General features: G+C 45.9%; 1 protein-coding gene and 1 pseudogene across 1 annotated transcript; both read right to left on the bottom strand.

The window, feature by feature from the left end:
- Positions 1-22,624: 22,624 nt before the first annotated feature.
- LOC139386057 (RAB38a, member RAS oncogene family) lies at positions 22,625-50,238 on the bottom strand. The gene is made up of 3 exons (XM_071131471.1): positions 50,040-50,238; positions 44,007-44,287; positions 22,625-22,777 (listed from the first exon to the last, which is right to left on the bottom strand). Exons 1-3 carry the CDS (start codon positions 50,236-50,238, stop codon positions 22,625-22,627), a joined length of 633 nt encoding a protein of 210 aa, XP_070987572.1.
- A 919-nt stretch (positions 50,239-51,157) lies between these two features.
- Positions 51,158-53,933, bottom strand: LOC139385774 (dipeptidyl peptidase 1-like; annotated as a pseudogene).
- Between the last annotated feature and the right edge of the window lie 18,156 nt (positions 53,934-72,089).

Genomic DNA, 72,089 nt, shown 5'->3' on the forward strand with positions numbered 1-72,089 from the left:
GAGCCCTGCCACAGCCCCGCTCGCTCCGTTAACCAGCAGTGCCAAATCAGGCTAGACGTCTGGGCAGCGTACCTCTACCGGGTCACACCGGCTGATTATCTTAATGACCTGCTTTTTATTTCCTACTTACTGGGAGCATCACAAACAGCTCCAATCTCTTTATTTCCTATTTACTGGGAGCATCACAAACAGCTCCAATCTCTTTATTTCCTACTTACTGGGAGCATCACAAACAGCTCCAATCTCTTTATTTCCTACTTACTGTGAGCATCACAAACAGATCCAATCTCTTTATTTCCTACTTACTGGGAGCATCACAAACAGCTCCAATCTCTTTATTTCCTACTTACTGAGAGCATCACAAACAGCTCCAATCTCTTTATTTTCTACTTACTGGGAGCATCACAAACAGCTCCAATCTCTTTATTTCCTACTTACTGGGAGCATCACAAACAGCTCCAATCTCTTTATTTCCTACTTACTGGGAGCATCACAAACAGCTCCAATCTCTTTATTTCCTACTTACTGGGAGCATCACAAACAGCTCCAATCTCTTTATTTCCTACTTACTGGGAGCATCACAAATAGCTCCAATCTCTTTATTTCCTACTTACTGGGAGCATCACAAACAGCTCCAATCTCTTTATTTCCTACTTACTGGGAGCATCACAAACAGCTCCAATCTCTTTATTTCCTACTTACTGGGAGCATCACAAACAGCTCCAATCTCTTTATTTCCTATTTACTGGGAGCATCACAAATAGCTCCAATCTCTTTATTTCCTACTTACTGGGAGCATCACAAACAGCTCCAATCTCTTTATTTCCTACTTACTGGGAGCATCACAAACAGCTCCAATCTCTTTATTTCCTACTTACTGGGAGCATCACAAACAGCTCCAATCTCTTTATTTCCTACTTACTGAGAGCATCACAAATATCGTATATCTCAAAGTAACAACGCAGAGATGTATCACGCTTCATTCAGCTATAAACAGTCTTTCTCCTGGTCATCAAGGCCAATGCTGATTGAAACTAAATCTCTTATAGCTGAGTATATCCTTATAAGGGCCTGGATGAGCTCACATGGAACACAAGACACACACACAGACTCAGAGGAGAAGAAGCTCTCTCCTGTGACAGACAGAGGACCCTACAGAAGGGTGCCCAGGCGGAATGATGCCAACCCCTGGCACTAAATCAAAGCATTAGGGAAGAAAGAAGGAATAAAAGAAGGAGATGAGTGTGGTGTTCAGGAGGAGCGTATGAGTGGGACAGCTGTTTCTGGGGGGAGGGGGGAGGTAGTCAGCAAAGAAGAGGGAGGGAGAGAGAAAGGGAGAGAGGAAGGGATTGAAGGAGGGCTGGAGGGAGGGGGGAGGCGTGCAGACTTCCTGTTGGTGACTTCCTGGTCCGTCTGACATTGCGGTCCTCTAGTGAGTAGCAGGACAGATGTTTACAGATGGTGTAATGCAGGCTGATGACAGTAGAGTTAGTATTTAGGACCACTATTGTTTCCACTATATTTTCTAACTCCTGGTGATGCCATTTGGAAACACAATGTCAATTTTCACTGCTATGTGGACGACACACAGCTGCCAATTTTGAGGAAACATGGTGAAGCCCCAAAATTGTCTACCCTGGAAGCCTGTGTTTCAGACATAAGGAAGTGGATGGCTGCAATTCAACTAGAGATGCCAGTTCTAGTGTCCCAAGAAACAAAGTGATCTGCTGTTGAATCTGACAATTCATCTTGATGGTTGTACAGTCGTCTCTTTTGACAAACATATCAAGAATATTTCAAGGGCAGCTTTTTAAAATCTTTGTAACATTGCAAAAATTGGAACGTTTCTATCCAGACATGATGCAGAAAAAGTTATCCATGCTTTTGTCACTTCTAGGTTAGACTACTGCCATGCTCTACTTTCCAGCTATCTGGATAAAGACTAAATAAACTTCAGTTAGTGCTAAACACGGCTGCTAGAATCTTGACTAGAACCAAAACATTGATCATATTATTCCAGTACTAGCCTCTCTACACTGGCTTCCTGTTAAAGGTAGGGCTGATTTCAAGGTTTTACTGCTAACCTACAAAGCATTACATGGGCTTGCTCCTACCTATCTCTCTGATTTGGTCCTGCCGTACATACCTACACGTACGCTACGGTCACAAGACGCAGGCCTTTCTAATTGTCCCTAGAATTTCTAAGCAAACAGCTGGAGGCAGGGCTTTCTCCTATAGAGCTCCATTTTTATGGAATGGTCTGCCGATCCATGTGAGAGACGCAGACTCGGTCTCAACCTTTAAGTCTTTAGAAGACTTTTCAGTAGATCCTATGATTGAGTTTATTCTGGCCCAGGGATGTGAAGGTGAACGGCAAGGCATCTGGTCATGCTGCTGATTCAGATTCAACTGTTATGCCTGTGGCTATGGATCCCTGACCCGTTCACCAGACGTGCTACCTTGTCCTGGATCTGCTGTTTTCAACTCTCTCTCTCGACCTCTGAGCATCGGCTATGAAAAGCCAACTGACATTTACTCCTGAGGTGCTGACCTGTTGCACCCTCTACAACCACTGTGATTATTATTTGATCCTGCTGGTCATCTATGAACGTTTGAACATCTTGAAGAACGATCTGGCCTTATGGCCATGTACTCATAATCTCCACCCAACACAGGCAGAAGAGGACTGGCCACCCCTCAGAGCCTGGTTCCTCTCTAGGTTTCTTCCTAGGTCCCTGCCTTTCTAGGGAGTTTTTCCAAGCCACCGTGCTTCTACATCTGCATTACTTGCTGTTTGGGGTTTTAGGCTGGGTTTCTGTACAGCACTTTGTGACATCAGCTGATGTAAAAAGGGCTTTATAAATACATTTGATTGAAATTTGATTGAAGCGCGCTGGTGCTAGTGAATTAAGCAGTGACTGAACCATTCCCACACTACAACCCCAAAGGGCCCACAGCTCCTGTGAGAAAACCTATTCTGTCAAGTGTAGTTGGTCTTTTCTGGAAAACTTTTCTGAATAGGTCGCTATAATCCTAGAGCTGTCAGGGGTTACAGACGCCACAGAGATCCGGGGTCATGAACCGATAGATACCCAATAAAACCTCATAAACAGAGAATTATCCAGCATCCCACAGGGCAAGGCGAAACAGGCAAGCTTTCAATACTCTCCTGATGACATAGCTGAGGAGGTGGAAGGAGGTCAATACTCTCTCCTTCGGATACTCCTCCTCCTCCGTGTCTTCTCCACTTTGTTTGTCCTCCATTCCTGATGGAGGGATTGAGGGAAGGATCGCAGTAGGAGCAAGGTTTTAGAACGACACAGTGACATTGCATGGACATTCGTTTTAAAAACAGACCTCCCTCCCTCTCAGTTGCTGTCTCTCATTCCTCCCCCATTTCTCTCTTTCTCTCCTGTATCTCTCTCTCCTGCTCTTCAACTCTCTTGCTCCCCATTTCTCTCTTTCTCTCCTGTATCTCTCTCTCCTGCTCTTTAACTTTCTTGCTCCCCATTTCTCTCTTTCTCTCCTGTATCTCTCTCTCCTGCTCTTTAACTCTCTTGCTCCCCATTTCTCTCTCTAATCTGAAAAAATGAGTGTCGTCTGGGGCATCAGGTGTTCCTGTGTGCTGTTGGTTATTCTCTCTCAGACAGTGACCAGTCTCTAATATTACAATAAATCACAGTGTGGACAGACAGCGAGAGAGCAATGGGATTCTGTAAGGCATCGAGCTGTAATACAGAAACACATTTATCTAATTTATTTCTGTGTCTAGGGGTTACGGAGGCAGTCAGACAGAAACAGAAAGGTAATGTCCCAAATGACACCGTATTCCCTATTTAGTGCACTATTAGCCCTGTAGGCCCTGGTCAAAAGTAGTGCACTAAATAGGGAATAAGGTACCATTTGGGACAAATTATAAATTAGTGAGGGTGGGTATGAGGGGTGATGGTGGGGGTGAGTATGAGGGGTGAGATTGAGTATGAGTGATGAGGGTGAGTATGAGGGTTGAGGAAGGTGAGTATGAGGAGTGAGGGTGAGTATGAGGGGTGAATATGAGGGGTGAGATTGAGTATGAGTGGTGAGGGTGACTATGAGGGTTGAGGAGGGTGAGTATGAGGAGTGAGGGTGAGTATGAGAAGTGAGGTGAGTATGAGTGGTGAGGGGTAAGGGTGGGGGTGAGTATGAGAGGTGAGGGCAAGTATGAGGGGTGAGGGGTGTGTATAAGGGGTGATTGTGAGTATGAGCGGTGACGGGTGAGTATGAGTGGTGATGATGAATATGAGCAGTTAGGGGTAAGATGGAGGGTGAGTATGAGGGGTGAGGTTGAGTATGAGGGGTGAGTATCAGGGGGAGGGGGAGAATGAGGGGTGAATATGATGGGGAGTGTGAATATGAGGGGTGAGAATGAGGGGTGAGTATGAGGGGGAGTGTGAGTATGATCGGGTGAGTATGAGGGGTGAGTATGATGGAGCGTGTGAGTATGATGGGGAGTGTGAGAATGAGGGGTGAGTATGATGGAGAGTATGAGAGGTGAGTATGATGAGGAGGGTGAGTATGAGGGGTGAGAATGAAGGGGAGGGGGAAAATGATGGGGAGGGAGAGTATGAGGGGTGAGTCTGATGGGGAGTGTGAGTATGAGGGGTTAGTATGAGAGGGAGTGTGAGTATGAGGGGTGAGAATGAGAGGAGAGTATGATGGCGTGAGTATGAGGGGGAGAGTGAGTATGATAGGGAGGGTGAGTATGAGGGGGAGGGGGAGTATGAGGGGGAGGGGGAGTGTGAGGGGGAGAGTGAGAATGAGGGGTGAGTATGATGGAGAGTATGAGGTGAGTATGATGAGGAGGGTGAGTATGAGGGGTGAGAATGAAGGGGAGGGGGAGAATGATGGGGAGGGAGAGTATGAGGGGTGAGTATAATGGGGAGTGTGAGTATGAGGGGTGAGAATGAGAGGGAGTGTGAGTATGATGGGGTGAGTGAGTATGATGGGGAGGGTGAGTATGAGGGGGAGGGGGAGTATGAGGGGGAGTGTGAGCATTAGGGGTGAGAATGAGGGGTGAGTATGATGGTGAGGGTGAGTATGAGGGGGAGGGGGAGTATGATGGGGTGAGTATGAGGGGTGATTATGATGGGGAGGGTGAGTATGAGGGGTGAGAATGAGGGGTGAGTATGATAATGAGGGTGGGTATGAGGGGGAGAGTGAGGGGTGAGTATAATGGGGAGTGTGAGTATGAAGGGTGACAATGAGGGGTGAGTATGATGGGGAGTGTGAGTATGAAGGGTGACAATGAGGGGTGAGTATGATGGGGTGAGTATGAGGGGTGAATATGAGGGGGAGGGGGAGTATAAGGGGGAGGCTGAGTATGAGAGGGAGGGTGAGTATGAGGGGTGAGAATAAGGGGTGAGTATGATGGGGTGAGTATGAGGGGGAGTGTGAGTATGAGGGGTGAATATGATGGGGAGGGTGAGTATGAGGGGGAGGGGGAGTATGATGGGGTGAGTATGAGGGGTGATTATGATGGGGAGGGTGAGTATGAGGGGTGAGAATGAGGGGTGAGTATGATGGTGAGGGTGGGTATGAGGGGGAGAGTGAGTGGTGAGTATGATGGGGAGTGTGAGTATGAAGGGTGAGTATGAGGGGTGAGTATGATGTGAAGTGTGAGTATGAGGGGTGAGAATGAGAGGTGAGTAATATGGGGTGAGTATGAGGGGTGAGTATGATGGGGAGGGTGAGTATGAGGGGTAAGTATGAGGGGTGAGTATGATGGGGAGGGTGAGTATGAGGGGTGAGAATGAGGGGTGAGTATGATGGGGAGGGTGAGTATAAGGGGGAGAGTGAGTATGATGCGGAGTGTGAGTATGAGTGGTGAATATGATGGGGAGGGTGAGTATGAGGGGTAAGTATGAGGGGTGAGTATGATGGGGAGGGTGAGTATGATGGGGAGGGTGATTATGAGGGGGAGGGTGAGTATGAGGGGGAGGGTGAGAATGAGGGGTGAGTATGAGGGGTGAGAATGATGGGGAGTGTGAGTATGAGGGGTGAGAATGAGGGGTGAGTATGATGGGGTGAGTGTGATGGGGAGGGTGAGTATGACGGGTGAGTATGAGGGGTGAGTATGATGGAGAGGGTGAGTATGATGGGGAGAGTGAGGGGTGAGAGTGATGCGGAGTGTGAGTATGAGGGGTGAGTATGATGGGGGGGTGAGTATGTTGGGGAGAGTGAGGGGTGAGAATGATGCGGAGTGTGAGTATGAGGGGTGAGTATGATGGGGGTGAGTATGAGGGGTGAGTATGAGCGGGAGAGTGAGGGCTGAGTATGATGGGGAGGGAGAGTGTGAGGGGTAAGTATGAGGGGTGAGTATGATGGGGAGGGTGAGTATGAGGGGTAAGTATGAGGGGTGAGTATGATGGGGAGGTTGAGTATGAGGGGTGAGAATGAGGGGTGAGTATGATGGGGAGGGTGAGTATAAGGGGGAGAGTGAGTATGATGCGGAGTGTGAGTATGAGTGGTGAATATGATGGGGAGGGTGAGTATGAGGGGTAAGTATGAGGGGTGAGTATGATGGGGAGGGTGAGTATGATGGGGAGGGTGATTATGAGGGGGAGGGTGAGTATGAGGGGGAGGGTGAGAATGAGGGGTGAGTATGAGGGGTGAGAATGATGTGGAGTGTGAGTATGAGGGGTGAGAATGAGGGGTGAGTATGATGGGGTGAGTGTGATGGGGAGGGTGAGTATGACGGGTGAGTATGAGGGGTGAGTATGATGGAGAGGGTGAGTATGATGGGGAGAGTGAGGGGTGAGAGTGATGCGGAGTGTGAGTATGAGGGGTGAGTATGATGGGGGGGTGAGTATGTTGGGGAGAGTGAGGGGTGAGAATGATGCGGAGTGTGAGTATGAGGGGTGAGTATGATGGGGGTGAGTATGAGGGGTGAGTATGAGCGGGAGAGTGAGTATGAGGGGTGAGAATGAGGGGTGAGTATGATGGGGAGGGTGAGTATAAGGGGGAGAGTGAGTATGATGCGGAGTGTGAGTATGAGTGGTGAATATGATGGGGAGGGTGAGTATGAGGGGTAAGTATGAGGGGTGAGTATGATGGGGAGGGAGAGTGTGAGGGGTAAGTATGAGGGGTGAGTATGATGGGGAGGGTGAGTATGAGGGGTGAGAATGAGGGGTGAGTATGATGGGGAGGGTGAGTATAAGGGGGAGAGTGAGTATGATGCGGAGTGTGAGTATGAGTGGTGAATATGATGGGGAGGGTGAGTATGAGGGGTAAGTATGAGGGGTGAGTATGATGGGGAGGGAGAGTGTGAGGGGTAAGTATGAGGGGTGAGTATGATGGGGAGGGTGAGTATGAGGGGTAAGTATGAGGGGTGAGTATGATGGGGAGGGTGAGTATGAGGGGTGAATATGATGGGGAGGGTGAGTATAAGGGGGAGAGTGAGTATGATGCGGAGTGTGAGTATGAGGGGTGAATATGATGGGGAGGGTGAGTATGAGGGGTGAATATGATGGGGAAGGTGAGTATGAGGGGTGAGAGTGAGTATGATGGGGAGGGGGAGTATGAGGGGTGAATATGATGGGGAAGGTGAGTATGAGGGGTGAGAGTGAGTATGATGGGGAGGGGGAGTATGAGGGGGAGGCTGAGTATGAGGGGAGGCTGAGTATGATGGGGAGGCTGAGTATGGGGGGGGTGGGTATGAGGGGTGAATATGATGGGCAGGGTGAGTATGAGGGATGAGGGTGAGTGAGTATGAGGTGTGAAGGTGGCTATTTACATCTAACTGACTGAGTAGATTGGGGAAGTAGGGAGGGAGAGAGGGAGAGGGGAAAGATGTAGTGAGGAAGAGAGCGAGCGAGAGAGAGATGGTTGGGATTCTGTGGGGATTCGGAATGAGACAGTGTTCCAGAATGCTCTGTTGCCATGACAACCACTTCTTCCAATTGACCAATCACACAGTTCCACGCTCGCCTGCATGCACGCCCACACACACACCAACTCACCCAAACCACCCCGCCTCATCACAAGAACTCCCATACCTCACACCTCCATTCTCCTGTCTTCTCTTCCACCACCCCACTCCTGTTAAGGTTCTCCCCCTGTCTTCTCTTCCACCGCCCCACTCCTGTTAAGGTTCTCCCCCTGTCTTCTCTCCCACCTCCCCACACCTGATAAGGACTTCCCCCTGTCTTCTCTTCCACCGTCCCACACCTGATAAGGACCTCCCCCTGTCTTCTCTTCCACCACCCCACACCTGATAAGGACCTCCTCATGTCTTCTCTTCCACCACCCCACCCACACCTGATAAGGACCTCCCCCTGTCTTCTCTTCCACCGTCCCACACCTGATAAGGACCTCCTCATGTCTTCTCTTCCACCACCCCACACCTGATAAGGACCTCCTCATGTCTTCTCTTCCACCACCCCACACCTGATAAGGACCTCCCCCTGTCTTCTCTTCCACCACCCCACACCTGATAAGGACCTCCTCATGTATTTTCTTCCACCACCCCACACCTGATAAGGACCTCCTCATGTCTTCTCTTCCACCACCCACTCCTGATAAGGACCTTCTCATGTCTTCAACTGGGATGGCTCCTTCTACTACCAGTAATATAGGGATGACTCCAGCTGGCCTTCTACTACCAGTAATATAGGGATGACTCCAGCTGGTCTTCTACTACCAGTAATATAGGGATGACTCCAGCTGGTCTTCTACTACCAGTAATATAGGGATGACTCCAGCTGGTCTTCTACTACCAGTAATATAGGGATGACTCCAGCTGGTCTTCTACTACCAGTAATATAGGGATGACTCCAGCTGGCCTTCTACTACCAGTAATATAGGGATGACTCCAGCTGGCCTTCTACTACCAGTAATATAGGGATGACTCCAGCTGGTCTTCTACTACCAGTAATATAGGGATGACTCCAGCTGGTCTTCTACTACCAGTAATATAGGGATGACTCTAGCTGGTCTTCTACTACCAGTAATATAGGGATGACTCCAGCTGGTCTTCTACTACCAGTAATATAGGGATGACTCCAGCTGGTCTTCTACTACCAGTAATATAGGGATGACTCCAGCTGGTCTTCTACTACCAGTAATATAGGGATGACTCCAGCTGGTTTTCTACGTGAATCCAGTTCCCACCATATTGGTATCAGGTGTGTGAGGCAGTGGAAAGTTGTTTGGAGAGTGGGCCGTAGACCTACCTTCTGTCAGCAGTTTCAAGCTAGTGCTGCTAGATGGCGTTGGGAGCACCCATACTGTGTGTGATGCTAGACGAGAGTCCGTTGACTCAGCGGGGAACAGCGTTGACCCACACTTTCTGTTCCCTCCTCTCTGCCAAGGCCATTTGAGCCATCTAGCACCCCATCATAAACAGACTCACACACACTCTCTCTCTCTCTCTCTCTCTCTCTCTCTCTCTCTCTCTCACATACACACACACACACACTCTCTCTCTCTCTCTCTCTCTCTCTCTCTCACACACATACACACACACACTCTCTCTCTCTCTCGCACACACACACTCTCTCTCGCTCTCTCTCTCGCGCACACACTCTCTCTCTCTCTCTCTCTCTCTCTCTCTCGCACACACACACACACTCTCTCTCTCTCTCTCGCACACACACACTCTCTCTCTCTCTCTCTCTCTCTCTCAATCACATACACACACTCTCTCTCTCTCACACACACACACACACACACACTCTCTCTCTCACACACACACTCTCTCTTTCTCTCTCTCTCGCCCACAAAAGCATACACACACACATTCTGAGAGCTTTACTGCCGCTGCATCCTGATGCAAGACCATTATCCTAAGGGCTTTTTCAGAGTAGGCCTGGTTCATAAACAACACCTTCCTAATACTGAGTTGTAGCCCCCCATTTTGCCCTCAGAACAGCCTCAATTCGTTGTGGGATGGACTCCAATGCTTCCCACAGTTGTGACAAGTTGGTTGGTTGTCCTTTGGGAGGTGTACCATTCTTGATACACACGAAAAACTGTTGAGCATGAAAAACCCAGCAGCATTGCAGTTCTTAACACAAACCGGTGGACCTGGCACCTACCACCACAACCCATTCAAAGTGACTTTGTTTCTTTCCCATTCACCTTCTGAATGGTACACATACACAATCCATGTCTCAATTGTCTCAAGGCTTAAAGATCCTTCTTTAATCCGTCTCCTCCCCTTCACCTACACTGATTGAAGTGGATTTAACAAGTGACATTAATAAGGGAGCATAGCTTTCACTTGGATTCACCTGGTCAGTCTGTCCTAATGTTTTGTATGCTCAGTGCATTGCAAAAGTATTCATCCCCCTTGGCGTTTTTCATATTTTGTTGCATTACAACCTGTAATTTAATCTGATTTTTATTTGGATTTCATGTAATGGACATACACAAAATAGTCAAAATTGGTGAGGTGAATTGAAAAAAATAACTTGTTTCAAAAATTTTTAAATAATTAAAACTGAAAAGTGGTGCCTGCATATGTATTCACCCCCTTTACTATGAAGCCCCTAAATAAGATCTGGTGCAACCAATTACCTTCAGAAGTCACATAGTTAGTTAAATTACGTCCACCTGTGTGCAATCTAAGTGTCACATGATCTGTCACATGATCTCAGTATATATACACCTGTTCTGAGAGGCCCCAGAGTCTGCAACACCACTAATCAAGGGGCACCACCAAGCAAGCGGCACCATGAAGACCAGGTAGCTCTACAAACAGGTCAGGGACAAAGTTGTGGAGAAGTAAAGATCAGGGTTGGGTTAGAAAATTGAACATCCCACGGAGCACCATTAAATCCATTATTAAAAAAATTGAAAGAATATGGCACCACAACAAGCCTGCCAAGAGAGGGTCGCCCACCAAAACTCGCGGACCAGGCAGGAGGGTATTGATCAGAGAGGCAACAAAGAGACCAAAGATAACCCTGATAGAGCTGCAAAGCTCCACAGCAGAGATTGGAGTATCTGTCCATAGGACCACTTTAAGCTGTACACTCCACAGAGCTGGGCTTTACGGAAGAGTAGTCCGTAAAAAATAAGCAAACACGTTTGGTGTTCGCCAAAAGGCATGTGGGAGACTCCCCAAAAATATGAACGAATGTACTCTGGTCAGACGAGGCTAAAATTTAGCTTTTTGGCCATCAAGAAAACAAACCCAACACCTCTCATCACCCAAAAACAACATCCCCACAGGTAAGCATGGTGGTGACAGCAACATGCTGTAGGGATGTTTTTCATCGGAAGGGACTGGGAAACTGGTCAGAATTGAAGGAATGATGGATGGCACTAAATGCAGGGAAATCTTTGAGGGAAACCTGTTTCAGTCTTCCAGAGATTTGAGACTGAGATGGAGGTTCACCTTCCAGCAGGACAATGACCCGTAGCATACTGCTAAAGCAACACTTGGTTTAAGAGGAAACATATGTATTGGAATGGCCTAGTCAAAGCCCAGACCTCAATCCAATTGAGAATCTGTGGTATGACTTAACGAATGCTGTTCACCAGCGGAACCCACCCAGTTTGAAGGAGCTGGAGCAGTTTTGCCGTGAAGAATGGGCAAAAATCCCAGTGGCTAGATGTGCCAAGCTTATAGAGATATACCCAAAGAGACTTGCAGTTGTAATAGCTGCAAAACGTGGCTCTACAGAGTATTGACTTTGGGGGGAGAATAGTTATGCACGCTCAAGTTTTCTGTTTTTTTGTCTTATTTCTTGTTTGTTTCACAATAAAAAACATTTTGCATCATCAAAGTGGTAGGCATGTTGTGTAAATCAAATGATACAAACCCCCAAAAAACTATTTTAATTCCAGGTTGTAAGGCAACGAAATAGGAAAAATGCAGAGGGTGAATACTTTAGCAAGCCACTGTATATCATTCATTTATTAGTCCAAAAGTGGATAAGGCAACTAAGGATTCTAACTTCAGCCCCTATTCCTCTAACACACTAGCCCCTTCCCCTAGCACCCTAGCCCATGCGCCTAGTCCCTATTCCCCTAGCACCAAACCTCTAAGCCCCCTGATCCCGCCCCTACTGTGTGTGCAGATGTGAAGGAGTGGGTTGGGAGTGCTGAGTGCCCATGGCCCTGGCTCTGCCTTCAGAGAGTGATTCATATTCTGAGTACCTCTTCAGTCCTGCTCCAGTCTGGATGATGACTCACTCACACGGCTTCTAAATGGAAGTTGATATTCTGGGATCTCCTTTGAAAACGTGCTCTATATTTGAGATGGTAGTAGCTACTCATACATCTATTGATCAGACTAGGCAGCGCTAGCACTATTTCTTTCACAGCCTTCCCCTGGGCCTGACTATTGATTCCATTTTGTGTGTTTTATTCACAGTTAGAGTATGCCTTCTGGCCTCAGAATCAAACACATCTGCTGTAAAGTGAGTCTTATTGACGTTACACTAGTTCAGTAACCGGTTGTCCGACTAGGCTTGCTCGTGTGTGTGTGTGTGTGTGTGTGTGTATTCCACACCACATAAAGATGTCCATATATGTCCCTATACACCTCCTCAACCACAGTCCCTCAACAGACATAACTTCTTTAGATCTCACTCCTTCTCTCCCTCCCTTTTTCTCTCACTCCTTCTTTTAGAAGTCACAGGAGAGTGGGAGAACCAGGAGGTAGAGGGAAAGTGCTTGAAAGTAGAGAGCAGAAGGATCTCTCTCTGTCTCTCTCACATATCAGCACTACAATTCACAATCGATTATTACAAATTAGCAGGTAGACCTTCAGCATTTGTGTGTGTGAGCTTGCGTAGGTGTGTGTGGTCTCACTATCGCTGTCTCATATCTGAGAGAGGTTCTGTGAAATCAGACAAAGACACCTCACTCTGGGGTGAGGGAATCACACTGTTAAATGAGGCACAAAACGTAATCTCTGGAAACATGCAATTACAGAGAGATAGCTCAAGAATGGGGGAATTTGTCTTCATAATGTAACTTCTAATCAGAGGGGGGAGGCTGCCTTAATCAAAGTCCCCCTCATCAGCACCCAAGGAGCAGTTGCTTTTGGGGGTTAACTGCCTTGCTCAAAAGCAGAACAGATTATTTCAACTTTACCAGCTCGGGGATTCAAACCAGAGACATTTTTTATTTCTGGCCCAAAGCTTTCAAGCGCTAGGTAACCTGCCGCCCATAAGGGAAGCAAAGAGAACAGGGGAAGAGAACCTTGCATTCTGTGTTTCTAAACTCAGCAAAAAAATAAATGTCCTCTCACTGTCAATTGCGTCTATTTTCAGGGGGGGGCTCAGTCCGATGATGCTGTGACACACCGCTGCAGACCATGATGGACACCACCTCCAAATCGATCCCTCTCCAGAGTACAGGACTTGGTGTAATGCTCATTCTTTTGACGATAATCGCAAATCGACCATCACCCCTGGGGAGACCAATCCGCGACTCGTCAGTGAAGGGCAGTTTTTGCCAGTCCTGTCTGGTTAATCTACGGTGGGTTTGTCCCCATCGGTGACAACAGGCCTACACGCCCTAGGTCCAGCCTCTCTCAGCCTATTGAGGACAGTCCGAACACTGATGGAGGGATGGTGCGTTCCTGGTGTAACCTTGGCAGTTGTTGTTGCCATTCTTTTCCTGTCCCGCAGGTGTGAAGTTCGGATGTACCGATCCTGTGCAGGTGTTACATGTGGTCTGCCACTGCGAGGACGATCAGCTGTCCGTCCTGTCTCCCTGTAGCGCTATCTTAGGCGTCTCATAGTACGGACATTGCAATTTATTGCCCTGGCCACATCTGCAGTCCTCATTGCAGCATGCCTAAGGCACATTCACACAGATGAGCAGGGACCCTGGGCATCTTTCTTCTGGTGTTTTTCAGAGTCAGTAGAAAGGCCTATTTAGTGTCCTAAGTTGTCATAACTGTGACCTTAATTGCCTACCGTCTGTAAGCTGTTAGTGGATGTTCATTAATTGTTTATGGTTCATTGAACAAGCATGGTAAACAGTGTTTAAACTCTTTACAATGAAGATCTGTGAAGTTATTTGGATTTTTACTAATTATCTTTGAAAGACAGGGTCCTTAAAAAGAGAAGTTTCTTTTTTTGCTGAGTTTATGAGCTGATATTTTCTCAGACATGAGAGGAACTGTGAGGACAGTGATCTGATTGTCTGAAGAGTCTACCGTCTTTCACATTGAAAGGTCAATCAAAGGTCACTGGAACTAAAACAAAGAAGATCTGTTCTAATAGACCCGTTACACAGACGAATATGCATGCACACGCACACACAGAGACTTCCACTCAGTAAACTGTAATATGGTGATTCTCAAGTTGACAACAGAAAAGGGACACAGTCGTCTGAAAAGCTATGGTTTATTCAAAGTATCATCTCTAAAAGGAAATATTAATCTGTTATTACAACCTGGCTTCATACATAAGTATGTACTGTTCATATATCTGTAGTAATCTTATATTCAAACATATTACAGAATGGTGACAATACAACATTCATTAGAAATTGATAAATACAAAAAAATGTGATGCTGAAGTGGGCTTTTTTTATTTTATTTTTATTTTATCAGGTAAGTTGACTGAGAACACATGTTCTCATTTACAGCAACGACCTGGGGAATAGTTACAGGGGAGAGGAGGGGGATGAATGAGCCAATTGTAAACTGGGGATTATTAGGTGACCGTTTGAGGGCCAGATTGGGAATTTAGCCAGGACACGGGGGTTAACACCCCTACGATAAGTGCCATGAGATCTTTAATGACCTCAGAGTCAGGACACCCATTTAACGTCCCATCCGAAAGATGGCACCCTACACAGGGCAGTGTCCCCAATCACTGCCCCGGGGCATTGGGATATTATTCTAGAGCAGAGGAAAGAGTTCCTCCTACTGGCCCTCCAACACCACTTCCAGCAGCATCTGGTCTCCCATGACCAGGACCAACCCTGCTTAGCTTCAGAAGCAAGCCGGCAGTGGTATGCAGGGTGGTATGCTGCCACTTCATGATGATGTGTTGCAGTTAATTTAAACACAATATGAAATAAAAACAAGACATTACACATTATAAAAGCAACAGCAACAGTCCATGTATATATTAACATCTTGGTCATCTTTAATGCACTGAGAACATAATATATCATTAACATAACACCAGTACCATAATGAATAAACCCAGATTATTCAACAATATTAAACAGAGCATGTGTCTGAAGCCCACTGTCGTGTGCCATGCTGGAATGGACAGAGTGGACTGGCAAGGAATTACTGTACTGTGAAATACTGGAGTGGACTGGAAGTACTGTACTGTGTTACAGACTCTGTGGTAAAGCCTTCTAAATGTGATTGGTTCAATGTGGGAAACATGGGAGTTGTAGTCAGGGAAAAAGAGACAAGAGAGAGTGAAACAGAGATGCAGGGGAAGAGGTGATGGATAGAGGGAGAGATAAATAAAGAGAGACTGAAGGACGGATGTATGGGGTGAATCGTTTAACAGAAGTACCTGCGGAGTGTGTCTTCCTTAGCTCTGTCTCCATGGTTACGGAGACGGCAACAAGGCTCTGAGTCGCCATGAGGGTGACCTTGTCTCTGATAAAATCCCAAAGGCACAAATAAACACAAAAACACACACACAAACCACAGGAGGCTGTTGAGGGGAGGATGGCTGGAATGGAATGGTATCAAACACATGAAAACCATTCCATTTATTTTGTTACAGCCATTACTAAGAGCCAGTCGTCCCCAATACAGCTGCCACCAACCTCCTGTGACACATACACACTATCTGCACCTTAGTCTCTGAGGTGGTGGTGGTGGAGTGTGTACTGATGGTGGTGGTGTGTAGTGATGGTGGTGTGTAGTGTGTACTGATGGTGGTGTGTAGTGTGTAGTGGTGGTGATGGTGTGTGTAGTGATGTTGGTGTGTGTAGTGATGTTGGTGTGTGTAGTGATGGTAGTGGTGTGTAGTGATGGTGGTGTGTGTAGTGATGGTGGTGGTGTGTAGTGATGGTGGTGGTGTGTAGTGATGGTGGTGTGTAGTGGTGGTGGTGTGTAGTGGTGGTGGTGTGTAGTGATGGTGGTGTGTGTAGTGATGGTGGTGGTGTGTAGTGATGGTGATGTGTGTAGTGATGGTGGTGGTGTGTAGTGATGGTGATGTGTGTAGTGATGGTGGTGGTGTGTAGTGATGGTGGTGTGTGTAGTGATGGTGGTGTGTGTAGTGATGGTGGTGTGTGTAGTGATGGTGGTGTGTGTAGTGATGGTGGTGGTGTGTAGTGATGGTGGTGGTGTGTAGTGATGGTGGTGGTGTGTAGTGATGGTGGTGTGTGTAGTGATGGTGGTAGTGGGTAGTGATGGTGGTGGTGTGTAGTGATGGTGGTGTGTAGTGGTGGTGGTGGTGTGTAGTGATGGTGGTGTGTGTAGTGATGTTGGTGTGTGTAGTGATGGTAGTGGTGTGTAGTGATGGTGGTGTGTGTAGTGATGGTGGTGGTGTGTAGTGATGGTGGTGGTGTGTAGTGATGGTGGTGTGTAGTGGTGGTGGTGTGTAGTGGTGGTGGTGTGTAGTGATGGTGGTGTGTGTAGTGATGGTGGTGGTGTGTAGTGATGGTGATGTGTGTAGTGATGGTGGTGGTGTGTAGTGATGGTGATGTGTGTAGTGATGGTGGTGGTGTGTAGTGATGGTGGTGTGTGTAGTGATGGTGGTGTGTGTAGTGATGGTGGTGTGTGTAGTGATGGTGGTGTGTGTAGTGATGGTGGTGGTGTGTAGTGATGGTGGTGGTGTGTAGTGATGGTGGTGGTGTGTAGTGATGGTGGTGTGTGTAGTGATGGTGGTAGTGGGTAGTGATGGTGGTGGTGTGTAGTGATGGTGGTGTGTGTAGTGATGGTGGTGTGTGTAGTGATGGTGGTGTGTGTAGTGATGGTGGTGTGTGTAGTGATGGTGGTAGTGGGTAGTGATGGTGGTGGTGTGTAGTGATGGTGGTGTGTGTAGTGATGGTGGTGTGTGTAGTGATGGTGGTGTGTGTAGTGATGGTGGTGTGTAGTGATGGTGGTGTGTAGTCATGGTGGTGTGTAGTGATGGTGGTGGTGTGTAGTGATGGTGGTGGTGTGTAGTGATGGTGGTGGTGTGTAGTGATGGTGGTGGTGTGTAGTGATGGTGGTGGTGTGTAGTGATGGTGGTGGTGTGTAGTGATGGTGGTGGTGTTGGTGGTGGTGTTTAGTGATGGTGGTGGTGTTTAGTGATGGTGGTGTGTAGTGATGGTGGTGGTGTTTAGTGATAGTGGTGGTGTGTAGTGATGGTGGTGGTGTTTAGTGATGGTGGTGGTGTGTAGTGATGGTGGTGTGTAGTGATGGTGGTGGTGTATAGTGATGGTGGTGGTGTGTAGTGATGGTGGTGTGTAGTGGTGGTGGTGGTGTGTAGTGATGGTGGTGTGTAGTGTGTACTGATGGTGGTGTGTAGTGTGTAGTGATGGTGGTGTGTAGTGATGGTGGTGGTGGTGTGTGGTGGTGGTGGTGTGTGTAGTGATGTTGGTGTGTGTAGTGATGTTGGTGTGTGTAGTGATGGTAGTGGTGTGTAGTGATGGTGTTGTGTAGTGATGGTGGTGTGTGTAGTGATGGTGGTGGTGTGTAGTGATGGTGGTGTGTAGTGGTGGTGGTGTGTAGTGATGGTGGTGTGTGTAGTGATGGTGGTGGTGTGTAGTGATGGTGGTGGTGTGTAGTGATGGTGATGTGTGTAGTGATGGTGATGTGTGTAGTGATGGTGGTGGTGTGTAGTGATGGTGGTGTGTGTAGTGATGGTGGTGTGTGTAGTGATGGTGGTAGTGGGTAGTGATGGTGGTGGTGTGTAGTGATGGTGGTGGTGTGTAGTGATGGTGGTGGTGTGTAGTGATGGTGGTGGTGTGTAGTGATGGTGGTGGTGTGTAGTGATGGTGGTGGTGTGTAGTGATGGTGGTGGTGTGTAGTGATGGTGGTGGTGTGTAGTGATGGTGGTGGTGTGTAGTGATGGTGGTGGTGTTTAGTGATGGTGGTGGTGTGTAGTGATGGTGATGTGTAGTGTAGTGATGGTGGTGTGTGTAGTGATGGTGGTGGTGTGTAGTGATGGTGGTGTGTAGTGATGGTGGTGTGTAGTGATGGTGGTGGTGTGTGATGGTGGTGGTGTGTAGTGATGGTCGTGGTGTGTAGTGATGGTGGTGGTGTGTATAGTGATGGTGGTGGTGTGTAGTGATGGTGTTGTGTAGTGATGGTGGTGGTGTGTAGTGATGGTGGTGGTGTGTAGTGATGGTGGTGGTGTGTAGTGATGGTGTTGTGTAGTGATGGTGGTGGTGTGTAGTGATGGTGGTGGTGTGTAGTGATGGTGGTGGTGTGTAGTGATGGTGGTGTGTGTAGTGATGGTGGTGTGTAGTGATGGTGGTGTGTGTAGTGATGGTGGTGTGTGTAGTGATGGTGTTGTGTGTAGTGATGGTGGTGTGTGTAGTGATGGTGGTGTGTGTAGTGATGGTGGTAGTGGGTAGTGATGGTGGTGGTGTGTAGTGATGGTGGTGTGTGTAGTGATGGTGGTGTGTGTAGTGATGGTGGTGTGTGTAGTGATGGTGGTGTGTAGTGATGGTGGTGTGTAGTCATGGTGGTGTGTAGTGATGGTGGTGGTGTGTAGTGATGGTGGTGGTGTGTAGTGATGGTGGTGGTGTGTAGTGATGGTGGTGGTGTGTAGTGATGGTGGTGTGTAGTGTGTACTGATGGTGGTGTGTAGTGTGTAGTGGTGGTGGTGGTGTGTGTAGTGATGTTGGTGTGTGTAGTGATGTTGGTGTGTGTAGTGATGGTAGTGGTGTGTAGTGATGGTGGTGTGTGTAGTGATGGTGGTGGTGTGTAGTGATGGTGGCGGTGTGTAGTGATGGTGGTGTGTAGTGGTGGTGGTGTGTAGTGGTGGTGGTGTGTAGTGATGGTGGTGTGTGTAGTGATGGTGGTGGTGTGTAGTGATGGTGATGTGTGTAGTGATGGTGGTGGTGTGTAGTGATGGTGGTGGTGTGTAGTGATGGTGGTGGTGTGTAGTGATGGTGGTGTGTGTAGTGATGGTGGTGTGTGTAGTGATGGTGGTGTGTGTAGTGATGGTGGTGTGTGTAGTGATGGTGGTGGTGTGTAGTGATGGTGGTGGTGTGTAGTGATGGTGGTGGTGTGTAGTGATGGTGGTGTGTGTAGTGATGGTGGTAGTGGGTAGTGATGGTGGTGGTGTGTAGTGATGGTGGTGTGTGTAGTGATGGTGGTGTGTGTAGTGATGGTGGTGTGTGTAGTGATGGTGGTGTGTGTAGTGATGGTGGTAGTGGGTAGTGATGGTGGTGGTGTGTAGTGATGGTGGTGTGTAGTGATGGTGGTGTGTGTAGTGATGGTGGTGTGTGTAGTGATGGTGGTGTGTAGTGATGGTGGTGTGTAGTCATGGTGGTGTGTAGTGATGGTGGTGGTGTGTAGTGATGGTGGTGGTGTGTAGTGATGGTGGTGGTGTGTAGTGATGGTGGTGGTGTGTAGTGATGTTGGTGGTGTGTAGTGATGGTGGTGGTGTGTAGTGATGGTGGTGGTGTGTAGTGATGGTGGTGGTGTGTAGTGATGGTGGTGGTGTTTAGTGATGGTGGTGGTGTTTAGTGATGGTGGTGTGTGTAGTGATGGTGGTGGTGTTTAGTGATAGTGGTGGTGTGTAGTGATGGTGGTGGTGTTTAGTGATGGTGGTGGTGTGTAGTGATGGTGGTGTGTAGTGATGGTGGTGGTGTATAGTGATGGTGGTGGTGTGTAGTGATGGTGGTGTGTAGTGGTGGTGGTGGTGTGTAGTGATGGTGGTGTGTAGTGTGTGCTGATGGTGGTGTGTAGTGTGTAGTGATGGTGGTGTGTAGTGATGGTGGTGGTGGTGTGTGGTGGTGGTGGTGTGTGTAGTGATGTTGGTGTGTGTAGTGATGTTGGTGTGTGTAGTGATGGTAGTGGTGTGTAGTGATGGTGTTGTGTAGTGATGGTGGTGTGTGTAGTGATGGTGGTGGTGTGTAGTGATGGTGGTGTGTAGTGGTGGTGGTGTGTAGTGGTGGTGGTGTGTAGTGATGGTGGTGTGTGTAGTGATGGTGGTGGTGTGTAGTGATGGTGGTGGTGTGTAGTGATGGTGATGTGTGTAGTGATGGTGATGTGTGTAGTGATGGTGGTGGTGTGTAGTGATGGTGGTGTGTGTAGTGATGGTGGTGTGTGTAGTGATGGTGGTGTGTGTAGTGATGGTGGTGGTGTGTAGTGATGGTGGTGGTGTGTAGTGATGGTGGTGGTGTGTAGTGATGGTGGTGGTGTGTAGTGATGGTGGTGGTGTGTAGTGATGGTGGTGGTGTGTAGTGATGGTGGTGGTGTGTAGTGATGGTGGTGGTGTGTAGTGATGGTGGTGGTGTTTAGTGATGGTGGTGGTGTGTAGTGATGGTGGTGTGTAGTGATGTGTAGTGTAGTGATGGTGGTGTGTGTAGTGATGGTGGTGGTGTGTAGTGATGGTGGTGTGTAGTGATGGTGGTGTGTAGTGATGGTGGTGGTGTGTGATGGTGGTGGTGTGTAGTGATGGTCGTGGTGTGTAGTGATGGTGGTGGTGTGTATAGTGATGGTGGTGGTGTGTAGTGATGGTGTTGTGTAGTGATGGTGGTGGTGTGTAGTGATGGTGGTGGTGTGTAGTGATGGTGGTGGTGTGTAGTGATGGTGTTGTGTAGTGATGGTGGTGGTGTGTAGTGATGGTGGTGGTGTGTAGTGATGGTGGTGGTGTGTAGTGATGGTGGTGTGTGTAGTGATGGTGGTGTGTAGTGATGGTGGTGTGTGTAGTGATGGTGGTGTGTGTAGTGATGGTGGTGTGTGTAGTGATGGTGGTGTGTGTAGTGATGGTGGTGTGTGTAGTGATGGTGGTAGTGGGTAGTGATGGTGGTGGTGTGTAGTGATGGTGGTGTGTGTAGTGATGGTGGTGTGTGTAGTGATGGTGGTGTGTGTAGTGATGGTGGTGTGTAGTGATGGTGGTGTGTAGTCATGGTGGTGTGTAGTGATGGTGGTGGTGTGTAGTGATGGTGGTGGTGTGTAGTGATGGTGGTGGTGTGTAGTGATGGTGGTGGTGTGTAGTGATGGTGGTGGTGTGTAGTGATGTTGGTGGTGTGTAGTGATGGTGGTGGTGTGTAGTGATGGTGGTGGTGTGTAGTGATGGTGGTGGTGTTTAGTGATGGTGGTGTGTAGTGATGGTGGTGGTGTTTAGTGATAGTGGTGGTGTGTAGTGATGGTGGTGGTGTTTAGTGATGGTGGTGGTGTGTAGTGATGGTGGTGTGTAGTGATGGTGGTGGTGTATAGTGATGGTGGTGGTGTGTAGTGATGGTGGTGTGTAGTGGTGGTGGTGGTGTGTAGTGATGGTGGTGTGTAGTGTGTACTGATGGTGGTGTGTAGTGTGTAGTGATGGTGGTGTGTAGTGATGGTGGTGGTGGTGTGTGGTGGTGGTGGTGTGTGTAGTGATGTTGGTGTGTGTAGTGATGTTGGTGTGTGTAGTGATGGTAGTGGTGTGTAGTGATGGTGTTGTGTAGTGATGGTGGTGGTGTAGTGATGGTGGTGGTGTGTAGTGATGGTGGTGTGTAGTGGTGGTGGTGTGTAGTGGTGGTGGTGTGTAGTGATGTTGGTGTGTGTAGTGATGGTGGTGGTGTGTAGTGATGGTGGTGGTGTGTAGTGATGGTGATGTGTGTAGTGATGGTGATGTGTGTAGTGATGGTGGTGGTGTGTAGTGATGGTGGTGTGTGTAGTGATGGTGGTGTGTGTAGTGATGGTGGTAGTGGGTAGTGATGGTGGTGGTGTGTAGTGATGGTGGTGGTGTGTAGTGATGGTGGTGGTGTGTAGTGATGGTGGTGGTGTGTAGTGATGGTGGTGGTGTGTAGTGATGGTGGTGGTGTGTAGTGATGGTGGTGGTGTGTAGTGATGGTGGTGGTGTGTAGTGATGGTGGTGGTGTGTAGTGATGGTGGTGTGTAGTGATGTGTAGTGTAGTGATGGTGGTGTGTGTAGTGATGGTGGTGGTGTGTAGTGATGGTGGTGTGTAGTGATGGTGGTGGTGTGTGATGGTGGTGGTGTGTAGTGATGGTGGTGGTGTGTAGTGATGGTGGTGGTGTGTATAGTGATGGTGGTGGTGTGTAGTGATGGTGTTGTGTAGTGATGGTGGTGGTGTGTAGTGATGGTGGTGGTGTGTAGTGATGGTGGTGGTGTGTAGTGATGGTGGTGTGTGTAGTGATGGTGGTGTGTAGTGATGGTGGTGTGTGTAGTGATGGTGGTGTGTGTAGTGATGGTGGTGTGTGTAGTGATGGTGGTGGTTTGTAGTGATGGTGGTGTGTAGTGATGGTGGTGTGTAGTGATGGTGGTGGTGTGTAGTGATGGTGGTGTGTATAGTGATGGTGGTGGTGTGTAGTGATGGTGGTGGTGTGTAGTGATGGTGGTGGTGTGTAGTGATGGTGGTGTGTAGTGATGGTGGTGTGTAGTTATGGTGGTGTGTAGTGATGGTGGTGGTATGTAGTGATGGTGGTGGTATGTAGTGATGGTGGTGGTGTGTAGTGATGGTGGTGGTATGTAGTGATGGTGGTGGTGTGTAGTGATGGTGGTGGTGTGTAGTGATGGTGGTGGTGTGCAGTGATGGTGTTCTATGATTTGAAACAGGAGGAGCAGGTCCCACCCCTGACAGAGTTTAATTGCGGAGAGACGGTGTCAGGGACTTCTGATTGGAGGATATCATTCTCGTTGGCGATGATGTGCTTCACCAGACAGTTAGCTGCTTCATCTATATTCATATTCTCCTAAAAAAAGAGAGAGAGAAAGAGAAAGAGAGGGAGAGAGAGAGAGAGAGAGAGAGAGGAAAATAATGTGATGAATTACTGTCCAAGACCACTGCATGTTTCTGTCTGGATATGAGTGTAGTTTTTCGTCGATGTGAGTGTGTGTTTGTGGCTGTGAGTGTGTGTTTGTGGCTGTGAGTGTGTGTTTGTGGCTGTGAGTGTGTGTTTGTGGCTGTGAGTGTGTGTTTGTGGCTGTGAGTGTGTGTTTGTGGATGTGAGTGTGTGTTTGTGGCTGTGAGTGTGTGTTTGTGGCTGTGAGTGTGTGTTTGTGGCTGTGAGTGTGTGTTTGTGGCTGTGAGTGTGTGTTTGTGGCTGTGAGTGTGTGTTTGTGGCTGTGAGTGTGTGTTTGTGGCTGTGAGTGTGTGTTTGTGGCTGTGAGTGTGTGTTTGTGGCTGTGAGTGTGTGTTTGTGGCTGTGAGTGTGTGTTTGTGGCTGTGAGTGTATGGCTCCCCAGTTGTGCCAGTGTGACGTTTTGATGCTATGAACTAAAAGTTGAAGATCCACCCTCATACTCACTCGCTCACTCACCCACATACACACTCACTCACTCACTAACCCACATACACACTCACTCACTCACTGACCCACATACACGCTCACTCACCCACATACACGCTCACAAGCTCATCTGTAACTCCTACCTATTGCAACTAGAGGTCGACCGATTATGATTTTTCAACACCAATACCGATTATTGGAGGACCAGAAAAAGCCGATACCGATTAATCGGACGATTTTTATATATATACTTGTAATAATAACAATTACAACACTGAATTAACACTTTTATTTTAACTTAATACAATACATAAATAAAATCAATTTAGTTTCATATAAATAATGAAACATGTTCAATTTGGTTTAAATAATGCAAAAACAAAGTGTTGGAGAAGAAAGTAAAAGTGCAATATGTGCCATGTTAGCTTTTTTACGTTTAAGTTCCTTGCTCAGAACATGAGAACATATGAAATCTGGTGGTTCCTTTTAACATGAGTCTTCAATATTCCCAGGTAAGAAGTTTTAGGTTGAAGTTATTATAGAAATTATAGGACTATTTCTCTCTATACCATTTGTATTTCATATACCTTTGACTATTGGATGTTCTTATAGGTACTTTAGTATTGCCAGCCTAATCTCGGGAGTTGATAGGCTTGAAGTCATAAACAGCGCTATGCTTCAAGCATTGCGAAGAGCTAACGCAGGAAAGTGCTGTTTGAATGAATGCTTACGAGCCTGCTGGAGCCTACCACCGCTCAGTCAGACTGCTCTATCAAATATCAAATCATAGACTTAATTATAATATAATAACACACAAAAATATGAGCCGTAGGTCATTAATATGGTCAAATCCGGAAACTATCATTTCGAAAACAAAACGTTTATTCTTTCAGTGAAATACAGAACCGTTCCATATTTTATCTAACGGGTGGCATCCATAAGTCTAAATATTGCTGTTACATTGCACAACCTTTATTGTTATTTCATAATTTTGTACAATTCTGGCAAATTAATTGCGGTCGTTGTTAGGAAGAAATGGTCTTCACACAGTTGGCAACGAGCCAGGCGGACCAAACTGCTGCATATACCCTGACTCTGCTTACACTGAACGCAAGAGAAGTGACACAACTTCCCTAGTTAATATTGCCTGCTAACATGAATTTATTTTAACTAAATATGTAGGTTTAAAAATATATACTTGTGTATTGATTTAAAGAAAGGCATTGATGTTTATGGTTAGGTACATTGGTGTTTATGGTTAGGTACATTGATGTTTATGGTTAGGTACATTGATGTTTATGGTTAGGTACATTGATGTTTATGGTTAGGTACATTGATGTTTATGGTTAGGTACATTGGTGTTTATGGTTAGGTACATTGGTGTTTATGGTTAGGTACATTGGTGTTTATGGTTAGGTACATTGATGTTTATGGTTAGGTACATTGGTGTTTATGGTTAGGTACATTGATGTTTATGGTTAGGTACATTGGTGTTTATGGTTAGGTACATTGGTGTTTATGGTTAGGTACATTGGTGTTTATGGTTAGGTACATTGTTGTTTATGGTTAGGTACATTGGTGTTTATGGTTAGGTACATTGATGTTTATGGTTAGGTACATTGGTGTTTATGGTTAGGTACATTGATGTTTATGGTTAGGTACATTGGTGTTTATGGTTAGGTACATTGGTGTTTATGGTTAGGTACATTGGTGTTTATGGTTAGGTACATTGATGTTTATGGTTAGGTACATTGATGCAACGACTGTGCGTTTTTTTGCAAATGTGCATTTGTTAAATCACCCGTTTGGCGAAGTAGGCTGTGATTCGATGATAATTTAATTTATTTGCAACGCAGGACAAGCTAGATAAACTAGTAATATCATCAACCATGTGTAGTTAACTAGTGATTATGTTAAGATTGATTGTTTTTTATGAGATAAGTTTAATGCTAGCTAGCATCTTACCTTGGCTCCTTGCTGCACTCGTATAACAGGTAGTCAGCCTGCCACGCAGTCTCCTCGTGGAGTGCAATGTAATCGGCTATAATCGGCGTCCAAAAATATTGATTACCGATTGTTATGAAAACTTGAAATCGGCCCTAATTAAATCGGCCATGCCGTAGGGCGACCTCTAGTTGCAACTGTTTGATAATGAGACTAAAACATAAATCTGTATGTTTATATGGTGGTGTGGTTTCTGTAATGAAGCCTTCGCTGCTGAGATGAACTATGGGTTCAAGTCAGTAGAGGACAGGGTCAGTGATCACTAATGAGAAGTCAATGAGATGAAGAACATTAAGACAGGGATAAAAGTCTCCCGTCTGATTTTAGAATATTTCAGGAATATTTCAAGCAGCTGCTTCGCCAGCGACACCCACACACACACTCTCTCTCACACACACACAGACATGCACGCACCCTCGCCCACACACACACCCTCGCACGCACCCTCGCCCACACACACACCCTCGCCCGCACACAGACACACACCCTCGCCCACACACACAGACACACAAACACACACTCTTCTTCCGATCACGTGGTGAGCTGAGCAGCAGAATTAATCAGGTGAATATTGAATATTCATGAGGGCTCATCAGGATTTGACATAAGTCTGTAGCAGACTTCCTCTCTAATAACCTCTTACATTACCACATATACACACAGAGCGAGAGACCTGTAATAATCGTTCACTGTTACGTAACTAGGAGTGGTGGGTGCGGAGTCAGGGTGAGAGAGCAGAGGTTTAAGAAAAAACAGATTTATTCCGGTGAGAAAAGGTCATGCCAAAACAACAGGCTAATTAAATGACCGACTCAAAACAGGTCACAAACAGTCCGGAAAAATACAAACAACACCGTCCACAACACAGAACAGAGAAACAAGACCACACAAAAGTAGGCGGGCATAACAGGCTTAAATAGACCATAACCAAACCCCAAACAAGAAACAGGTGAAACAGGTGAAACCAATAAGACATAACCAACAGAAGAGGAAACGGGAATCTGTTAGTAGACCGGTGACGATGACCGCCGAGCGCCGCCCGAACAGGAAGAAGAAACGGGAATCTGTTAGTAGACCGGTGACGATGAACGCCGAGCGCCGCCCGAACAGGAAGAGGAAACGGGAATCTGTTAGTAGACCGGTGACGATGACCGCCGAGCGCCGCCCGAACAGGAAGAGGAAAAGGGAATCTGTTAGTAGACCGGTGACGACGACCGCCGAGCGCCGCCCGAACAGGAAGAGGAAACGGGAATCTGTTAGTAGACCGGTGACGACGACCGCCGAGCGCCGCCCGAACAGGAAGAGGAAAAGGGAATCTGTTAGTAGACCGGTGACGATGACCGCCGAGCGCCGCCCGAACAGGAAGAGGAAACGGGAATCTGTTAGTAGACCGGTGACGACGACCGCCGAGCGCCGCCCGAACAGGAAGAGGAAAAGGGAATCTGTTAGTAGACCGGTGACGATGACCGCCGAGCGCCGCCCGAACAGGAAGAGGAAACGGGAATCTGTTAGTAGACCGGTGACGACGACCGCCGAGCACCGCCCGAACAGGAAGAGGAAAAGGGAATCTGTTAGTAGACCGGTGACGACGACCGCCGAGCGCCGCCCGAACAGGAAGAGGAAATCTGTTAGTAGACCGGTGACGACGACCGCCGAGCGCCGCCCGAACAGGAAGAGGAAATCTGTTAGTAGACCGGTGACGACGACCGCCGAGCGCCGCCCGAACAGGAAGAGGAAATCTGTTAGTAGACCGGTGACGACGACCGCCGAGCGCCGCCCGAACAGGAAGAGGGAATCTGTTAGTAGAACGGTGACGACGACCGCCGAGCGCCGCCCGAACAGGAAGAGGAAATCTGTTAGTAGACCGGTGACGATGACCGCCGAGCGCCACCCGAACAGGAAGAGGAAAAGGGAATCTGTTAGTAGACCGGTGACGATGACCGCCGACCGCCACCCGAACAGGAAGAGGAAATCTGTTAGTAGACCGGTGACGACGACCGCCGAGCGCCGCCCGAACAGGAAGAGGAAATCTGTTAGTAGACCGGTGACGATGACCGCCGAGCGCCACCCGAACAGGAAGAGGAAAAGGGAATCTGTTAGTAGACCGCCGAGCGCCGCCCGAACAGGAAGAGGAAATCTGTTAGTAGAACGGTGACGACGACCGCCGAGCGCCACCCGAACAGGAAGAGGAAAAGGGAATCTGTTAGTAGACCGGTGACGACGACCGCCGAGCGCCGCCCGAGCAGGAAGAGGTAACGGGAATCTGTTAGTAGACCGGTGACGACGACCGCCGAGAGCCACCCGAGCAGGAAGAGGAAACGGGAATCTGTTAGTAGACCGGTGACGATGACCGCCGAGCGCCACCCGAACGGGAAGAGGAAAAGGGAATCTGTTAGTAGACCGGTGACGACGACCGCCGAGAGCCACCCGAACAGGAAGAGGAAACGGGAATCTGTTAGTAGACCGGTGACGATGACCGCCGAGCGCCGCCCAAACAGGAAGAGGAAAAGGGAATCTGTTAGTAGACCGGTGACGACGACTGCCGAGCGCCGCCCGAACAGGAAGAGGAAATCTGTTAGTAGACCGGTGACGACGACCGCCGAGCGCCGCCCGAACAGGAAGAGGAAATCTGTTAGTAGACCGGTGACGACGACCGCCGAGCGCCGCCCGAACATGAAGAGGAAATCTGTTAGTAGACCGGTGACGACGACCGCCGAGCGCCGCCCGAACAGGAAGAGGGAATCAATTAGTAGAACGGTGACGACGACCGCCGAGCGCCGCCCGAACAGGAAGAGGAAATCTGTTAGTAGACCGGTGACGATGAACGCCGAGCGCCACCCGAACAGGAAGAGGGAATCTGTTAGTAGACCGCCGAGCGCCACCCGAACAGGAAGAGGAAAAGGGAATCTGTTAGTAGACCGGTGACGATGACCGCCGAGCGCCGCCCGAACAGGAAGAGGAAATCTGTTAGTAGACCGGTGACGATGACTGCCGAGCGCCGCCCGAACAGGAAGAGGAAAAGGGAATCTGTTAGTAGACCGGTGACGATGACCGCCGAGCGCGCCCGAACAGGAAGAGGAAATCTGTTAGTAGACCGGTGACGACGACCGCCGAGCGCCACCCGAACAGGAAGAGGAAAAGGGAATCTGTTAGTAGACCGCCGAGCGCCACCCGAACAGGAAGAGGGAATCTGTTAGTAGACCGGTGACGACGACCGCCGAGCGCCGCCCGAACAGGAAGAGGAAAAGGGAATCTGTTAGTAGACCGCCGAGCGCCGCCCGAACAGGAAGAGGGAATTTGTTAGTAGACCGCCGAGCGCCGCCCGAACAGGAAGAGGAAAAGGGAATCTGTTAGTAGACCGGTGACGACGACCGCCGAGCGCCGCCCGAACAGGAAGAGGAAACGGGAATCTGTTAGTAGACCGGTGACGACGACCGCCGAGCGCCGCCCGAACAGGAAGAGGAAAAGGGAATCTGTTAGTAGACCGGTGACGACGACCGCCGAGCGCCACCCGAACAGGAAGAGGAAATCTGTTAGTAGACCGGTGACGACGACCGCCGAGCGCCGCCCGAACAGGAAGAGGAAATCTGTTAGTAGACCGGTGACGACGACCGCCGAGCGCCGCCCGAACAGGAAGAGGAAATCTGTTAGTAGACCGGTGACGACGACCGCCGAGCGCCGCCCGAACAGGAAGAGGGAATCTGTTAGTAGAACGGTGACGACGACTGCCGAGCGCCACCCGAACAGGAAGAGGGAATCTGTTAGTAGACCGGTGACGATGACCGCCGAGCGCCGCCCGAACAGGAAGAGGAAATCTGTTAGTAGACCGGTGACGACGACCGCCGAGCGCCGCCCGAACAGGAAGAGGAAAAGGGAATCTGTTAGTAGAACGGTGACGACGACCGCCGAGCGCCGCCCGAACAGGAAGAGGAAATCTGTTAGTAGACCGGTGACGACGACCGCCGAGCGCCGCCCGAACAGGAAGAGGAAATCTGTTAGTAGACCGGTGACGACGACCGCCGAGCGCCGCCCGAACAGGAAGAGGAAACGGGAATCTGTTAGTAGACCGGTGACGATGACCGCCGAGCGCCGCCCGAACAGGAAGAGGGAATCTGTTAGTAGACCGGTGACGATGACCGCCGAGAGCCACCCGAACAGGAAGAGGAAGAGGAAATCTGTTAGTAGACCGGTGACGATGACCGCCGAGCGCCGCCCGAACAGGAAGAGGAAAAGGGAATCTGTTAGTAGACCGGTGACGATGACCGCCGAGCGCCGCCCGAACAGGAAGAGGAAATCTGTTAGTAGAACGTTGACGACGACCGCCGAGCGCCGCCCGAACAGGAAGAGGAAATCTGTTAGTAGACCGGTGACGATGACCGCCGAGCGCCACCCGAACAGGAAGAGGAAATCTGTTAGTAGACCGGTGACGATGACCGCCGAGCGCCGCCCGAACAGGAAGAGGGAATCTGTTAGTAGACCGGTGACGATGACCGCCGAGCGCCACCCGAACAGGAAGAGGAAAAGGGAATCTGTTAGTAGACCGCCGAGCGCCACCCGAGCAGGAAGAGGAAATCTGTTAGTAGAACGTTGACGACGACCGCCGAGCGCCGCCCGAACAGGAAGAGGAAACGGGAATCTGTTAGTAGACCGGTGACGATGACCGCCGAGCGCCGCCCGAACAGGAAGAGGAAATCTGTTAGTAGACCGGTGACGATGACCGCCGAGCGCCGCCCGAACAGGAAGAGGAAAAGGGAATCTGTTAGTAGAACGGTGACGACGACCGCCGAGCGCCGCCCGAACAGGAAGAGGAAATCTGTTAGTAGACCGGTGACGACGACCGCCGAGCGCCGCCCGAACAGGAAGAGGAAATCTGTTAGTAGACCGGTGACGACGACCGCCGAGCGCCGCCCGAACAGGAAGAGGAAACGGGAATCTGTTAGTAGACCGGTGACGATGACCGCCGAGCGCCGCCCGAACAGGAAGAGGGAATCTGTTAGTAGACCGGTGACGATGACCGCCGAGAGCCACCCGAACAGGAAGAGGAAGAGGAAATCTGTTAGTAGACCGGTGACGACGACCGCCGAGCGCCGCCCGAACAGGAAGAGGAAATCTGTTAGTAGACCGGTGACGACGACCGCCGAGCGCCGCCCGAACAGGAAGAGGAAATCTGTTAGTAGACCGGTGACGATGACCGCCGAGCGCCACCCGAACAGGAAGAGGAAAAGGGAATCTGTTAGTAGACCGGTGACGATGACCGCCGACCGCCACCCGAACAGGAAGAGGAAATCTGTTAGTAGACCGGTGACGACGACCGCCGAGCGCCGCCCGAACAGGAAGAGGAAATCTGTTAGTAGACCGGTGACGATGACCGCCGAGCGCCACCCGAACAGGAAGAGGAAAAGGGAATCTGTTAGTAGACCGCCGAGCGCCGCCCGAACAGGAAGAGGAAATCTGTTAGTAGAACGGTGACGACGACCGCCGAGCGCCACCCGAACAGGAAGAGGAAAAGGGAATCTGTTAGTAGACCGGTGACGACGACCGCCGAGCGCCGCCCGAGCAGGAAGAGGTAACGGGAATCTGTTAGTAGACCGGTGACGACGACCGCCGAGAGCCACCCGAGCAGGAAGAGGAAACGGGAATCTGTTAGTAGACCGGTGACGATGACCGCCGAGCGCCACCCGAACGGGAAGAGGAAAAGGGAATCTGTTAGTAGACCGGTGACGACGACCGCCGAGAGCCACCCGAACAGGAAGAGGAAACGGGAATCTGTTAGTAGACCGGTGACGATGACCGCCGAGCGCCGCCCAAACAGGAAGAGGAAAAGGGAATCTGTTAGTAGACCGGTGACGACGACTGCCGAGCGCCGCCCGAACAGGAAGAGGAAATCTGTTAGTAGACCGGTGACGACGACCGCCGAGCGCCGCCCGAACAGGAAGAGGAAATCTGTTAGTAGACCGGTGACGACGACCGCCGAGCGCCGCCCGAACATGAAGAGGAAATCTGTTAGTAGACCGGTGACGACGACCGCCGAGCGCCGCCCGAACAGGAAGAGGGAATCAATTAGTAGAACGGTGACGACGACCGCCGAGCGCCGCCCGAACAGGAAGAGGAAATCTGTTAGTAGACCGGTGACGATGAACGCCGAGCGCCACCCGAACAGGAAGAGGGAATCTGTTAGTAGACCGCCGAGCGCCACCCGAACAGGAAGAGGAAAAGGGAATCTGTTAGTAGACCGGTGACGATGACCGCCGAGCGCCGCCCGAACAGGAAGAGGAAATCTGTTAGTAGACCGGTGACGATGACTGCCGAGCGCCGCCCGAACAGGAAGAGGAAAAGGGAATCTGTTAGTAGACCGGTGACGATGACCGCCGAGCGCGCCCGAACAGGAAGAGGAAATCTGTTAGTAGACCGGTGACGACGACCGCCGAGCGCCACCCGAACAGGAAGAGGAAAAGGGAATCTGTTAGTAGACCGCCGAGCGCCACCCGAACAGGAAGAGGGAATCTGTTAGTAGACCGGTGACGACGACCGCCGAGCGCCGCCCGAACAGGAAGAGGAAAAGGGAATCTGTTAGTAGACCGCCGAGCGCCGCCCGAACAGGAAGAGGGAATTTGTTAGTAGACCGCCGAGCGCCGCCCGAACAGGAAGAGGAAAAGGGAATCTGTTAGTAGACCGGTGACGACGACCGCCGAGCGCCGCCCGAACAGGAAGAGGAAACGGGAATCTGTTAGTAGACCGGTGACGACGACCGCCGAGCGCCGCCCGAACAGGAAGAGGAAAAGGGAATCTGTTAGTAGACCGGTGACGACGACCGCCGAGCGCCACCCGAACAGGAAGAGGAAATCTGTTAGTAGACCGGTGACGACGACCGCCGAGCGCCGCCCGAACAGGAAGAGGAAATCTGTTAGTAGACCGGTGACGACGACCGCCGAGCGCCGCCCGAACAGGAAGAGGAAATCTGTTAGTAGACCGGTGACGACGACCGCCGAGCGCCGCCCGAACAGGAAGAGGGAATCTGTTAGTAGAACGGTGACGACGACTGCCGAGCGCCACCCGAACAGGAAGAGGGAATCTGTTAGTAGACCGGTGACGATGACCGCCGAGCGCCGCCCGAACAGGAAGAGGAAATCTGTTAGTAGACCGGTGACGACGACCGCCGAGCGCCGCCCGAACAGGAAGAGGAAAAGGGAATCTGTTAGTAGAACGGTGACGACGACCGCCGAGCGCCGCCCGAACAGGAAGAGGAAATCTGTTAGTAGACCGGTGACGACGACCGCCGAGCGCCGCCCGAACAGGAAGAGGAAATCTGTTAGTAGACCGGTGACGACGACCGCCGAGCGCCGCCCGAACAGGAAGAGGAAACGGGAATCTGTTAGTAGACCGGTGACGATGACCGCCGAGCGCCGCCCGAACAGGAAGAGGGAATCTGTTAGTAGACCGGTGACGATGACCGCCGAGAGCCACCCGAACAGGAAGAGGAAGAGGAAATCTGTTAGTAGACCGGTGACGATGACCGCCGAGCGCCGCCCGAACAGGAAGAGGAAAAGGGAATCTGTTAGTAGACCGGTGACGATGACCGCCGAGCGCCGCCCGAACAGGAAGAGGAAATCTGTTAGTAGAACGTTGACGACGACCGCCGAGCGCCGCCCGAACAGGAAGAGGAAATCTGTTAGTAGACCGGTGACGATGACCGCCGAGCGCCACCCGAACAGGAAGAGGAAATCTGTTAGTAGACCGGTGACGATGACCGCCGAGCGCCGCCCGAACAGGAAGAGGGAATCTGTTAGTAGACCGGTGACGATGACCGCCGAGCGCCACCCGAACAGGAAGAGGAAAAGGGAATCTGTTAGTAGACCGCCGAGCGCCACCCGAGCAGGAAGAGGAAATCTGTTAGTAGAACGTTGACGACGACCGCCGAGCGCCGCCCGAACAGGAAGAGGAAACGGGAATCTGTTAGTAGACCGGTGACGATGACCGCCGAGCGCCGCCCGAACAGGAAGAGGAAATCTGTTAGTAGACCGGTGACGATGACCGCCGAGCGCCGCCCGAACAGGAAGAGGAAAAGGGAATCTGTTAGTAGAACGGTGACGACGACCGCCGAGCGCCGCCCGAACAGGAAGAGGAAATCTGTTAGTAGACCGGTGACGACGACCGCCGAGCGCCGCCCGAACAGGAAGAGGAAATCTGTTAGTAGACCGGTGACGACGACCGCCGAGCGCCGCCCGAACAGGAAGAGGAAACGGGAATCTGTTAGTAGACCGGTGACGATGACCGCCGAGCGCCGCCCGAACAGGAAGAGGGAATCTGTTAGTAGACCGGTGACGATGACCGCCGAGAGCCACCCGAACAGGAAGAGGAAGAGGAAATCTGTTAGTAGACCGGTGACGACGACCGCCGAGCGCCGCCCGAACAGGAAGAGGAAATCTGTTAGTAGACCGGTGACGACGACCGCCGAGCGCCGCCCGAACAGGAAGAGGAAATCTGTTAGTAGACCGGTGACGACGACCGCCGAGCGCCGCCCGAACAGGAAGAGGAAACGGGAATCTGTTAGTAGACCGGTGACGATGACCGCCGAGCGCCGCCCGAACAGGAAGAGGGAATCTGTTAGTAGACCGGTGACGATGACCGCCGAGAGCCACCCGAACAGGAAGAGGAAGAGGAAATCTGTTAGTAGACCGGTGACGATGACCGCCGAGCGCCGCCCGAACAGGAAGAGGAAAAGGGAATCTGTTAGTAGACCGGTGACGATGACCGCCGAGCGCCGCCCGAACAGGAAGAGGAAATCTGTTAGTAGAACGTTGACGACGACCGCCGAGCGCCGCCCGAACAGGAAGAGGAAATCTGTTAGTAGACCGGTGACGATGACCGCCGAGCGCCACCCGAACAGGAAGAGGAAATCTGTTAGTAGACCGGTGACGATGACCGCCGAGCGCCGCCCGAACAGGAAGAGGGAATCTGTTAGTAGACCGGTGACGATGACCGCCGAGCGCCACCCGAACAGGAAGAGGAAAAGGGAATCTGTTAGTAGACCGCCGAGCGCCACCCGAGCAGGAAGAGGAAATCTGTTAGTAGAACGTTGACGACGACCGCCGAGCGCCGCCCGAACAGGAAGAGGAAACGGGAATCTGTTAGTAGACCGGTGACGATGACCGCCGAGCGCCGCCCGAACAGGAAGAGGAAATCTGTTAGTAGACCGGTGACGATGACCGCCGAGCGCCGCCCGAACAGGAAGAGGAAAAGGGAATCTGTTAGTAGACCGCCGAGCGCCGCCCGAACAGGAAGAGGAAACGGGAATCTGTTAGTAGACCGGTGACGATGACCGCCGAGCGCCGCCCCAACAGGAAGAGGGAATCTGTTAGTAGACCGGTGACGATGACCGCCGAGCGCCGCCCCAACAGGAAGAGGAAATCTGTTAGTAGACCGGTGACGATGACCGCCGAGCGCCGCCCGAACAGGAAGAGGGAATCTGTTAGTAGACCGGTGACGTCGACCGCTGAGCGCCGCCCGAACAGGAAGAGGAGCTTTCGACAGTGGAAGTCGTGACATTCACATCACCTATTATCAGAACAAAAGCTTGTTCGTAGACTCCTGTAATAGGCTTGTATCACCACAAACAATACAGAAATACAGAAATAAACACACACTCTAATTCAGAATGGGTTCATGTAACAGACGGGGGCTTTATCTAATAGCAGGCACATGACACACACACACACACACAAAGCTCTTTCTGAGAAAATAAGTTGTTTTTTGAATTTCCACTAGGATGTAGTAATGTAACCTTTGGGGAGATGGACTTGAGAACTCAACTACTGAAAGGCTCAAGGACTTGTCTAACTGTTCTCTATAACACGCTCTATATAACTGTCTATATCCCTTTCTACGTCACTATCACTCTCTACGTCACTATCACTCTCTATATCACTCTCTACGTCACTATCACTCTCTATATCACTCTCTACGTCGCTATCACTCTCTATATCACTCTCTACGTCACTGTCACTCTCTATATCACTCTATATCACTCAACATCACTATCACTCTCTATATCACTCTCTACGTCACTATCACTCTCTATATCACTATCACTCTCTACGTCACTATCACTCTCTACGTCACTATCACTCTCTATATCCCTCTCTACGTCACTATCACTCTCTATATCACTCTCTACGTCACTATCACTCTCTACGTCACTATCACTCTCTATATCACTCTCTACGTCACTATCACTCTCTATATCCCTCTCTACGTACCTATCACTCTCTACGTCACTATCACTCTCTATATCCCTCTCTACGTCACTATCACTCTCTATATCCCTCTATACGTCGCTATCACTCAACATCACTATCACTCTATATCACTCTCAACGTCACTATCACTCTCTATATCCCTCTCTACGTCACTATCACTCTCTACGTCACTATCACTCTCTATATCACTCTCTACGTCACTATCACTCTCTATATCCCTCTCTACGTACCTATCACTCTCTATATCACTCTCTACGTCACTATCACTCTCTATATCCCTCTCTACGTCACTATCACTCTCTATATCCCTCTATACGTCGCTATCACTCAACATCACAATCACTCTATATCACTCTCTACGTCACTATCACTCTCTATATCACTCTCTATCACTCAATATCACTATCACTCTCTACAGCACTCTATTCTCTACACCACCCTCTACTCTCTAAACCACTCTACACCACTCTCTATTCTCTACACCACTCTCTACTCTCTAAACCACTCTAAACCACTCTCTATTCTCTAAACCACTCTCTACTCTCTAAACCACTACACCACTCTCTATTCTCTACATCACTCTCTACACCACTCTCTATTCTCTACACCACTCTCTACACCACTCTCTATTATCTACACCACTCTCTATTCTCTACACCACTCTCTATTCTCTACACCACTCTCTATTCTCTACACCACTCTCTATTCTCTACACCACTCTCTACACCACTCTCTATTCTCTACACCACTCTCTATTCTCTACACCACTCTCTATACCACGCTCTATTCTCTACACCACTCTCTATTCTCTACACCACTCTCTAATCTCTACACCACTCTCTAAACCACTCTATTCTCTAAACCACTCTCTACTCTCTAAACCACTACACCACTCTCTATTCTCTACATCACTCTCTACACCACTCTCTATTCTCTACACCACTCTCTACACCACTCTCTATTATCTACACCACTCTCTATTCTCTACACCACTCTCTATTCTCTACACCACTCTCTATTCTCTACACCACTCTATATTCTCTACACCACTCTCTACACCACTCTCTATTCTCTACACCACTCTCTATTCTCTACACCACTCTCTATACCACGCTCTATTCTCTACACCATTCTCTATTCTCTACACCACTCTCTAATCTCTACACCACTCTCTAAACCACTCTATTCTCTACACCACTCTCTATTCTCTACACCACTCTCTATTCTCTACACCACTCTCTAAACCACTCTCTATTCTCTACACCACTCTCTACACCACTCTATTCTCTACACCACTCTCTATTCTCTACACCACTCTCTACACCACTCTATTCTCTACACCACTCTCTATTCTCTACACCACTCTCTATTCTCTACACCACTCTCTACACCACTCTCTACACCACTCTCTATTCTCTACACCACTCTCTACACCACTCTCTACACCACTCTCTATTCTCTACACCACTCTATTCTCTACACCACTCTCTATTCTCTACACCACTCTCTATTCTCTACACCACTCTCTACACCACTCTCTATTCTCTACACCACTCTCTATTCTCTACACCACTCTCTATACCACGCTCTATTCTCTACACCACTCTCTATTCTCTACACCACTCTCTATTCTCTACACCACTCTCTATTCTCTACACCACTCTATTCTCTACACCACTCTCTACACCACTCTCTATTCTCTACACCACTCTCTACACCACTCTATTCTCTACACCACTCTCTATTCTCTACACCACTCTCTACACCACTCTATTCTCTACACCACTCTCTATTCTCTACACCACTCTCTATTCTCTACACCACTCTCTATTCTCTACACCACTCTCTATTCTCTACACCACTCTCTACACCACTCTCTACACCACTCTCTATTCTCTACACCACTCTCTATTCTCTACACCACTCTCTATTCTCTACACCACTCTCTATTCTCTACACCACTCTCTACACCACTCTCTATTCTCTACACCACTCTCTATTCTCTACACCACTCTCTACTCTCTAAACCACTACACCACTCTCTACACCACTCTCTATTCTCTACACCACTCTCCACCACTCTCTATTCTCTACACCACGCTCTATTCTCTACACCACTTTCTATTCTACACCACTCTATTCTATACACCACTCTCTATTCTCTACACCACTCTCTATTCTCTACACCACTCTCTATTCTCTACACCACTCTCTATTCTCTACACCACTCTCTACACCACTCTATTCTCTACACCACTCTCTATTCTCTACACCACTCTATTCTCTACACCACTCTCTATTCTCTACACCACTCTCTACACCACTCTCTATTCTCTACACCACTCTCTACACCACTCTCTACACCACTCTCTATTCTCTACACCACTCTCTATTCTCTACACCACTCTCTATTCTCTACACCACTCTCTATTCTCTACACCACTCTCTACACCACTCTCTATTCTCTACACCACTCTCCACCACTCTCTATTCTCTACACCACGCTCTATTCTCTACACCACTTTCTATTCTACACCACTCTATTCTATACACCACTCTCTATTCTCTACACCACTCTCTATTCTCTACACCACTCTCTATTCTCTACACCACTCTCTATTCTCTACACCACTCTCTACACCACTATTCTCTACACCACTCTCTATTCTCTACACCACTCTCTATTCTCTACACCACTCTCTATTCTCTACACCACTCTCTACACCACTCTCTATTCTCTACACCACTCTCTACACCACTCTCTATTCTCTACACCACTCTCTATTCTCTACACCACTCTCTATTCTCTACACCACTCTCTATTCTCTACACCACTCTCTACACCACTCTCTATTCTCTACACCACTCTCTATTCTCTACACCACTCTCTACTCTCTAAACCACTACACCACTCTCTACACCACTCTCTATTCTCTACACCACTCTCCACCACTCTCTATTCCCTACACCACGCTCTATTCTCTACACCACTTTCTATTCTACACCACTCTATTCTATACACCACTCTCTATTCTCTACACCACTCTCTATTCTCTACACCACTCTCTATTCTCTACACCACTCTCTATTCTCTACACCACTCTCTACACCACTCTATTCTCTACACCACTCTCTATTCTCTACACCACTCTCTACACCACGCTCTATTCTCTACACCACTCTCTATTCTCTACACCACTCTCTATTCTCTACACCACTACACCACTCTCTAAACCACTACACCACTCTCTATTCTCTACACCACTCTCTACTCTCTAAACCACTACACCACTCTCTACTCTCTAAACCACTACACCACTCTATTCTCTACACCACTACACCACTCTCTAAACCACTACACCACTCTCTATTCTCTACACCACTCTCTACACCACTCTATTCTCTACACCACTCTCTATTCTCTACACCACGCTCTATTCTCTACACCACTTTCTATTCTACACCACTCTATTCTATACACCACTCTCTATTCTCTACACCACTCTCTATTCTCTACACCACTCTCTATTCTCTACACCACTCTCTATTCTCTACACCACTCTCTACACCACTCTATTCTCTACACCACGCTCTATTCTCTACACCACTCTCTATTCTCTACACCACTCTCTATTCTCTACACCACTACACCACTCTCTAAACCACTACACCACTCTCTATTCTCTACACCACTCTCTATTCTCTACACCACTCTCTACTCTCTAAACCACTACACCACTCTCTACTCTCTAAACCACTACACCACTCTATTCTCTACACCACTACACCACTCTCTAAACCACTACACCACTCTCTATTCTCTACACCACTCTCTACACCACTCTATTCTCTACACCACTCTCTATTCTCTACACCACTCTCTATTCTCTACACCACTCTCTATTCTCTACACCACTCTCTACACCACTCTCTACACCACTCTCTATTCTCTACACCACTCTCTACACCACTCTCTACACCACTCTCTATTCTCTACACCACTCTCTATTCTCTACACCACTCTCTATTCTCTACACCACTCTCTACACCACTCTCTATTCTGTACACCACTCTCTATTCTCTACACCACTCTCTACTCTCTAAACCACTACACCACTCTCTACACCACTCTCTATTCTCTACACCACTCTCTACACCACTCTCTATTCTCTACACCACGCTCTATTCTCTACACCACTTTCTATTCTACACCACTCTATTCTCTACCACTCTCTATTCTCTACACCACTCTCTATTCTCTACACCACTCTCTATTCTCTACACCACTCTCTACACCACTCTCTATTCTCTACACCACTACACCTCTCTCTAAACCACTACACCACTCTCTATTCTCTACACCACTCTCTACTCTCTAAACCACTACACCACTCTCTACTCTCTAAACCACTACACCACTCTATTCTCTACACCACTACACCACTCTCTACTCTCTAAACCACCACACCACTCTCTAAACCACTACACCACTCTCTATTCTCTAAACCACTACACCACTCTCTATTCACTACACCACTCTGTTCTCTACACCACTCACTACACCACTCTCTATTCTCTAAACCACTACACCACTCTATTCTCTACACCACTCTACACCACTCTATTCTCTACACCACTCTCCACCACTCTCTATTCTCTACACCACTCTCTATTCTCTACACCACTCTCTACTCTCTAAACCACTACACCACTCTCTATTCTCTACACCACTCTCTATTCTCTACACCCCTGTCTACTCTCTACGCCACTCTCTACACCACTCCCTACACCACTCTATACACCAAGCTCTACTCCCTACACCACTCTTTATTCGCCAACACCACTCTCTATTCTCTACACCACTCTCTATTCTCTACACCACTCTCTATTCTCTACACCACTTTCTACTCTCTAAACCACTACACCACTCTCTATTCTCTACACCACTCTACACCACTATCACTCTCAACCACTCTCAATTCTCTACACCACTCTCTTCTCAACACCACTCTCTAAACAACTCTCTACATCACCCTCTACATCACCCTCTACATCACCCTCTACATCACCCTCTACATCACCCTCTACATCACTCTACATCACTCTATAAACAACTCTCTACATCACTCTCAACATCTTTCTGTATCACTCTCGACAATACTCTACACAACTCTCTACATCACCCTCTAAACAACTTTCTACATATCTCTCTAAACAACTCTCTACATCTTTCTGTATCACTCCCTACACAACTATTCAACACTGTACATCACTCTCTAAACAACTCTCTACATCTTTCTGTATCACTCTCTACATCAATCCCTACACAACTCTTCAACACTCTGTACATCACTCTCTAAACAACTCTCTAAACCACTCTCTACATCACTCTCTAAACATGTCTCTACATCACCCTCTAAACAACTTTCTACATATCTCTCTAAACAACTGTTCAAACAACTCTACACAACTCTTCAACACTCTGTACATCACTCTAAACAACTCTCTACATCACTCTCAACATCTTTCTGTATCACTCTCTACAATACTCTACACAACTCTCTTCACCACTCTCTACATCACTCTAAACGACACTCTAAACATCACTCTCTAAACATCTCTCTACATCACTCTATTCTCTACACCATTCTCTACTGTCTATACCACTCTTTATACCACTCTTTATTCTCCAACACCACTCTCTATTCTCTACACCACTCTCTATTCTCTACACCACTCTATTCTCTACACCACTCTCTATTCTCTACACCAATCTCTAAACAACTCTACATCACTCTCTAAACAACTCTACATCACTCTCTATATCACGCTCTATACCATTCTCTACTGTCTATACCACTCTTTATACCACTCTCTATTCTCTACACCACTCTCTATTCTCTACACCACTCTCTATTCTCTACACCACTCTATTCTCTACACCACTCTCTACACCACTCTATTCTCTACACCACTCTCTATTCTCTACACCACTCTCTATTCTCTACACCACTCTCTATTCTCTACACCAATCTCTAAACAACTCTACATCACTCTCTAAACAACTCTACATCACTCTCTATATCACGCTCTATACCATTCTCTACTGTCTATACCACTCTTTATACCACTCTCTATTCTCTACACCACTCTCTATTCTCTACACCACTCTCTATTCTCTACACCACTCTCTATTCTCTACACCACTCTCTATTCTCTACACCACTCTCTACACCACTCTCTATTCTCTACACCACTCTCTATTCTCTACACCACTCTCTACACCACTATCTTGTTTTTGAGTGAAGAGACTGAAGACTACATTCCATTCCAAGGAGTAGTTCCCTTACTAATGGCTTCTCCCTCTCCCATTCATCAATCCGACTGGAAAGGTGAAAGTATATGTTGAACTAACGTCTGGACAGGTACAACTTTTCAGCATGAAAGGCACCTCTAAACCACGGTAACGACCTTTCACCTTCTTCTGACTCACAGAATGTTGAGCTCCACTGGCACACGAGTTGTCAGGACAGGAGAGTTTTGTGTGTGTGTGTGTGAGTGTGTGTGTGTGTGTGTCTGAGCGAGTGTGTCTGAGCGAGTGTGTCTGTCTGTGTTTTGACTTTGATCCAACAGACTGCGCTCACTTTTCGTTCATCTGTGAAACTCCACAGCTGTGGAAGGTGAGTGTGTGTGCCAGTGTGTGTAGGTGTGATAAGAAGTTTTCATGAAACTACTTACAGTGCCTTGCGAAAGTATTCGGCCCCCTTGAACTTTGCGACCTTTTGCCACATTTCAGGCTTCAAACATAAAGATATAAAACTGTATTTTTTTGTGAAGAATCAACAACAAGTGGGACACAATCATGAAGTGGAACGACATTTATTGGATATTTCAAACTTTTTTAACTAATCAAAAACTGAAAAATTGCAAAATTATTCAGCCCCCTTAAGTTAATACTTTGTAGCGCCACCTTTTGCTGCGATTACAGCTGTAAGTCGCTTGGGGTATGTCTCTATCAGTTTTGCACATCGAGAGACTGAAATGTTTTCCCATTCCTCCTTGCAAAACAGCTCGAGCTCAGTGAGGTTGGATGGAGAGCATTTGTGAACAGCAGTTTTCAGTTCTTTCCACAGATTCTCGATTGGATTCAGGTCTGGACTTTGACTTGGCCATTCTAACACCTGGATATGTTTATTTTTGAACCATTCCATTGTAGATTTTGCTTTATGTTTTGGATCATTGTCTTGTTGGAAGACAAATCTCCGTCCCAGTCTCAGGTCTTTTGCAGACTCCATCAGGTTTTCTTCCAGAATGGTCCTGTATTTGGCTCCATCCATCTTCCCATCAATTTTAACCATTTTCCCTGTCCCTGCTGAAGAAAAGCAGGCCCAAACCATGATGCTGCCACCACCATGTTTGACAGTGGGGATGGTGTGTTCAGGGTGATGAGCTGTGTTGCTTTTACGCCAAACATAATGTTTTGCATTGTTGCCAAAAAGTTCAATTTTGGTTTCATCTGACCAGAGCACCTTCTTCCACATGTTTGGTGTGTCTCCCAGGTGGCTTGTGGCAAACTTTAAACGACACTTTTTATGGATATCTTTAAGAAATGGCTTTCTTCTTGCCACTCTTCCATAAAGGCCAGATTTGTGCAATATACGACTGATTGTTGTCCTATGGACAGAGTCTCCCACCTCAGCTGTAGATCTCTGCAGTTCATCCAGAGTGATCATGGGCCTCTTGGCTGCATCTCTGATCAGTCTTCTCCTTGTATGAGCTGAAAGTTTAGAGGGACGGCCAGGTCTTGGTAAATTTGCAGTGGTCTGATACTCCTTCCATTTCAATATTATCGCTTGCACAGTGCTCCTTGGGATGTTTAAAGCTTGGGAAATCTTTTTGTATCCAAATCCGGCTTTAAACTTCTTCACAACAGTATCTCGGACCTGCCTGGTGTGTTCCTTGTTCTTCATGATGCTCTCTGCGCTTTTAACGGACCTCTGAGACTATCACAGTGCAGGTGCATTTATACGGAGACTTGATTACACACAGGTGGATTGTATTTATCATCATTAGTCATTTAGGTCAACATTGGATCATTCAGAGATCCTCACTGAACTTCTGGAGAGAGTTTGCTGCACTGAAAGTAAAGGGGCCGAATAATTTTGCACGCCCAATTTTTCAGTTTTTGATTTGTTAAAAAAGTTTGAAATATCCAATAAATGTCGTTCCACTTCATGATTGTGTCCCACTTGTTGTTGATTCTTCACAAAAAAAGACAGTTTTATATCTTTATGTTTGAAGCCTGAAATGTGGCAAAAGGTCGCAAAGTTCAAGGGGGCCGAATACTTTCGCAAGGCACTGTATTTGTGTGTGTGATTGCGTGTGTGTGATTGCGTGTGTGTGATTGCGTGTGTGCGGATGCGTATTCTCACCTTGGCAGAGGTCTCGTACCATCCCACAAAGCCATTCTCCTGACAGAACTTCTCCATCTGGATCCCGTTGTTGGTCAGCACGTCCCGCCCCTGGTCGCACTTATTAGCCAATAGCACAGCGGCCACATTTTTCCCATTGGCCAGTGTGAGTTTAGAGTCCAGGTCCTCCTTCCACTTGGTGACAGCCTCGAAGGAGGAAGGCCGGGTCATGTCAAAAACGATGAACGCCCCCATGGCTTCACGGTAGTAGACCCTCGTCATGTTCCCAAATCGCTCCTGACCTGACACACACACACAGTGTTGTTGGTTAGTACTGACAGTAGTAGTAGACCCTCGTCATGTTCCCAAATCGCTCCTGACCTGACACACACACAGTGTTGTTGGTTAGTACTGACAGTAGTAGTAGACCCTCGTCATGTTCCCAAAGCCCTCCTGACCTGACACACACACACAGTGTTGTTGGTTAGTACTGACAGTAGTAGTAGACCCTCGTCATGTTCCCAAAGCCTTCCTGACCTGACACACACACACAGTGTTGTTGGTTAGTACCGACAGTAGTAGTAGACCCTCGTCATGTTCCCAAAGCCCTCCTGACCTGACACACACACACAGTGTTGTTGGTTGGTACTGACAGTAGTAGTAGACCCTCGTCATGTTCCCAAAGCCCTCCTGACCTGACACACACACAGTGTTGTTGGTTAGTACTGACAGTAGTAGTAGACCCTCGTCATGTTCCCAAAGCCCTCCTGACCTGACACACACACAGTGTTGTTGGTTAGTACTGACAGTAGTAGTAGACCCTCGTCATGTTCCCAAAGCCCTCCTGACCTGACATACACAGAGTGTTGTTGGTTGGTACTGACAGTAGTAGTAGACCCTCGTCATGTTCCCAAAGCTCTCCTGACCTGACACACACACAGTGTTGTTGGTTAGTACTGACAGTAGTAGTAGACGGTATGGCCTTGTGATAGAACATGCTTGTCATGTTGCCACACCATCCCTGACCCTAATACCATATCGTAAGCCCTGGTAACACCACTGAGATGAAAGTTACCTATTGCCTCAGGGCAAAGAGTCCACTACACAGTCCTGGTCACAGTCGGGGATTCCTAAACCATTCCCGGTAAAATACGACAAGGTGGACCAGCAGGGTACATCTCACGCCACACACAGATCAAATCAAATGTTATTTGTCACCTGCACCGAATACAACAGGTGAAATGCTTACTTACAAGCCCTTAACCAGCAATACAGTTTAAAGAACAATACCAACAAAAAAAAGGAAATAAAAGTAATAAATAATTAAAGAGCAACAGTAAAATAACGGTAGCAGAGCTATATACAGGGTGTTACGGTACAGAGTCAGAGTGGAGGCTATATACAGGGTATTACGGTACAGAGTCAGAGTGGAGGCTATATACAGGGTGTTACGGTACAGAGTCGAGGCTATATACAGGGTATTACGGCACAGAGTCAGTGTGGAGGCTATATACAGGGTATTACGGTAAAGAGTCAATGTGGAGGCTATATACAGGGTGTACCGGTACAGAGTCAATGTGGAGGCTATATACAGGGTGTTACGGTACAGAGTCAGAGTGGAGGCTATATACAGGGTATTACGGCACAGAGTCAGTGTGGAGGCTATATACAGGGTATTACGGTAAAGAGTCAATGTGGAGGCTATATACAGGGTATTACGGTACAGAGTCAGTGTGGAGGCTATATACAGGGTATTACGGTAAAGAGTCAATGTGGAGGCTATATACAGGGTGTTACGGTACAGAGTCAGTGTGGAGGCTATATACAGGGTATTACGGTAAAGAGTCAATGTGGAGGCTATATACAGGGTCTACCAGTACAGAGTCAATGTGGAGGCTATATACAGGGTCTACCAGTACAGAGTCAATGTGGAGGCTATATACAGGGTCTACCAGTACAGAGTCAATGTGGAGGCTATATACAGGGTCTACCAGTACAGAGTCAATGTGGAGGCTATATACAGGGTCTATCAGTACAGAGTCAATGTGGAGGCTTTATACAGGGTCTATCAGTACAGAGTCAATGTGGAGGCTTTATACAGGGTCTACCAGTACAGAGTCAATGTGGAGGCTATATACAGGGTCTACCAGTACAGAGTCAATGTGGAGGCTATATACAGGGTCTATCAGTACAGAGTCAATGTGGAGGCTATATACAGGGTCTACCAGTACAGAGTCAATGTGGAGGCTATATACAGGGGTACCGGTACAGAGTCAATGTGGAGGCTATATACAGGGTGTTACGGTACAGAGTCAATATGCGGGGCTATATACAGGAGGTACCAGTACAGAGTCAATGTGGAGGCTATATACAGGGGGTACCGGTACAGAGTCAATGTGGAGGCTATATACAGGGTGTTACAGTACAGAGTCAATGTGGAGGCTATATACAGGGTGTTACAGTACAGAGTCAATGTGGAGGCTATATACAGGAGGTACCAGTACAGAGTCAATGTGGAGGCTATATACAGGGGGTACCGGTACAGAGTCAATGTGGAGGCTATATACAGGGTGTTACAGTACAGAGTCAATGTGGAGGCTATATACAGGAGGTACCGGTACAGAGTCAATGTGGAGGCTATATACAGGGGGTACCGGTACAGAGTCAATGTGGAGGCTATATACAGGGTGTTACAGTACAGAGTCAATGTGGAGGCTATATACAGGGTGTTACAGTACAGAGTCAATGTGGAGGCTATATACAGGAGGTACCAGTACAGAGTCAATGTGGAGGCTATATACAGGGGGTACCGGTACAGAGTCAATGTGGAGGCTATATACAGGGTGTTACAGTACAGAGTCAATGTGGAGGCTATATACAGGAGGTACCGGTACAGAGTCAATGTGGAGGCTATATACAGGAGGTCCCAGTACAGAGTCAATGTGGAGGCTATATACAGGGTGTTACGGTACAGTCAATGTGGAGACTATATACAGGGTGTTACGGTACAGAGTCAATATGCGGGGCTATATACAGGGTGTTACAGTACAGAGTCAATGTGGAGACTATATACAGGGTGTTACGGTACAGAGTCAATGTGGAGACTATATACAGGGTGTTACGGTACAGAGTCAATGTGGAGACTAAATACAGGGTGTTACGGTACAGAGTCAATGTGGAGACTATATACAGGGTGTTACGGTACAGAGTCAATGTGGAGACTATATACAGGGGGTACCGGTACAGAGTCAATGTGGAGACTATATACAGGGTGTTACGGTACAGAGTCAATGTGGAGACTATATACAGGGGGTACCGGTACAGAGTCAATGTGGAGGCTATATACAGGGGGTACCGGTACAGAGTCAATATGCTGTAGTAATGGTTTTTCCAAAGACAGCACAAATAACATGACAAAGGAGTCTGATGGGGAATTTCACACAGACAACTATTATTATAGAGCTAGAGGGAGAGGGGAGGGAGAGAAAGGGAGAGTGCGTGAGGGAGAGATGGTGACCACCAGAGAGAGAGAGAGCGAGAAAGAGGACATCGTGTGTGTAAATTCCTCTGCTAAAAGCAGTGTAATAAGTACACGTGGAATGTTTTACTCTGACTCCCTCTCCCATCACTGACTTCTATAGTCATTATCAAAGCTGTTTACCAGTGTTCAGACATTATCACTGACTTCTATAGTCATTATCAAAGCTGTTACCAGTGTTCAGACATTATCACTGACTTCTATAGTCATTATCAAAGCTGTTTACCAGTGTGTTCAGACATTATCACTGACTTCTATAGTCATTATCAAAGCTGTTTACCAGTTTGTTCAATGCCATAGTCTTTGATAGGGCCCAATCCCAAATGCCCCCCCTAGATCCAGTGGTGTAAAGTACTTCATAAAAAATACTTTAAAGTACTACTTAAAGGAAAACGCCACCCAAAAACTATATTGCGGTATTGGTTTCATAAGTTTCATTGTTGACATCGTCCCAAAATGTTTTGCATGTCACCAATCAAGTTAAGATATGTTTTGCATGTCACCAATCAAGTTAAGATATGTTTTGCATGTCACCAATCAAGTTAAGATATGTTTTGCATGTCACCAATCAAGTTAAGATATGTTTTGCATGTCACCAATCAAGTTAAGATATGTTTTGCATGTCACCAATCAAGTTAAGATATGTTTTGCATGTCACCAATCAAGTTAAGATATGTTTTGCATGTCACCAATCAAGTTAAGATATGTTTTGCATGTCACCAATCAAGTTAAGATATGTTTTGCATGTCACCAATCAAGTTAAGATATGTTTTGCATGTCACCAATCTAGTTAAGATATGTTTTGCATGTCACCAATCTAGTTAAGATATGTTTTGCATGTCACCAATCTAGTTAAGATATGTTTTGCATGTCACCAATCTAGTTAAGATATGTTTTGCATGTCACGTCTTGAAATGTGAATGCTGACATTCAAAATGTAGTTTGAGGTACATTACTGTTCTATTTATGTTTTTGACAACTTTTGCTTTTGTACATTCCTAAAGAAAATAATCTACTTTTTACTCCATACATTGTTACATTGTGAATCCTGAGTAGAATAGGAAAATGGTCTAATTCACACTTATCAAGAGAACATCCCTGATCATCCCTACCGCTTCTGATGTGGCGGACTCACTAAACACACATTAGTGTTTGGAGTGTGCCTCTGGCTATCTGCAATTTTTTTTTTTTTTTATAACATACCATTAATTTACTTAATATAAGGAATTTGAAAAGACTACATATATGCTTTTTTAAGTATGTTTAATACTTTCTCAAGTAGTATTTTACGGGGTTACTTTCACTGGAGTCATTTTCTATTAAGGTATCTTTACTATTACTCAAGACAAACGGATGTTTCCACTGTCTAGAGCCCTACACATGATTGAGTGGATTTGAGTTGTAAAAGCAATATGCTGAATCTTCCACCTGTCAAATACGCTCAGATCTCCACAAGTCCATAGGACATAGGGTCTAGACTACAGGTACATCTGGGATCGGGCCTAGGTGTGACATTCTACCAGGGCATGATTATTGGAGCAAGGCTAGTTCAGGCCAGGCAGAAACTCCAGTCTGAATTAACATCAGCTGCCTACCAAGTGACAGTATCAGCTGAGCAACCATCCACATGACACACTCCTATTTTCAATTTAAGTTGACCACTTCAACATGAGTTCTCCTGGCTCAACGTTTTTTGTTGGTGCACAGAATGCTGCTAGTTCTGTTTCATTCCAAAACTTTGAATGGTTCTGATCAAGTAGTGGCATGGTGAACAGTCAAAACCCCTGTACCAGGAAGGTTGAGACCTCTTAGCATAGGCCATACTTAGACTGGGACGTTGCAATAATGTCTCATTAGGGAATACAACCATTTCAATAAGGCTATGAGAAAACGGTACACAATATCCATCTAAATGTACCTAAATGAAGCAACGCATTAAGCCATCTGAATACAAAAGGCCGCACAGCAGAAGGTGGAGACGGCATTCCTGATCCCAGAAGAATCCTGTCGGTTCTTATTCACAATAAGCCCATTCTGAGCCCCAAATCTCCGTCACGAGTGCTAGACACATGACTGTACATGCGGGCGTGCGCCCCGACTGTATAGGCCAGAGCGCATGGGACTGGAGATGGAGAGCGCACGCAGCAGGCCAGGGAGCGTCAGAGGAATTTCTCCAATAATCAACACTTACTTGAGGTTCGATGAACACCGTATGTGTATAGGCCTTACTGTCCACGCTTCATTTGCACACGAACAGAATCGTTGGCCTATGAAACATTGATAATACGTAGGTCTGATACTGTACGTGGCCGTCAGTATACAAATCCAATCATGTTGATAGTCTAATGACCACTCCAAAGAAACTAGTATGTAGTGAACGGAACCGCCGACCCGAGACCACTACAGTTCCCTACCTGCGGCTTACGCTGGAACGTCAAGTGGCCAAATACCATAACATCAAAACGGGCCTGCCTGTGTTCCCATTTGATTACTGTCAAGCGTAATGAGTCTCCTACCTGCTATGTCCCATAACTGTAGCCGAACAGTCTCTTGGTCCCAATTAAGGACCTTCAGGGCGAAGTCCACTCCTATCGTGGCCCGGTAGTTGGGGCTGAAGTTCTGGTGAACATAGCGCTTGATGATGCTAGTCTTCCCCACCCCCAAGTCCCCTATTACCAGGATCTTATAGAGGTGCTCCTTGTAGTTGTTCTGCATGGCGACCGCGGAGCGCTACGGTAGAGCATTAATACGCAGTGAGGGGAGAGGGGGAGAAGATAAGGCGCGAGAATGAGGAGCGGTGCGCGCTAACGATCCGGAAGGAACGCCCAGAGAAGTGGGGAAGAAAAGTGAACATCGGGACCTTGTGACTCGCCGGGCTCAGCGCGAGGTCAGAGACGTGAGCGCGTGGGGCTGGGCTACCCCATCTGAAGACTGAAGTCTCTCCTTGAGTTTGTTCCTCTCCAAATATCTGAGTTAGTTGTGCAACTCCAGAAAAAGGATTTGCAAGACCTGCATTGTTCTAGCCATAGAGTTGTGCATACAGTGGGAAACCTATTATATTTGTCAGAAAAAGGGTACACACTAAATTGTTAAAAAAAAATAACTTTATTAGTTTTATTTAAAAACAGAAAACCTGTGCAAATCTTTGCATCATGTGAACTTATTGTAAAACTACAGGATATGTCTAACACAACCACTTCTGAAAGGAGAGAAACATCAAGGCACTGACATTGTATCCCTTTCTACACTGATGAGACAGCAATCCCTTCTGAAGGTTCCCAGGAGACGTATCACACAGATGAGGACAGATGACATAGCAGAGAGGACATATGGAGATGACAGGGAAGGTTCATCTCCCCTGTGCTTCCCTGAGATAAAGAGCTGAGGTCCTCTGCCCTCCTATCAGACGCCAAACTACAAAATCCAGTTACTTTGGGGATTAAAGCAGGTTCCCTTTAGGCATCATTCCCAAGAATGCATCTTTGGTTGGCAAGGAGCCGAGTCTAGCGAGCAAGTTGAAAAGCTTCAGTTACTGATTATTTATATCAATGTTCCAGCCATTTGATTGAGCTTCTATCAGCTACACAAACTCAACTTCAAATCAAAAACCATTTCAGACTTTGGGCCAAAGTATCAGGTTAACCTCCAATTGGGAAAACAAAAATTTGACAACCTCCCCTCTAAAGTTTGGGGATGGGCTTGGCTGCCATGGCGATGCTCTCAATGGCACGCTCGTCAGATCCTGAAGAAGCCCCCCTCCGTCCCCCAGCTGTTCTTCACCACCCAGAACTTCTGACCAGTCATGTGACAGTGGCTGTATCCCACCAGCAGCACCATGTGGTTGGTCAGCTCAAATGGGTTGAAAGGAGTCATGGAGGCCCGTGTGGTGGTAGATACCCTCCTTATAGTGCATGAAGTCAGGATACACCTGGAGGAAAACAGTGTGAGGAACACACCTGGCCATTACTCAGAGCTAGCCAATACACAAACTAGCCAACGTGTGTGTGTGTGTGTGTCTCACCTCAAAGGTCACCCCCATTTTATCCCAGTGCTTAAAGGGGTAGAGCTCCCATGCTACCCCATGCTTGACCAGTTCCAGCATCATGGCAGACTCAGTGCAACCTCTGTAGAACCCTCCCACGTAGCTGCAGTGGCAGAGACAGCCATTGGGAAGGTCACAAGGGGAATCCTTCCCAACGTACGGAAAACACGACCCCAAAGTCCTGGATGTACTTTCCAATGAGGTAGGGGAAACTACCGTCACAACCTGAGAGGGAGAGCAGTGAGGGTTAGAGACAGGAGAAATACTCACATCATTAAATTACAATTATGCAGCGTGTATAGGTGCTACCTTGTGAGTACTGGGAGCAGGAGATACCCTGCTGTGGAACGAAGATGGGCGTCTCGGTGTTGTTTGTTTGGATCCTGACACGAGCTGCCAACATGCCCGTCGAGGAAAAGAATAGCAGCTACCACACGAAGCTGGAGCCGACAGAGTAGCAGTCAAACCCTGCACGGTCACAACCAATCTAAAACTTCTCGGCTATAATCACCACTGTACAAACCAGACCCCCAGTCAAGCAGTCAGTGAATCATAGTAAACCTATTTTAGCCCCAGGCAGCAACCACACACACACAGCAGTAGGCCTCTGTTAACCTTTCAACAGCACTCCTGAATCCCAGCCCTGCCCCCCAATTCTCAGACTAGAACACCAACTCACACTTAGGTGAGACAAACATGAGCATTGCCACAGCCAATGTAAATAGAAAGCATAAAGGCCAAGCAGATCACTTGCTTTTCAATATGAGCAACAGTAAAAATGGCACGATGGATGAAAAGTTGCCTTCTAGCCAACTATAGAACTTCAATGTGAAAACAGAGGGGATTATTGGGTACCATAATTATTCTTAGTCACAGTGTCTCAAAACATCTATAAAACCCATGATAATACTCACAGGAGGTCATTGTGGGAGTAGAGGTGTGTGTGCACAGAGTGAAGGGGTACTGGAACTAGCCTCTTGGCTGTGAAGCAGGCCCAGTTGTTCCCCAGAGAATCATGGACCCAGCCTAGCAGAGTCTGGTCACAGTAGCTGGTCACCTCCGAGCCCTTCTCAGAGTACTGGAACAGAGGAGAAATTGTCACTGCGTGTACACGCATGTGTGTGTTGTGTGGAGACCGATCACATCACATAAGATATTGAATGTCATCTTCATGGCCCGAGTTGAAGATTTAAAAAAAAATATTAGTCACCATCATCTTTAAAAGCAAAAGTGCAACAACTTAGATGTTTTATGCAAATGTAGCCATTACCCAGATAAAGTCTTTCAATAAGAATGAGCAAACATGTACTGGCTCATAAAGCCACAAACAATGGGCTTTGAGGAAAGCATCTAGTGGGACAGTATGTCACTGTGCCAAGACAAGTCATCTCTACCATGTAGGAGAAAGAACACTCCCCTGATCCAATAACAGGGAGTCATGTGAAAAAACAAACAAGGACTGAATGCAAAACAAAATATTACCCTGAATGAAATAGGCTGTAATTACAGCCCTGAAAGAACATTTGAATCACAAGCCTGAATGTATCAATAATGTAGTAATTGAGATGAAAGCTGGCTTTTACACCTTGAACACTACAATTACAAGGTTTACCAGCCATGCATCTGATGAGCCTGAAACTTAGCGCACAAGACAAGTGCATTTCCATGTCTGCCAAAAAACTTCCAGACCGACAGATCGTAGTATTGTTACCAGTATAAGCTAAACTGTAGCCCCGAATAAAACACTTGCATCAGCATAACCGAGAGTTTGAACCTACCTTGAAGAAGCCAAACCACTTGTAGTCGTTGAGGACCACCTCGAAGCCCTGATTGTAGATAAGGGTAAAAAAAAAAAAAAGCCCGTGTTTCCCAGGTCGTCCACCGCCACAGACAGCTTCTCCAGGTGCACCGTTATCGACGCGGTCTTTAAACCCAACATACAAACGTTTTGGTAATTACTTATCAATTCAACTTTGGGGCTCTTCTGTATCGCTAACGTAACATTGGGCAGAGGGGAAAATTGTAACAAACATTGCATCAATGATATTGTAACAAAGGCACAGTCAATAGGCTACAAACAAACGCAATATTAGACTACCGAATCAAGTTAACAATGAAGTGAAGTGTATGTTACATAACCGGATTAAAAATGTTAAATTCTTCCCTATTTCTAGGAACAAGGCAGCGCGCTGCGAGTGTCCCTCCATCTCTTACCCATCAGAGAGCAGTTGATGTCCTTGTCTTGCCAGCCCTCCGATACCTGGAACACCCAGGAACCCATCAGATCTTCATAGGTGCAGTTGGCCGGGGTATCAGCCCGGAGCACGGAGCCCTCCACCCAGAGCAGGAACACACACCATCGCGTCATACCACGCTTCTGTTTACAGAGCTACGCAGAAATTTGAGCTACGATAACTAGCGAGTGCCCAAGAGCAATAGCCCAAGTAGAAAAAGGTATGCTATATTTCATCTGTTGGACTGGTTTGTGTTGTGTCCTCTACACTCTTGTACGTTCACTTCGGTCATATGACCCACTGCAGTTTTCCACGTGACTCGCTGGTTATTTTTACTTCCAGAGATGAGAGGAGACAAATATGATATATTATATTGGCAAGATAGCCGAGGAACCGAACTAACAATGGAAATGCATGTCCTCAATGAGCGAAGCCAAGTGAGGTCAGGTGGGACAATTCGAGCCAATGAGAGGGCATATACGCGTGTGAACAACGGGCAAAACGAAGTAGTTTTTTCTCAGTTGCCGGAATGACACATGAATCCACTTATGTCAGTACATTTGTAACAGCTGAAACATTACGAAACGTATATTCGATCAAATTAGCCGTTATTGTAAAATAAGAATTAGTTTTTTAACTGATTTACCTAGTTAAATACATCTTAAAAAATAAAAAAGTAAAACGTATGTTGACACTCATAGATCTCCATACAAAGGGCTTATCTCACACGGACAGATTTTGGGAGGAGTAAATCCTCTCGCCTAGCCTCTTCCTCTGTGGAGGTGATGCGTGAATTGGAAAGGCAAACTTTGCAAGTGTCGGTAATTGACTTTGGGATGTTCCATGGTAAGGCAAGTCACTTCAATTGGTTTTCAGCTGTGAAGACAGCACACATTTCACTGTTCTTCACATCAGCAACGCTAGTGTGGCTGCCTGTTGAAGTGTTTAATCAGTGAAAGATCGGTGTTTTATTGGATAATGAGAAAACCTCAATTACATGTTTTGTTTTTTAAAGGTTTGTGTGAAAAGGATACTGCGGTGCAGTTCCACCAATGAACCTTTAAAATAATATTGTTGTAGCGTTCACTACACTTGAGTGATTTAGCAGGCACTCTTACCCAGAGCAATTAGGGTTTAGCAGTGGTGGAAAAATGATCCAACTGTCATACCTGAGTAAAAGTATAGATACCTGAATAGAACATTACCCAACTGTCATACCTGAGTAAAAGTATAGATACCTTAATAGAAAATTACCCAGTAAAAATAATACCTGAGTAAAAGTCTAAAAGTATTTGGTTTTAAATATACATAAGTATCAAAAGTAAAAGTATAAATCATTTCTAATTCCTTATATTAAGTAAAGCATTTTCTTGTTTTTAAAATGTATGGACAGCCAGGGGCACACTCCAGCACTCAGACATTATTTACAAAAGATGCATTTGTGTTTAGTGAGTCTGCCAGATCAGAGACAGTAGGGATGACCAGGTGTTCTCTTGATAAGTGTGTGAATTGGACCATTTTCCTGTCCTGCTAAGCATTCAAAATGTAATGAGTACTTTGGGTTGTCAGGGAAAATGTATGGAATAAAAAGTACAATAGTTTCTTCAGGAATGTAGTGGAGTAAAATTAAAAGTTGTCAAAAATATGAATAGTAATGTAAAGTACAGATAACCCCAGGGGTGTAAATGTACTTAAGTTGATTTTTGGGGTAAGTGTCTTGCTCAAGGGCACATCAACAGATTTTTCACCTAGTCGGTTCGGGGATTCAAACCAGCAACCTTTCAGTTACTGGCGCAACACGCTTAACCACTAGGCTACCTATCTAGGCTATTTATGCCTTATTGGCCATTAAATAGGATAGGGCTGTATAGAATAACACAGCAGAAGTCATAATACCCATAAAACCTAGTGGTCAACAAGGAAATGGTTCTAATCTTTTTTCCACCATTCATTTTTTCCATAGAGAATTTTAGAAACACTTAAAATAAGGACTGTGTTTGGTGTAGGCTCATCCTGGCGGGACATTTTGATAACAGTGTAAATCCCTCTCTCTCTCTCTCTCTCTTGCATTCCTGTCAATTCAAAGGGGCTTTATTGACATGGGAAACATGTTTACATTGCCAAAACAAGTGAAATAAACTATTAACAAAAGTGAAAAGACACGAAACAACATCAACAAAGGCTAAACTAGAATCTCTCTCTCCGGTCTGAGACAGTGAGGAGTCATTGATACATCTCACATCCTAATTGGGTGTTTGTCTTCTGAGCTGAATCACACAAGAAAGACCAATCCACAGTATGAGACCCCATCACTCATATTCTTCACCACTTAGTGACAAATTTATGCACAAGCTTTAGGCCTCATCTACACACACACACACACACACACACACACACACACACACACACACACACACACACACACACACACACACACACACACACACACACACACACCAGCCAGTGTGTTCCAGATAACTATTATCCACATAAGTGAGAAGGAGCGTGTCTCAACATCTCAGAGCTCAGTCTGGCCTGACCAGCAGTGTTTAATGCTATTAGATGACACCACTGTGACAACACTCCGCTGTGCTGAGTAACCTAACACACACACATTGTCAAATATTAAAAAAGAATTGTCTGATGCGCTCAGTTATTGACCAATATAATGAAGTCATACACATAGCCATCGTTAAACACTCAACAGCTCTTACTCTTGCATTAGCAAGGTTGTGTGTGTGTGTGTGTGTGTGTCGCCAGTCGTTAAAAGGCTTATTTTAGCTGATGGACACTGAAAATATGGGGCCTGAGTCTTGGACAGACACAGTGATTACTGTGGTTACGTCATAGGAGACTGACTCATCTGCTTAACAGACCATAATAAGCACTGATCTGATGGAGGGGAGAGTGCAGGAATTAGTCATGTGTGTTTTTTTTCGCTGTGTGTGTGTTTATGTGTCTGAGTGTGTGTTGCAGAGGAAGAAGAAAGAGAACAGTAGAAGGAAAGCAAGATGGATCCTTTTAAATATGTTATTAGACCATAATTAATCTATACACTCTTAGAAAAGGTGCTATTTAGAAACTTAAAGGGTTCTTTGGCTGTCCCTATAGGAGAACCCTTTGAAGAACCCTTTTTGGTTGCATGTAGAACCCTCTATAGAAAGGTTCTATAGGACCTTTCTACTGAGAGTTCTAAATGGAACCCAAAATGGTTCTACTACCTGGAACCAAAAAGGGTTCTACCTGGAACCAAAAAGGGTTCTCTTATGGGGAAGAACGCCTTAGGAACGCTTTTTTCTAAGAGTGTACTGTCCAGATAATGATGATCCACACTTCTTTGAAAATATATATAATTTATGAAACCTACAAGCAACACACAACTCAGTTATTATGGTGGGAGATTATAATACTGTTTTAAATACCTCAATGGACCGTAAAGGAAATCACACTACAAACCATCACTCTCATGCACTTCAGGATATCAAGAATATTATGGATATATTGGAACTAGTGGATATATAGAGGCTTAAATATCCTGACCTAGTGAGATATACATTACATGGTGGAGGCTCAATCAACCTAGTCATCTTGACTACTTTCTTATGTCATTCTCGCTGCAACCAAACATTTAAAAAGTGTTGATAGGGGACAGAATGCGGTCGGACCATCAAATAATTAGCATATACATTACGCTTACAGAATTTCCATGTGGGCGAGGGTATTGGACATTTTATCAAAGCCTACTGGATCGCAATTGACTTTTTCCACCATAACATAGGTACAGCAGATCCCCTTATTGTATGGGATACTTTTAAATGTGCCTTTAGAGGCCATGCAATTCAATACTCATATTTAAAACAAAAACAATTTATGTCAAAATAGTTGATTTAGAGGGACTAGCAGTACAGATAGATAGCAATAACACCTGAACCAGAGAGGCTCAGTATAGGTTAGATATAAACAAAAAGAACTGGAGGAAATTATTCAAGGGAGATCAGGTTTAATATATTCTAAAAATAAAGTGAACTGGATGGAATATGGGAGGAAATGCACACATGATGTTTTAATGTTCAACATAGAAATGCTGCCAAAAATAAATGACTGAAACTTGTTACAAATGCCGGAGTCAACCATGATTCAACAAACAATATTTAGAAAGAAGAACCTAAGTACTCTAAACATATATTTTTGTTTCAGTCTCCTCCATCTCCACTTACCAAAGTTAATTGTATATTTTTTATCTTAATAATGTTAAATGAACAGCTGTACAGAAATGTATTGATGGAATATAAACCTTTTAGTCCCAGAGAACTCCAGGGCTGGATGGCACACCAGCTGAGGTATATCAAACCTTTTTGGATGGACTCAGATATCCGTTATTAGCATGTTTTAACCACTCCTATAAAATGGTAGTTTATCAGATACTCAACAAGAAGGTCTGACTTCATTACTACTGAAACAGGACCCAGTCCATTAAAATAAATGGAGGCCCTTTACACTTCATTTTTGTGAAGCAAAAATTCTAGCAAAATGCATAGCGCATAAAATTAAGAAGGTATTGTCGGAAATTATGAATCTTAATCAGACAAGTTTTTTACATCTACAATACATTGGAGATAATATAAGACAAGTACTGAAAACATTAGAACACTATGAAAAATCTGGGAAACCAGGCCTGGTATTCTTCATAGCTGACTTTGAAAAGGTCTTTGATAAAATACGACTGGAATTTATATATAAATGCCTGGACTATTTTAATGTAGGATAATTTCTTATACAATGGCTTTAGTGTTATGTACAGTAACCCCAGGTGAAAACAGTAAATAATGGCTACTTCTCAGAAAGTATTAAACTGTCAAGAGGAGTAAAACAAGGTTGTCCACATTTGGCATATCTATTTGTTATGGTCATCAAATGTTAGATATTAAAATCAGATCCAACAATAATCCTAGAAATCCAGGGCTTTAAAACAAAGCTGACAATTCATGTTTTATTTTAAATCCACAATCTGGATCCCTGCACAGCCTCATAAAGGATCTAGATAATTGTTCTAACCTCTCTGGATTACAATCGAATTATGATAAGTGCACCATATTACATACTGGATCGTAAAAAAATACTACTTGTACATGACTGTGTAGTGTACAAATAAAATGGTCTGAGGGTGAAGTAGGCATATTCAGTATTCATATCCCGAAGGAAAGAAGTGATCTCACCACAATACATTTGAATAGAAAGTTAGCAAAATAGATAAGATCTTGCTACCATGGAAAGGACAATACTATTTGTGGAAAAATCACCCTGATTAACTCTTTAGTCATATCCCAGTCGACCTATTTACTTATGGCCCTGCTTACACCCAACAACTTGTTTTTTTAAATGATATGAGCAAAACTTTATTTGTAACGACAAGCCAGATAAAAGTAAACAGGTCTAATTATATAATAAATATGAATTCTAAGGGCAGAAATGATAACATATTAAAGCAGTGGACCTCTCACTAAAGGCTTCAGTCATACAAAAGTTATACTTGAATCTGAAATGGTTCTCTAGCCTCACCCCGTGTTCAAGATTGGCCCTTTCCCCTTTATTCAGAGTACAACCTCTCACTTTGGTTTATTTGAAAATTAAATATCTCCAAAATATCCCAATTTTTAAAACAAGCCATAGAATGTTGGTTGCAATTTCAGTTTAATCCACTAGAAAAGACAGAACAAATATTACTACAAAGATTATATTTAAACTCAAATATACTAATTGATCAAAAAATATATACTTTTTTGGGGAGAAAACATAAAAACTGTATAATCTTTGTAAGTTATATCATAAATAGGAATGGTGGAGTTATGTCACACATGTAGTTAACAAAACTATATGGAAATGTCTGCTCTACTCAAAATTACAACCAACTGATTGCATCATTATCACAAAAATGGAGGAGGCAAGTGGAAGTGGGAGAAGGTTAGCCCTGCATTAAAGACCAGAATTGGTTAGAGAAAATTTGACACCAGTTTAATTTAAGGACCAAAGAATTGACAGCTGTGCCATACAGGTAACCAAATAGTTGTGAAGAGATTTTCAAGGTACCAATCCCATGGCACATGGTTTATGAACTGTTACACAAAATTGCGCCCGATTCAAAACTTAGTTTTTCAAATTAAATTATTATACAGTATTCTTGCAACTAATAAAATGTTATTGAGATTTATATATATATATATGTAACAGGTGTGAAATTGTGAAATGGCTAGCTAGTTAGCGGGGTGCGCGCTAATAGCGTTTCAATCGGTGATGTCACTCACTCTGAGACCTTGAAGTAGTTGTTTCCTTTGCTCTGCAAGAGCCGTGGCTTTTGTGGAGCGATAGGCAACAATGTTTAGTGGGAGGCAGTTGTTGATGTGTGCAGAGGGTCCCTGATGTATGCAGAGGGTCCCTGATGTATGCAGAGGGTCCCTGATGTATGCAGAGGGTCCCTGGTTCGAGCCCAGGTTGGGGTGAGGAGAGGGACAGAAGCAACACTGTTACATTGATGCTGTTAACCCGGATCACGGTTACTGTGGAAAAGAAGGAGGTCAAAGGGGAGTGAGTGTAACCGGTGTGAAATGGCTAGCTAGTTAGCGGGGTGTGTGCTAATAAGCGTTTCAATTGGTGAAATCACTCGCTCTGAGACCTTGAAGTAGTTGTTTCTCTTGCTGCTTTTCTGGAGCGATAAGTAACAATGCTTTGTGGGAGGCAGTTGTTAATGTGTGCAGAGGTTCCCTGGTTCTAGCCCAGGTTGGGGTGAGGAGAGGGATGGAAGCAACACTGTTACATTGATCCTGTTGACCCGGATCACTGGTTGCTGCAGAAAAGGAGGAGATCAAAGGGGGGTTTATTGTAACCGGTGTGAAATGGCTAGCTAGTTTACAGCAATACTGTTACGTACTGTGTAAATATACAGTGGGGAGAACAAATATTTGATACACTGCCCATTTTGCAGGTTTTCCTACTTACAAAGCATGTAGAGGTCTGCAATTTTTATCATAGGTACACTTCAACTGTGAGAGATGGAATCTAAAACAAAAATCCAGAAAATCACATTGTATGATTTTTAAGTAATTAATTAGCATTGTATTGCGCTGTGCGCAATAATATATATTTACAATATCTCTATATCTCTCTATCTCTGAAGACCTCCCCTCAACCCCTCCTATTTTGGCATTAACACGTGTCACATATCAGTTTGCAAACAATGTAAAAAATATATATATATCAATGAGTTAATAAAGCTGCATACAAACATTTGTAGAGTAAGGCAGCTCCAAAATGCAGTTTCAGCCTAGCTCAGTGCTTTCTGTGGTGGGGCAAGACAGCAGAAAATACGGAGTGTTGCGCCGTGATTGGCTCAGGGTTCTGTCACTCATGGGGACACTATGTCACCGCCAAGTCTAAGTTTAGAGCTAGAACATTTAAAGTTACATTAGAAGTGCCCATCCAAGAAGACTCAAGGTCATTGGTCACAGATAAAATGACGTCAAATCACATTATATCTACAATAAGCTTTGATTTGACTGATCATGCCAATATCATACTTTCAAAATCTTAGCTCACAGTCATCATCATTATGAATCAAGTCGACAATCTACTCCCAAATCCTTTTTAATCCTTGTCCAATGAATCAAAATAATGAAGAGAAATTATATATAAAACGTATCAGTGCTCATCGGCCATTAGACATAAACATTACACAACAAGTTGAAAATCACAAATTCAACAATGAGTGGTTTGGAAGGAATCAGTGGCTAACTGCAAGCATTTGCAAAACAATCATTAGGCTGCTATTCAGTGGAGTGGCTGTGTGGCCCTAAGTCTAACATGCTGACCAGACCTAAACATGCTGACCAGACCTAAACATGCTGACCAGACCGGACACGTCGTGTGCGCGAGCGTCGCAAAATACATGTAGAAATCCATGTTATTCAATTATTACACTCACACTGCTCGCGGGTGCCGAAGAGCGTCTGCGATGCCAAGGGGGTGATTGAATGACGAACTGTTGCCGGTTGTCGTGGTAAAACTGAATGTTTAGATGCCAATCGCCATATAAGTTAAACAATGAAAAAGCATGGAAGGAGAAGAGATGACTAGAAACGATTCGATTGTCCGTTTTATGTGTGGATTATTTGTCGGAGTAGAGGACCTTGTGCATTTCAGGTAAAATAACAACTCAATGTTTATATCCCAGGACAAACTAAATAGGACAAATTAGCTAGTAAGTGCAAGCTAACTAGCTAAATTGCCATACATGTTTAATGCTTTTCGACCTGTCCCCAAATGAATGTCATTGATTCAGAGTTTGCTTTGATATTTTAACCTGCGTGTAGGGATCGCGTTTTGTGTAGAGGGACAAAATACATTTATGCACGATGGTGCACGATGGTGCACGCGCGCAGACGGTTTGGGTTCCGTGTAAGATTAAGGGTGTCTTATCCTAGTTTAAAATTATAAACATTCAACTTCAGCCATGCTGTCAGTGAAGCATGATTTCTGCTGTGCTCAAATCAACTGTTAACTCGGAACTGCAAAATCTGACTTTAGTGAGTTCAAGACAACTGGGAACTCGGGAGAAACGAGCTACGACTGGGAAAATACGTTTTGAACGGTCATCCAACTCAGATGGGAACTCGGGCCTCTTTCTAGAGCTACGACCTGAAGATCACTGATGTCATCTTGATTCAACCTTTTTTCTTCTTCTAGTTCCTAGTTGTCTTGAAAACACCATAAATCCAGAGAATGCCAGACTTTGATGACACATTTTTATGACAAAATTTGCCCACGAAGGACCCGCCGCGCCACCTTCCTGTCCAAGTGAGCACAGCACAACAAGGTGAGTCAAAAAAGGTATTGTATGCTGCTGCATAAATGATGTAATATGCCAGGGAGATATGTATACTGTAGCTAAGCTGTTAGTAGCCCATGTGCCTCACCCTAATCATTTGGTCTATTTTCACCTCTTAATTTTGCCTACTGTTCTGACTTGGTGGTGCACATGTAGCCTATAACTTGTTTTTGAGAAATGTAATCATAGAATATTGTAAGAGCTTTCATTGTCTGCTTATATGCCCCCTTCATTTATCATACGGTTCTGACTTGGTGTACAGGGAGAACACTGTAAGAACTCCCCATGTTATGAATTCTGTTGCTGTACATTTCAAAAGTGTTGAACAAATAGTTATGTTGACTAATTCCGTCCCAGCTCGCTTGATTAATGTCTTAATCAAAATGACAGATTGCCTCTTATCCGCTTGTCGTCCCCTTATGCCATAGTTTGTACATCTCAATTGTCAGTACAAACCACATTTCTTTAAGCAAGTCAGCCATTCATCTATGTTTTTTTAAAGGCAGTAAATGAGGCTGTGTGAACTGTTTCGCTGCCAGACAAGGCTCTGCTGATAGCGAGGTGTAGCAGTGGTGTTGGGACCCCTGTTGGAACTCTGCTGTTGGGAGAGCTTTATGTAGGCCCTAACAGTTTGTCACCGTTATAGTGCAGTTAATGTATTGTTTAATGTTGTGTTGTGTAGCGGCTTTGCTGGCATGCATCCCACTTTTTTTTGCCCCTGCAAGATTGACATACTAAAATGAGACCAGAGTATCTTGTTTTTTATGGTCTGAGAGTCCTTTAAGTGCCTTTTGGCAAACTCCAAGCGGGCTGTCATGTTAATGATGAGTCGCTTCCGTCTGGCCACTGAGCCATAAAGGTCTGATTGGTTGAGTGCTGCAGAGATGGTTGTCATTCTGGAAGGTTCTCCCATCTCCACAGAGGAACTCTGGAGCTCTGTCAGAGTGACCATCGGGTTATTGGTCACCTGCCTGACCAAGGCCCCCTACCCCGATTGCTCAGTTTGGCCGAGCGGCCAGCTCTAGGAAGAGTCTTTGGTGATTCTAAGCTTCTTCCATTTAAGAATAATGGAGGCCACTGTGTTCTTGGGGACCTTCAATGCTGCATAAATGTTTTGGTACCCTTCCCCAGATCCGAAACAATCCTGTCTCGGAGCTCTACGTACATTTCCTTCGGCCTCATGGATTGGTTCTTGCTTTGACATGCACTCTCAGCTGTGGAACCTTATATAGACAGATGTGTGCCTTTTCCAAATCATGTCCAATCAATTGAATTTACCACAGGTGGACTCAAATCAAGAAACATCTCAATGATGGTCAATGATGATCAACAGATTTGAATAATTATGTAAATGAGCAATTTCTGTCTTTTATTTTAAATACATTTTCAAAAATGTCTAAAACCCTGTTTTCACTTTGTCATTATGGGGTATTGTGTGTAGATTGATGGAGGATTTTTCTTTAATTGAATCCATTTTATAATAAGGCTGTAACGTAACAAAATATGATGTCAAGGGGTCTGAATACTTTCCGAATGCACTGTAAATATAGGGGATTGGAAATGATGCAGACAATTACAGTGATGGAAGCCACAATCTATTTGCCATATTAAAGCTGATCTACCCCCTAAAAAAACATCACAAATAAATGACAGAGAGAGAGGGAGAATTAGGCCGATACCCTCTGATGATCAAAATCCCGAAAAGAGGCGTTAAATTCTACAACCACCTAAAAGGAAGTGATTCCCAAACCTTCCATAACAAAGTCATCACCTTCAGAGAGATGAACCTGGTGAAGAGTCCTCTAAGCAAGCTTGTCCTAGGGCTCTGTTCACAAACACAAACAGACCCCACAGAGCCCCAGGACAGCAACACAATTAGACCAAACCAAATCACGAGTTAAAGAATTAACAAAGAAACTGAGCAAACTAGACGGTTATTTGGCCCTAAACAGAGAGTACACAGTGGCAGAATACCTGACCACTGTGACTGACCCAAAATGAAGGACTGTGTACAGACTCAATGAGCATGGCCTTGCTATTGAGAAAGGCTGCTGTAGGCAGACCTGGATCTCAAGTGAAGACAGGCTAGGTGCACACTGCCCACAAAACGAGGTGGAAACTGAGCTCCACGTCCTAATCTCCTGCCCAATGTATGACCAGAGACACATTAGAGACACGTATTTCCTTCAGATTACACAGATCCACAAAGAATTTGAAAACAAATCCAATTTTGATAAACTCCCATATCTACTGGGTGAAATACCACAGTGTGCCATAACAGCAGCAATATTTGTGACCTGTTGCCACAAGAAAAGGGCAACCAGTGAAGAACAAACACCATTGTTAATACAACCTATATTTATGTTAATTTATTTTCCCTTTTGTAGTTTAACTATTTGCACATTGTTACAACACTGCATAGAGCTCTTTATTATTTTCGAACTTTGTGTAAGGTTTACTGTAAATGTTTTATTGTTTATTTAACTACTGTTTATTATCTACTTCACTTGCTTTGACAATGTAAACATGTGTTCCCCATGCCAATAAAGCCCCTTGAATTGAATTTAAATGAATTGAGAGAGAGAGGGAAAGAGGGAAAGAGAGAGAGAAAGAGGGGGAAAGAGAGAGAGAGGGAAAGAGAGAGAGAGGGAAAGAGGGGGAAAGAGAGAGAGAGGGAAAGAGAGAGAGAGGGAAAGAGAGAGGGGGAAAGAGAGAGAGGGAAAGAGAGGGAAAGAGGGGGAAAGAGAGAGAGATGGAAAGAGGGGGAAAGAGAGAGAGGGAAAGAGAGAGAGAGGGAAAGAGAGAGGGGGAAAGAGAGAGAGGGAAAGAGAGGGAGAGAGAGGAAAATGGAAAGAGAGGGAAAGAGAGGGAAAGAGAGGGAAAGAGAGGGAAAGAGAGAGAGAGGGAAATAGGGGGAAAGAGAGGGAAAGAGAGGGAAAGAATGTTAACTGACCACCCTTTGAAGCTCCATGTTACCGTGGTGATACCTCTCTGTCTGGCACAGGGAGGACATTAAAACTCTACTCACTTTAGTTTCACTCCTGGTTCAATGAAATCCACAGAACCATCAACCTTGAACCTCACAGAGACACAAACACACAGACCTGATCCTACCTCTGTGTTATCGTTTTCAATATTTTCCCCAGTGTATGTGAGCGAGAGATAGAGAATGTATCCATGTTATCGTTTTTCAATATTTTCCCCAGTGTATGTGAGCGAGAGATATAGAGAGAATGTGTCTATGTTATTGTGAGATTGTGCCACTGCTTGCGGTTCACTGCAAGGCTACTAGGCTCCTACCTCCATAAAACTCTCTCAATTTAATTTACAACGTAATTTGTCAAAATGTGCCAGTTGGTGGCGGTAGCCATGATTTAATCCAGAATTAGATCGTTCTGGCTGCTCAGAGCTCTCCAAAATGTCTGATTGTCTGATTGTGAGTTTAAATGGAAACAAGATAAGATTAAACCGATTGCTCCAGCAGACCCAGCCTTATGACGTGTGCCCAAAGCAGATATGACACACACACACACACACACACACACACACACACCTAAACCCATGCTACAGCACATCTCGCCTACACACTTTACAACATAAGCCCCATCTGACAACACAAAACCCTCCTATACATGCTGTTTGCATAAGAACACTCTAATATGAGATATGATACATGTGAATAATGTGCAGTATGATGTGGGTGGTTTGGGACTTTGAAATTCACTATGACTCTGACTGTACATAGCAACCCGATCCTCTGGAGACAATCAATAGCTGGATTCAATCAACAGCTGGAGTCAATCAATGAGAACAGTAAAATGAAGGGTTCTTTATTCTGATTGCCATGTGTGAAATCAAGGCCAGGATTCAATCTGATCTCAGATTTGGACAAAAAAAGGTCATGTATTTGCAGCGGTTGCCATGAACCCTCCGTATTCACCCTACCTTGCCTTTAAAATGTACTTTGTGGACAAAGCGCTAATGGATTGAATCCCAGCCTAAGTTCCTACAGTATTGCAGTAATGTCCACAAATGAGGTATGGTATTTTTCTGCTATACTGTACTAAGATGTTCCCAGGGAGTTTGTCCCCAGGATGTGATCCTCAGGTCATGACCTTTGCTTTCAGCCCCCCACCCCACTACAATTCCCTCATGCTGAATCCATGTGTGAGAGAGAGAAACAGAGGGAGGAGAGAGAGGAAGAGAAGGGAAGGTAGAGGAAGGGGGAGGAGAGAGGGAGAGAGGAAGAGAGCATAGAGCATTGCCTTCCATAATGTCTCCTAAATTGAATTAAAGTATTTAAAGCTGATTCATTGTGGGCCAATAAAGTCCTTTAATGGCTCGGGTGTCATGGTGACTGATTCTGAGGGTTTGTTGATCAGTCTGTTTGGATGAGTGGCTGAAATATCAGAGCTGATCATTGGCCACAGCTCAGACTATCTCAACTAATCCACAGCTCCGACTATCTCAGCCAATCCAAAGACCGTTTCTTATTAAATAACAGTTGAGTCTTGCAGTAGGACATTACAATATGAGGCGTGGGTGTACATTCCAGGTTTTTAATAATGATTCAGAAGGTACTCTGCAGTACATTTACACAATGATTTAGCAATGGCAAGAAAACGAAAGCAAAAACTGGCCACGTTTCCTACCTTACATAGCACAGGCCAGTGGATCCCAAACCTTTGTGACCCACCTCAGCCCAGCTGGGATCAAGAGCAACTGGCTGCGACCCACCAGAGGGCCCCGACCCACTGTTTGGGAAACACTGCTCTGTCAGCTAGACTCCACACTCCTCCAAAAATAAACATATTTCTAAACAGCTGTTACTGTATGTTCTCACGTTTTACAAAGCTGAATGAAACGACTAAATATATCATCAAATATCAAGAGAAACCATCTCCAATATCATAGCGATAGCATCATGTTACAATCTACACTTCTACATGGCAGAGAAAGCAGCTAAACCTGAAACCAAACCCAAAGCCCACTCAGTTAGGAGAGCAACAGACACGGTTGGTTATCAGATGTTATACAACGGGTGGGTCTAATACTGAATGCTGATTGGTTAAAAGCGCATTCCAGCCGGTGTCTATTCCACAAGTTATCACCGGCTAAATCTATGATGTTAAAATGCCTATTTACTCTGTTCCATCTGACTGTGCAATCCACTGTCTCATCAGCCCAGCCAGGCAACTTATAAACTTGATCTCCACTATAAAAAGCATTTCTTTTAGACTAACATTTAGTTTTCAACAGCGGAGATTTGTTTAAACCTTGCTGAGACAGACAGGCAGGCAGCGTTTCTCAGCCAGGCGAAGTCATGAATCAGCTGGCATCATTTTTATGGATATATACAAAGAAATGTCAACTGGAAAAAGGTCAAACGAAACAAAGTGCAACTAGTTTGAAGTCTTTCCAGCTTCAGTTTGAGGTGATTGTGTTAGCTGTGTTGTTGGCTAACTCCTCTGAACAACAGTGACCAGCTTCAGTGTGAAGTGATTGTGTTAGCTGTGTTGTTGGCTAGCTCCTCTGAACATCAGTGACCAGCTTCAGTTTGAGGTGATTGTGTTAGCTGTGTTGTTGGCTAGCTCCTCTGAACAACAGTGACCAGCTTCAGTTTGAGGTGATTGTGTTAGCTGTGTTGTTGGCTAGCTCCTCTGAACAACAGTGACCAGCTTCAGTGTGAAGTGACTGTGTTAGCTGTGTTGTTGGCTAGCTCCTCTGAACAACAGTGACCAGCTTCAGTGTGAAGTGACTGTGTTAGCTGTGTTGTTGGCTAGCTCCTCTGAACAACAGTGACCAGCTTCAGTGTGAAGTGACTGTGTTAGCTGTGTTGTTGGCTAGCTCCTCTGAACAACAGTGACCTGAGGAGAGAGCACATTTTCCATGCGAGGCGAAATCGCGCTTCATTAGCTAATTGTTATGAATGTATCCAAATAAATGTCACTAGAAAACAGATTATGCAAATGCAGATATTGTTGTTATTCTTTTTGATGTTTAATGTGACTGTAAGTTAGCTGTTGTTGGCTAGCTAGAAAGCAAGGGATAAGAATGTTGCCATCCAGTATAGCAATGGAACATTTAGAACAAAAAGACTGAACAACTGGGTCGCGTCTCTGGCAACCGAACCAATAGAACCAACGACTGAGTCGCGTCTCTGGCAACGGAACCAATAGAACCAACGACTGGGTCGCGTCTCTGGCAACCGAACCAATAGAACCAACGAATGGCCGGCTTGGGTAGCAACCCTACATATCTGTCGGTACCACATCTTGTGGAAGGATGAAATAGTATGAATAAATTAATCAAAATAACATTTTTAATGCAAATATGTCAATCATTATTTGAATATGTTGGTAACCCGTTGTATAAAAGTGATAATACCCTCAAAGTCGGTGTTTGGAGGAGATATTGGGACAGTTTTCCGGCCCTCGACTTCATCTCGGACACCTGTGCCAATATATCCTCCAAACACAGGCTTCTCTGGCATTATCACTTAAATGTCTCAGCAGTAAACATTGTCTATAGAGATTCTAGCACTGAGTGAAGGAGCTTGGTATCAGAGCAATATATTTAGAATGTTGGGCCAACATTTACAATTTTGAATATTGTTCTAATTCTAGACATACAGTTACATAGCAATATTTAAATATTCCCCATGTGACGTTAATTGGGAGCTAACATGGCTGCCATAGAATGTTGAAGTGTCATGTAAATGCATCTTAATGCAGAAACCTCTCTAAATACATGGCTCTGGTAAGTATGAATAAAACCATGAGTGTGGACAGTGTCAGTGTGCATCTCTCCTCTCATCTTAGCTCTCTGTCAGTGAACAACGATGGGTAACATCTTGACAGGGTAGAAATGCACAGACCATAGTGCTGCATTCCCAAAATTTGCTGTCCAATTAGGAATACTGCAGATAGCAATTCCCTCGCATGCATTCCATATACACACATGAATTATTGAGCTGCCTAGCCTTTGTCTATTGGAATTCTACATAGTTCATCACCATTTCTCCTGAAATCACAAAGCTAGCACAAATATATGGTGATAAGGTTGTTTCATAATCATCACGATGTGATTCAACAACATAAACTGGATAATCTCAAGTTAGCAGTACGAACATAAACATCACTATAATTCTAGGCAACATTTATCATCTTATTGACATCTCTAATGAACATAGAATCTCATCAATGAAAGGACTATATTTTCCCAAACATAGAATCTCTATCATTAAGGTTATCGTCTTAGTCTTGACTATGGGAGTAAAAAGATGTATAATAATTTAGGAATGTCATTTTTTTTCTCAAATTCTTAGATTTGTTGCCACGCCTGACTCCTACCCACCACTCCTAGTAAACCCTCTGCTCTCCACACCTGACTCCTACCCACCACTCCTAGTAAACCCTCTGCTCTCCACACCTGACTCCTACCCACCACTCCTAGTAACCCCTCTGCTCTCCACGCCTGACTCCTACCCACCACTCCTAGTAACCCCTCCACACCTGACTCCTACCCACCACTCCTAGTAAACCCTCTGCTCTCCACACCTGACTCCTACCCACCACTCCTAGTAACCCCTCCACACCTGACTCCTACCCACCACTCCTAGTAACCCCTCTACTCTCCACACCTGACTCCTACCCACCACTCCTAGTAACCCCTCTGCGCCTGACTCCTACCCACCACTCCTAGTAACCTGTGACATTTGTATTTGTTTACATAATAAAGAGTACGGGGTACCATGTCATAAACCTTAAACAAGTATTTTGTCCCAAATGTAGCTTAAATGGGACAATGATGTTGACTCTGATAAGATTGTTCTCTAAATGGGCTATCTTACAGAGAGAGAAAAACATGCTCAAATGCTATTTAGTTGCCATGTTTCAGCCCATGGAGTGAACTTGAGCACATAGCAACGCCGTATACATGTCAAAACATGGACACTGTACTAAATAAATACATAGGAGAAAACAACATTGAATTCAGCAACTTCGACATACAAATAGGGTTGACAATATCTCAGATATATCCAGCATCTAGAACAGCTCTCTGTAACTCATATATTTGAATCAACCTCCAGTTTCTCACATTTTACACAGTAAACATGGTTTGGGGTAAATTAATCACAACAATGTTTAGCTATAGGAGACTGAATACTAACTTCTCAGTCTCGATATGCCAGTCTTGAAATGTCATGCAAAGCTCCCAATTATTTGATGATTTGAGTTAGGACACAGCTCTGTAGGAAGAGCTGTGTTCTGTCTGTCACTATGGAAACCTTCAGCTCTGTAGGAAGAGCTGTGTTCTGTCTGTCACTATGGAAACCTTCAGCCCTGTAGGAAGAGCTGTGTTATGTCTGTCACTATGGAAACCTTCAGCCCTGTAGGAAGAGCTGTGTTATGTCTGTCACTATGGAAACCTTCAGCCCTGTAGGAAGAGCTGTGTTCTGTCTGTCACTATGGAAACCTTCAGCCCTGTAGGAAGAGCTGTGTTCTGTCTGTCACTATGGAAACCTTCAGCCCTGTAGGAAGAGCTGTGTTCTGTCTGTCACTATGGAAACCTTCAGCCCTGTAGGAAGAGCTGTGTTCTGTCTGTCACTATGGAAACCTTCAGCCCTGTAGGAAGAGCTGTGTTCTGTCTGTCACTATGGAAACCTTCAGCCCTGTAGGAAGAGCTGTGTTCTGTCTGTCACTATGGAAACCTTCAGCCCTAGCTGATGTGTGTGCCTTTTAACTTTCACTAATACGAGCTCAGATCAGTTTTCCTCAGATCAGTTTATCATTTCTAGGATTGATCATAGTGTTGTTTAGAGGAATCAGCCTTATAAACAATAGAATGGAATATGAGGAGTTACCTGTGGATCCTGTGTTTCTGCCAAGGCAGCAGTGTAGAGTACCTCAGAGCAGCCCAGGGGGGCAACATGGATTTAAAGTGCTGTGTCCACCTGCTGCTACACACACACACACACAGAACAAGATGCTTCACACTACTGTGCCATCTCATCATAAACACATATGAATTACCCTCCATAGCCACAGGAAAGCTATCTCTATCTCAACATTGTTCAAGGTCCTAGGTCAATGGCACTGTTCTGGGATGAATGGTTTCTTAGAGATGTATTTAGGGATGAGGGGTGTGTATAGCTGTGATAGGAGACTGGGGTACTCCGGACAACAGTATAGATGTGCGTCATGTATGTGTATGGGTAGTATTGCTTTACATTTGAACATCTGGAATATATTTATATAGAAAATATCCAAAACAATAAAAACACTTTACTTTTACGAAACCACTCATTTCCCAACAAGCTACCCTCTATCCCAAGACCTCACCCTTTGGCACAATCATATTTTTGATGTATTTTGTATTTATAACGTATAATTATTTTTTTTGTAATATA

This window comes from Oncorhynchus clarkii, chromosome 27 (genome assembly GCF_045791955.1).
Source record: "Oncorhynchus clarkii lewisi isolate Uvic-CL-2024 chromosome 27, UVic_Ocla_1.0, whole genome shotgun sequence".
Taxonomy (NCBI): Eukaryota; Metazoa; Chordata; class Actinopteri; order Salmoniformes; family Salmonidae; genus Oncorhynchus; species Oncorhynchus clarkii.

What these genes read in the sequence shown, in the direction of transcription:
- LOC139386057 (XM_071131471.1), bottom strand. Translation starts at nt 50,238, where the DNA reads ATGCAGAACAACTACAAGGAGCACCTCTATAAGATCCTGGTAATAGGG. An exon ending in ACAGTTATGGGACATAGCAG is followed by an intron (nt 44,288 to 50,039) that starts GTAGGAGACTCA and finishes TGTGTGTGTCAG; the next exon opens with GTCAGGAGCGATTTGGGAAC. An exon ending in GGTACGAGACCTCTGCCAAG is followed by an intron (nt 22,778 to 44,006) that starts GTGAGAATACGC and finishes CTCTTTTTTTAG; the next exon opens with GAGAATATGAATATAGATGA.